Source organism: Microcebus murinus, chromosome X, assembly GCF_040939455.1.
Source record: "Microcebus murinus isolate Inina chromosome X, M.murinus_Inina_mat1.0, whole genome shotgun sequence".
Taxonomy (NCBI): Eukaryota; Metazoa; Chordata; class Mammalia; order Primates; family Cheirogaleidae; genus Microcebus; species Microcebus murinus.
This window is the reverse complement of record NC_134136.1, coordinates 80,032,213-80,091,777: the sequence shown is the minus strand read 5'-3', so window position 1 is coordinate 80,091,777 and position 59,565 is coordinate 80,032,213. Positions and strand designations below refer to the sequence as shown.

General features: G+C 57.6%; 2 protein-coding genes across 5 annotated transcripts in view; both read left to right on the top strand.

Moving 5' to 3' along the window:
* The window catches only part of P2RY8 (P2Y receptor family member 8), a 53,309-nt gene extending 42,975 nt beyond the window's left edge, over positions 1–10,334 (top strand). For 2 of the 3 annotated variants that reach the window (XM_012763666.3, XM_012763667.3), the window contains exons 2-3: positions 4,892–5,103; positions 7,667–10,334. In XM_012763666.3, the coding sequence (XP_012619120.1) occupies positions 7,704–8,816 (1,113 nt within the window). In that variant the 5' untranslated portion in view covers positions 4,892–5,103; positions 7,667–7,703 and the 3' untranslated portion in view covers positions 8,817–10,334. Of the gene's footprint in view, positions 1–4,891; positions 5,104–6,035; positions 7,271–7,666 lie in introns of those variants that run through there. The other variant, XR_012915921.1, reaches the window with a different exon arrangement.
* A 13,500-nt stretch (positions 10,335–23,834) lies between these two features.
* On the top strand, positions 23,835–57,846 carry ASMTL (acetylserotonin O-methyltransferase like). 2 transcript variants are annotated; one of them, XM_075999627.1, is made up of 13 exons: positions 23,835–24,009; positions 25,989–26,120; positions 29,048–29,095; positions 30,499–30,563; positions 31,094–31,155; positions 33,428–33,536; positions 34,778–35,198; positions 36,095–36,257; positions 40,793–40,977; positions 44,495–44,627; positions 45,352–45,495; positions 49,791–49,913; positions 57,484–57,846. In XM_075999627.1, exons 1-13 carry the CDS (start codon positions 23,917–23,919, stop codon positions 57,705–57,707), a joined length of 1,902 nt encoding a protein of 633 aa, XP_075855742.1. In that variant the 5' UTR covers positions 23,835–23,916; the 3' UTR covers positions 57,708–57,846. The 2 variants fall into 2 exon arrangements, with proteins under 2 accessions (XP_075855742.1, XP_075855743.1); XM_075999628.1 differs by lacking the exon at positions 57,484–57,846 and adding an exon at positions 50,770–50,977.
* Positions 57,847–59,565: the final 1,719 nt, after the last annotated feature.

The following is a 59,565-nucleotide window of genomic DNA, read 5'->3' as shown; positions in this document are numbered from 1 at the left end:
CGCTCGAGGTCAGGAGTTCGAAACCAGCCTGAGCAAGAGTGAGACCCCCTGTCTCTGCTAAAAATAGAAAGAAATTAATTGGCCAACTAAAAATATAGGGGCCGGGCGCAGTGGCTCACGCCTGTAATCCTAGCTCTTGGGAGGCCGAGGCGGGCGGATTGCTCAAGGTCAGGAGTTCAAAACCAGCCTGAGCAAGAGCGAGACCCGTCTCTACTATAAATAGAAAGAAATTAATTGGCCAACTGATATATATATATAAAATTAGCCAGGCATGGTGGCGCATGCCTGTAGTCCCAGCTACTCGGGAGGCTGAGGCAGAAGGATCGCTCGAGCCCAGGAGTTTGAGGTTGCTGTGAGCGAGGCTGACGCCACGGCACTCACTCTAGCCTGGACAACAAACCGAGACTCTGTCTCAAAAAAAAAATAAAAAAATAAATAAATAAATAAAAATATAGGAAAGGAAAGGAAAGGAAAGGAAAGGAAAGGAAAGGAAAGGAAAGGAAAGGAAAGGAAAGGAAAGGAAAGGAAAGGAAAGGAAAGGAAAGGAAAGGGAAATTAATTGGCCAATTAAAAACATATAGAAAAAATTAGCCGGGCATGGTGGCGCATGCCTGTAGTCCCAGCTACTCGGGAGGGAGGCTGAGGCAGGAGGATCGTTTGAGCTCAGGAGTCTGAAGTTGCTGTGAGCGAGGCTGACGCCATGGCACTCACTCTAGCCTGGGCAACAGAGTGAGACTCTGACTCAAAAATAAATAAATGAACGAATGAGTCAATGAATAACTAAGTAAGCATGCAGGATGGCACAGGGGTGCCCGCCTGGGGTCATGGCAACAGGAGGAGCCCCAGTACCAGCTGCACAAGCCACCGTGGGGGGAGAGCCCCCCAACACCACCCGACCTCGGAAAGCCACGGCACCGTCCGCTCCAAAGGCACCCTAAGTGTCCCCAAGACAGACACTCTTTGTGCCCGTCCTCGGCCAGCGAGTCTCTCCCTCTGGGTGAGCCCCTCTCGGGACACCCGCCCCGGGAAGCGTCTGCCCATTTCTCCTCCGGAAGCCACGGGTGGCCGGGGGCTGTGGCCTTGTGGGAGGAGGGGGAGCAGGGCCGGCCCCCACGCAAACCGTAGGACTTGCACCTGGGCGCGCCCAAGCGCGACAGAGAGCTCCCTCTCAAACCGAAACTGCAGGCTGCTGCTTTAAAATCCGTTTGGGGAAGCTGCGTGGGTGGCGGCGGGTGGGCTGGCCGGTGGCAGGTCTGAGGAGGAGGAGGGGAGGAGGAGGAGGAGGGAAACGGCAGGTTGGAGTCTGGGAGCTGAAATCTAGAAAAACGCTCTGAAGGCTACAGGTGGCATTCCCGCACTCGGACCGCAGGTTTCCTGCTGATAAGTTCATTGGGAGAGACACCCGGGGACAGAACGTCCAGCCGCCGCCGGCTGGCTGGAGTCAAATTGCCCGTTAGGACGGCCCCAGCGACCCTGCCCAGAGCACGGTGACCCAGGCTTGCGAGCTACTTACAAATGCTCCAGCCCGGACGGGTCACTGGCCACCTGGGAAGCTCACAAGCCCGGGGTGTAAAACATGCACACGATGTACAACATGCACACAATGTACAACATGCACACGATGTACAACATGCACAGGATGTAAAACACACACGACGTAAAACACGCACACAATATAAAACACACACACAATGTAAAACATGCACACGACGTAAAACATGCACACGATATATAACATGTACACGATGCATAACATGCACACGATGTAAACATGCATACGATGTATAACATGCACACGATGTAAACATGCATATGATGTATAACATGCACACGATGCGTAACATGCACACGATGTATAACATGCACACGATGCATAACATGCACACGATGTATAACATGCACACGATGTATAACATGCACACGATGTGTAACATGCACACCACAGCCTGCGTCTGAGCAAAACCCCAGGGGGACCGCAGGCAGGGCATGCAAACAGGTGCATTGTTGGATCAGCAGGTGGCACAGCAGGGCAATGTGGGGCAGTCAGTATAATGCTAGTCTAAGTGAGCTCCGGGGGTGGCCTTAACAAAAATGCCATGGACCGCGGGCTAGGGGAGGGGATGGGTGTGCTCGCGGCACAACCGCGGAGCTCCTATCCCAAGGGATTCCGCATCCCACATCGGATCAGCACCTGGCCCACCTGAAATATACACACCTGTCACCTGGCAGTGACAGCTCCGTCATGCAGGGGGAGGGGGGAGTTGGGGGGTGGGAATATCTTAGCCCGAGTGGCTCAGGGGCAGCATTTATTTCTCACAGCCCTGAAAGCTAAGAGGCCAAGGAGCCGCGGGTCTCAAGGCTGGAATTGCAGGGGTGGGGGTGGGGGGACGGGTCTTTCCCGCTGGGAATTTGCAAAGCGCTAGAAGCTGCGCCTCACTCGGGCTAAGGACGCAGGGACAGCGCCACGCTGAGACCTGTGCCCGCCCCGTCCCCGGAGTGGGGCTGCAGCTGCCCCCCCCCCCGTGAGGTCCCTGGGCAGGGCGTCCTGGCTGCATCAGTCAGGCCTGCAGGGGACAGAAGCAAAAGGGCTCACACACACACACATACACACACATATACACACATACACACGTGCAGTGAGATAAACATTCAATAGACTATGTGTGTGCCTGTGTATATATACACACATACATGTGCACTAAGATGTGTGCATATACACACATACACATGTGCAATGAGATAAACATTCAATAGAATATATATATGTCTGTATATACATATACACACATACATATGCACTAAGATGTACATTCAATAGACATATGTGTGCATATACACACACACATACACACGTGCAGTGAGATAAACATTCAATAGAATATGTAAATGTCTGTGTGTACACATACATGTGCACTAAGATGTACATTCAATAGACTACATGTGTGCATATATACACATACACACACATGCACACATGCAATGAGATAAACATTCAATAGACTATGTGTGTGCCTGTGTATATATACACACACATACATGTGCACTAAGATGTACATTCAATAGACTACATGTGTGCATATGCACACATACACACATACACATGTGCAATGAGATAAACATTCAATAGAATATGTGTATGTCTGTGTATATATATATACATACACATACATGTGCACTAAGATGTCCATTCAATAGACTATATGTGTGCATATACACACATGCACAAAATATACATTCAACAGAATAAATGTGTGTATTTATACACACACATATGTGCACTAACATATACATTCAATACAATATATATGTGCACATATATGCACACACAAACATGTATAATAGGATATATGTGCAATATGTGTATGTTTCTGTAAATATGTACATACATGTGCACTGAGACATACATTCAATAGAATAGACATGTATGCATACACATACACATGCACTAGGATATACATGCGATAGAACATGCATGTGTATGTACGCAGACACATACACATGCAATGTGATGCATGTGCACACAGCCCTCTGTACCCTCAGGCCCTGCATCTATGGACTCAACCGACAGAGGACTGAAAATAACTTGTAAAACATGAACACGATAAAAGACAGCACACAGAGATTCAGTGTGACAGCCATGCCCACAGAGTGTGGGTTGTATTAAGTGTCGTACACAGCCACAGGAGCACTGCATGGTGGTTATTTGCAAATGCTACCCTGTTTTACAGCACGGTTTTGAGCATCTGTGCATGGTGCCATCCTCGGGGGTCCTGGAACCATATCCATACGTGCATAAGGACATTTATTTTAGGAAGTCGGTTCACATGATTGTCAGGGCTGTCGAGTCTGAAATCTGCAGGGTAGCTCGGCGGGCTGGAGACCCAGGCAGGGGCTGACACTGCGGTCTGGATGCAGAATCCAACCTTGCACTGGTTGGATATAGAGACGGATGGATGGGTGGATGGATAGATAGGAAAGATGGATAGATGCATGGATTGATTGATAGATAAATAGACCAATGATGGATGGATGGTGGATGGATGCATGCATAGATAGAAAGAAAGAATAGATGGATGGGTGGATGGATAGATAGAATTGATGGATAGATTGATAGATGTTAGATATAATGATAGGATAAATGGATGGATAGATTGATAGATAAATAGATCGATGATAGATGGATGGATAGATAGAATAGATGGATGGGTGGATGTTTAGATAGATAGAATGAAAGAATAGATGGATGGATGGATAGATAGATAGAATCGATGGATAGACAGATTGCTAGATGTAAGATACAATGATAGAGTAGGTGGATGGATTGATTGATAGATAAATAGATCAATGATACATGGATGGATGGATAGATAGATATGTAGAATAGATGAATGGATGGATGAATGGATAGATAGATATATAGAATAGATGGATGGATAAACAGATTGATGATGGATGGATACATAAATAGAAAGAATAGATGGATGGATGGATGGATCGAATTGATGGGTAGATTGGTAGATGTTAGATACAATGATAGGATAGATGGGTGGATTGATTGATAGATAAACAGATTGATGATGGATGGATGGTGGATGGATGGATACATAAATAGATAGAAAGAATAGATGGATGGATGGATGGATAGAATTGATGGGTAGATTGGTAGATGTTAGATACAATGATAGGATAGATGTGTGGATTGATTGATAGATAAACAGAATGATGATGGATAGATGTGTAGACGGAAGATACATAGACTGGAGTCGGGGGCTGGCACCTCTGGGAACTGCAGGGCAGGCCAGAAGGCCGGAAACCGAGGCAGAAGCCCATTCTTCAGCTTTGAGGCACGCCTGTCCTCCCTCTCAGGAAAACCTCTGCTTCTGTCCTTCAGGCCTTCGACTCATTTGCTGAGGCCCACCCCGATTACCAAGACTAACCTCCACCACTCGCGGGACCACAGGCTCTGACCGCCCCACCACCACCACCACGCCTGCCCAGGACACCCCGCACGCGTGTCCGACTGCACCCCCGCCAGGGAGCCCCGGCCAAGCCCTGCGGACACGGGACGCGGGACGCTGACCGCCAACCCGGTCACCCTGCCAGGTAGGGCCGCCCCGGTCTGCGGACAGGCCCCTCCCGCCCCCTCCTCCTGACGCCTTGGCCAGAAGAGGGGTGTCGGGGGAGGGCTCTCGGGCAAGGAGGGGCCGGCGCGGGTTCTCGGCCAGCCCAGCCCCGCACCCCGCGGCTCCCAGCCCCGCACCCCGCGTCTCCCTGCGCCGCCGGCCTCTCTGCCCGCGGCCTCATGCGCAATCGCTGCGCTTTGGCTGACGCCTGGCGGCGCAGGGCCTGGGCTGTGGGCAGACAGACCCGCCGCCACCACTGGGGCTCTGGCGTCTCCCGCGGCTATCACGTGGGTGGACGCGTGGCTTCCCCCACCTACAGATCTCTGCGGGAAGCTCCGGGAGCCGAGCAGGTAAACCAAGGCAAGAAACAAGGCGTGAGGTGCAAACGGTCCTGCTACAGCCGCTCTGGCGCGTTTTTGTCCCAGGCACCAGTGTTTAGCGGGAAACGTGGCCCACCTTTAGCCTTCCCCGGGGCGGGCCCTCTGGTCCTGCCTCAGTTTACCCCTCCTGGGGCATAGGGATATTGCCAAGATTTCAAACACATGCCCGGATTTTTAGTCGTGCAGAGGTACTGGTCTGTCCCACCTGCAGGCAGGCACCAGCCCCTGCAACTCCGGGGATCAGTGTAAAATGCCTTTCAGATAAGTTTGCTGAAACAGGACGGCACAAAGGGCCCCGCCTGGCGGATGCCTTGGGACAACCCGAGGGGAGGCACCTTTGTGAGCCGCCTATGGAGGAAGACTCTGTGGTCTGGGTGGACCCCAGCCCAGGTGGACCCCTGTGGGGATGGGGAGTGTGGGGGGTCCGTGGTCTCCACAGCCCCCTGGAGGTCGGGTGGCCTGGCATAGAAGGGAGAAAGGGAGAGTCCAAAGTTAGGGGGGCCGAGGTCACCTGGGTCCCCTAATCCTGCAGGGACAGTGCCCCCCCTGTAGCCAGAGGATTTATTGGAGCATCTCGACTTCCTCACCATGTGCAAATGAGGAACCGGCTCGAAGCGGCCAAAAACAACCTCTGGAAGATTCGGCCCAGGTGCACGGTGACCAAAAGCAATGATTGTGCAGCTTGGAAACAATGTTGCTCTCGGGTTTACTCAGCGTGCAACGTTGTAACTGCTGCACTGCAGACTTCCTCATGGGGCCAGTGGGGAAGCCCCTGCACCGGGCCTCACAGCACGCACCCTGCACTTCCAAGTGGAAATAAGGAAGGAGAAAAGGAAGGGGCAGGGGTCTGCTGGTCCTGGTTCTGGTCCCAGCACATGAGTGGAGGCCACGTCACTGAGCTCCCGACAGCCCAGCCCTGGCTGCGGCCGCCTCGTGGGGCCTGGGGAGCCTGTGTCTCCGTGCAGCCGTGTGTCTGGGTGGCTGAGCCCTGCGTGGTTGTTATGTGTCGAGTGTGCGTCTCTGTTCGCACCTGAGTTTTGGTGTTGAATGGAACTTGGTGATTTGGTGGGAGAATAGCAGGCAGGAAAAAGGGAGGTAGGAAGGGAAAATGAAAGGAGGGAAAGAGAGGAGGGAAGGAAGGAAGGAAGGAAGGAAGGAAGGAAGGAAGGAAGGAAGGAAGGAAGGAAGGAAGGAATGAGGAAGGAAGGAAGGAAGGAAGGAAGGAAGGAAGGAAGGAAGGAAGGAGGGAGGGAAGAAGGAGGGAGGGAAGAAGGAGGGAGGGAAGAAGGAGGGAGGGAAGAAGGAGGAAGGGAAGGGAAGAAGGAATGAGGGAAGGAAACAAGGAAGGAGGGAAGGAAAGAAGGACGGAGGGAGGGAGGGAAGGAAGGAGGGAAGGAGGGAGGGAAGGAAAGAATGAAGGAGGGCAGGAAAGAGGGAAGGAGAAGGAAAGAAGGAAGGAGAGAATGAAGGAATGAAAGAGGGAAGGAAAGATGGAAGGAGGGGAGGAACGAAGGAAGGAAGGAAGGAGGGAGGGAGGGAAGGAGGGAGGGAAGGAAAAATGAATGAGAGAGGGAAAGAGGGAAGGAGACAAGGAAGGAAGGAGGGAATGAAGGAATGAGGGAATGAAGGAGGGAAGGAAAGAAGGAAGGAGGGGAGGAAGGAAGGAAGGAGGGAAGGAAGGAAGGAATGAAGGAGGGAAGGAAGGAATGAAGGAGGGAAGGAAGGAATGAAGGAGGGAAGGAAAGAAGGAAGGAGGGGAGGAAGGAAGGAGGGAAGGAAGGAGGGAGGGAAGGAGGGGAGGAAGGAAGGAGGGAGGGAGGGAAGGAGGGAGGGTGGGAGGGAAGGAAGGAGGAAAGGAGGGAAGGAAGGAGGAAGGGAGGGAAGGAAGGAGGGAGGGAAGGAAGGAAGGCAGGTAGGAGGGAAGGAAGGAAGGAGGGAGAGAAGGAGGGAGGGAAGGAGGGAGGGAAGGAAGGAAGGAAGGAAGGAAGGAAGGAGGGAAGGAAGGAAGGAGGGAAGGAAGGGGGAGGGAAGGAGGGAAGGAAGGAGGGAAGGAAGCAGGAAGGGAGGGAAGGAAGGGGGAGGGAAGGAGGGAGGGAGGGACAGAGGCGGGCCGACCCCTCCCCCGCGGCCCCCTCACGCGCCCCCCCCCCCCCCGTGTTCCAGGCCCCGCGCGCGTCCCGCGCCTCCCGTGGCGGCGACCATGGACATGAACGCGACGGGCCCGGACAACGCGACGCTGCAGATGCTGCGCGACCCGGCGGTGGCGGTGGCGCTGCCGGCCGTGTACTCGCTGGTGGCGTTGGTGAGCATCCCGGGCAACCTGTTCTCGCTGTGGGTGCTGTGCCGGCACATCGGGCCCAAGTCCCCGTCCGTCATCTTCATGATCAACCTGAGCGTCACGGACCTCATGCTGGCCGGCGTGCTGCCGTTCCAGATCCACTACCACGCCAACGGCCACCACTGGGTGTTCGGCGTGCTGCTGTGCAACGTGGTCACCGTGGTCTTCTACGCCAACATGTACTCCAGCATCCTGACCATGACGTGCATCAGCGTGGAGCGCTTCCTGGGCGTCGTGTACCCGCTGAGCGCCGCGCGCTGGCGCCGCCGCCGCTACGCGCTGGCCGCGTGCGCGGGGGCCTGGCTGCTGCTGATGGCCGCGCTGTCGCCGCTGGCGCGCACCGACCTCACCTACGCCGTGGGCGACCTGGGCATCGTCACGTGCTTCGACGTGCTCAAGAGGACCATGCTGCCCAGCGTGGCCATGTGGGCCGTGTTCCTCTTCACCATCTTCGTGCTGCTCTTCCTCATCCCCTTCGTGGTCACCGTGGCCTGCTACACGGCCACCATCCTCAAGCTGCTGCGCGCCCGCGGCGGCGAGGGCCACAGCCGCGGGCAGCGGCGGCGCTCCGTGTGCCTGGCCGCCGTGGTGCTGCTGGCCTTCGTCACCTGCTTCGCGCCCAACAACTTCGTGCTGCTGGCGCACATGGTGAGCCGCCTGTTCTACGGCCGCAGCTACTACCACGTGTACAAGCTCACGCTGTGCCTCAGCTGCCTCAACAACTGCCTGGACCCCTTCGTGTACTACTTCGCGTCGCGCGAGTTCCAGGTGCGCCTGCGCGACTACCTGGGGTACGGCCGCCTGCCCGCCCTGCACGGCCAGGACGCGCGCCGCGACAGCAGCCTCTTCTCGGCCGCGCGGACGCTGTCTGCGCGCTCCGCCGCCACCTGCGCCCCCGACGACGACGACGACAGGCGGGACGTGGCGGCGGCGGCGGGCAGGCCGGGCACCCAGAGGCGCGAGAGCGAGTTTTGAGCCGCCCCACCCAGCGCGGGCGGGTCCCACAGCCGCGCGGGCGCGCGCGCAGGCGGAGACGGGCAGCCACGGGTGCGCGCCCGGAGGTCAGCTGGGGCGCAGCGGGAGACCTGGGCGCCTTTGGAGAGGGCGCGCTTGGGGAGGGCGCGCTTGGGGAGGGCGCCCCGCGCTTCCCAGAGCCGGGGTAGAGAAAGAAGCAAAGCAAAGAAGCCGGCGCGCACCGATTCGCTTTCCAGGAGAGACGGTGGCCGCGTCGCGTGGGTGTTCCGCGTGGTGTGGACGGCGCCGCTCCGGATCCACGAGGGGCCCCGCGCGTGTCCCCACTTGGTTCCTGGATACGCGCGCTAGGCGGCCGCCTGTTTCCTGCCAGCTCCTCGTGGGTGACACAATTCCTGCAGAATTGGCACCAGGGAGCCAGCTCCGGTCTGGGGGCGCCAGCAGCTCCGCCCCCAACCCCCGGCCCGCGGGGGCGCATGCCGCAATCCACGTGCGCTCTGCTCCCGGCCACCGTGCGCGCTGTGGCTGCCGTTATCCCAGAGGAACAAGGACACGCTGCTGTTTCGGCTATGGCGTCCTCGGTGACTCTGCGCGCTCAGGGGTCTCCCCGAAGTCCCCTGGGACCCCCTCCGGCGGCACAGCTGTCGTGGTCGGGCTTAGGGGTGGATTCCTTTTCTACTTGGGTGCCACTCTTGGGGACCCCCCAGCTGGAAAGGACATCAGGTGGGGACCCCAGAACCTGCTATGCTCCTCCCCACACCCCTTGACTGAGAATGGGAGGCCCAGCTGTGTACAGGATGGCTCCATGAGATATGTTGGGGTGCAGCCTGCCTAGAGGGTGTCCCTCCGGCTGTCTCTGCAGCTTGCCTTCTGCACCGGGAGCCTCGACCCACTGCAAGTCACCCCCTCCCCGGGGTCTTTCCACGGTCTGAGGTTGCTTCACCACCAGCTGCCCCTGGCCTGTCCCCGGAGACTGGGGCCTGGCACCCACTGAAGGTGTGGACCCCACACACTTGCAGGACTGCCTGCCTCCCAACCGCGGTGCCTCTGGGGTGGTGTGTGTGGGAGGGGGGGTCTCTGTCTTTTCTCCGGTGCCTGGGACGGGCCTGCACTGGTTTGGGGACAAGAGGAGACCCCCACTCCACTCCCCGGGCCTCTGAGAAGCCAAGACCGCGGGTTCTGAGGAGCTGGGGGTTGGGCTGAAACAGCGGCGGCGTGAGGTTTGCGGCCCTTTGCAGATCCCATGGGGAGTTGGAGGCCAGGCTGCTTTGGGGGAGAGAGAGGCCAGGCTGGAGGCTGCCGGGGGAGAGGCGACCGTCAGCCGGGGCAGCTGAATGTCCAGGATTCAGTGGCTTCAGGAAGTCTGCCTGCCCCTCCCCTGGGTTTGGGTTGCTGACGGGGGCAGTAAGTTGCTGACTGTGAGAGACCCCTGTGCCCTGCCATCCGTACTCTGGGGGAAAAACGGAGATATGTTGGCTTTGGTGTCTCCCCCCCCAAAATAAACCTCAGAATGGGACTGTATTTGGAAATAGGGTCTTTATAGATGCAATTAATTAAGGTGCAGTCATCGTGCATTCAGGGTGGGCCAGGATGCAAATCCTGGTCCCAAAAGGAGACACAGACGCGGAGGAGAAGCCACGTGGAGGCAGACGGAGGAGGCAGAGGCGGGAGTGAGGCTGCGGCCACAAGCCCAGGGACGCCTGGAGCCCCCGGGAGCCGGGAGAGGCGAGAAGGAGCCTCCCCTGGAGCCCGTGCAGGGATCTCGGCCCCGAGACTCCCGCGTCCCACACACCGGGGCTCCGGGACTGGGAGGGGACACGTTCCCTGGTGTTAGGTCCCCCGGTTTGTGGAAATGTGTTTCGGCAGCCCCTGAAAGCGCGTGTGCACGTTTAAGACATGCTCTGGGGTGCCGGGGTTGCAACACGGCAGGTAGGACATGCTGGTGTCTGCGTGGGCAATTCCGGAAGGCTGACCTTGCCTGGCTCGGGGTTCCCCGGAGCTGCTTCCTGTGGGACCCAGTCTCTCAGAGGTGGCCACGTGACTCAGGTGAGGACGAGAAATCCAGATGCTCATGGGGTCGGCCGTTGGTCACTCTCCGAGTAAACGCCGAGCTCGGGAGCCCCCGGTGGAATCCCAGACCAGGTGGGTGACGTCCTGGCCGGCGGCACCAAAGAGTCCCAAAGCCGATGGCTTGGCACACGCCGTCACGCCGGCATTCATTGTGCAACCGACCCGTAAACCGCACACGGCGACTGCCATCCACGTCTTAGCTCCACGTGTGGAAACTGTGAGGTTCCCCGGGGCCTGCGTGCACGGAGGTGGCCCGTGTCCCACCCGGAGCTCCTGCCCCTCAGAGCCAAGACCTCATGGACAGCGGCGGGAGGAACGTGGGGCTTACACGCAGCCTCGGGCGTCCACGGGTGTGACTCGCTGCGTTTGAGACGACGATGTCCCTCTCCGGTTCTTCCCTCGCCTGGAAGTCGCTGCCTGTCTCTCCTACCACTCCGCAAAGACCGCTGGCCGGTTCTGTCCACCATCCCTGCAAACATGCACGGGCCAGTCCGCTGCGAAGGTGTCCGGGGTCCCCACGCCAGAGAGCCCGGCGTTGTCCGATGCTTCCCGCGTCTTCCCGGAAAGACACGGGTCCCCGGGAAACGGGCGCCGCAGATGGGCTTGTAGACCACTCTCGCAGGCCCGCAGCCTTCTGCAAAAGGCTCCCTCGCCGCTCGGGCTCCTGGAAATCGAGCTGACGTTCCCGCCTTTGCCTCAGTGGCCTTTGTGGCCGGTGGCGGTTGCAGGCGGACAGCTGGCGTGTCACCCGGCCCATCCTGAATGTCCGTGTGTCTCCGGAGACAGAGAGCCACCTCGGGGCAAGCTTTCCAAGCCGCCCTGCAGACCCGCCGGGGAAACCTATCCTCGGGGGCGCAGGGACATCCCAAAACACGCAGACCACTGGGGAGACCCGGGATTTCCGTGGAAGGACACGGGGACGCCACCGTGGGCTTCTCCTGGCTGTCCCCAGGGCGAAACCTAGAAAGCAAGCTGACGCAGAGGCACCCGGGATGAGAAACCCCGAGCCAGAAGGGGCCCCGATGAGCTTGCCTTGCGTTCTCTGTGTGGGCCCCGGGTGTCTCCTGCAAAAAAAAAAAAAAAAAAAAGGTGTGAAAAACCTCAAAGGGGCGTCTCACGGCAAGCACGCCACACCCAAACCGCACAAGCCGGGGCCCAGAGCAGAGGAAGCCGGTCACAGTGACACCCTTCCCCGGCCGGGGCTGGGCAGGACGCCCCGCGGCCCTGAGGCCCGAGAGCGAGCGGTGAACAGGCAGAGCGCCCCGTTTTGGCAATCTCGGGGTCATCATGCCCACCATGCAGCCCCCAGCCGCTGAGAGAGGCCCACACGCCCGCCGGCTCTGCGCGGCCTCAACCCACCTCCCACGAGCTCCCCGCCCCGACCCTGCCCGCTCCGTAAGGGAGAACGCAGTTCTGCTGACACGCACAGTTTCGCTGGTTTGTTTTTTTAAAAAAAGGATGGAAAACTGTAGTCTGGTCTTGGCTGGATGTGGAGAGAGAGGGGAGAGAGAGGGGAGAGCTCAGAAAGCAGCCCCCTTGATGTCGCTTCTGATTTTTCCCAGGGAGGAGGGCAAAGATGTCTCTCTGTCTCTCTCTGTCTCTCTGTCTCAGTCTCTGTCTCTCTGTCTCAGTCTCTGTCTCTCCCTGTCTCTCTCTCTGTCTCTCTCTCTGTCTGTCTCTGTCTCTCTCTGTCTCTGTCTCTCTCCTTCTCTCTCTGTCTCTCTTTCTCTCTCTGTCTCTCTCCCTGTCTCTGTCTGTCTCTGTCTCTCTTTCTCTGTCTCTCTGTCTCTGTCTCTCTCTCTCCATCTCTCTGTCTCTCTCTCCCTGTCTCTCTGTCTGTCTCTCTCCCTCTGTCTCTGTCTCTCTTTCTCTCTCTGTCTCTCTTTCTCTCTGCCTCTCTCCATCTCTCTGTCTCTGTCTCTCTCTCCCTGTCTCTCTCTCTGTCTGTCTCTGTCTCTCTCCCTCTGTCTCTGTCTCTCTTTCTCTGTCTTTTTCTCTCTCCGTCTCTCTGTCTCTGTCTCTCTCTCTCCCTGTCTCTCTCTCTGTCTCTCTTTCCGTCTCTCTCTGTGTCTCTCTCCCTCTCTCTGTCTCTCTCTGTCTCTGTCTCTCTCTGTCTCTCTCCCTGTCTCTCTCTTTCCCTCTCTCTCTCTGTCTCTCTCTGTGTCTCTCTCTGTCTCTCTCTCCCTCTCTCTCTGTCTCTCTCTCTCTCCCTCTCTCTCTGTCTCTCTCTCTCCCTGTCTTTCTCTGCCTTTCTTTCTCTCTCTCTCTTTCTCCCTCTGTCTCTCTGTCTCTCTTTGTCTCTCTGTCTCTCTCCCCCTCTCTCTTTCTCTGCCTCTCTCTCTGTCTCTCTCCCTCTTTCTGTCTTTCTGTCTCTGTCTCTCTCTCTCTCTCCCTCTCTCTGATTTCTGAGATACCTGCTTTCCACAGACGCAGCCCATTTTATGGCAGATCCGAGACCTCATCCTCCTCACTGGCCTCTTGTCTCAGTCCGTCCAGGCTGCAGGAATAACAAAACGCCACAGCCTGGGCAGCTTATACCCAGCAGCTCTGGAGTCTGGAAGAGCGAGATCCCGGCGTGGCAGGGGCTGTGTCTGGCGGGGACTCACCTCCTGGTTCACAGACGGCGCCTTCTCGCCGTGTCCTCACGTGGTGGAAGGGGCGAGGGAGCTCTCTGGGGGCCCTTTTATTATAAGGACCCTGGTCCCATCCGGGAGGCTCCACCCTCGGGACCCCGTCACCTCCCCGAGGCCCCACCTGCCAACACCATCTCCCCGGGGGTGAGGGTTTCCACATACGGATTTTAGGGTGACACAGACATTCAGACCGTAGCACCCCTAGAACTTAAGTGACCCCAAGACTTTCAATCCTCAGCAGAACCAGTTTCTTTCCAAGCATGGGGGCCGCAGATGAAATCAATAATTTCTTGTTAATTTTATTGGGTGGGAAGACGTGCTGCAGTTTTTTTGTGGTTGACAAGAAACCTCTACACGTGAAAGATTTATATGCAAGTCTTTGCAGGCAAGATGTTACGATGTGTGCTGCTTGCTTTAAAACTCTCAGCAGACACACGCTTGCACACGTGTATGTACACGCGTGTGCACATATATGTACATGCATACTTCAGGGCATTGGATCAATAATATTGCAGGATGTTGGTTACAGAGCACGGTGGAAGCTGAGTGAAGGCAACACAGCGTTTCAGTACATCAGTCTGCTTGTAATACCTTTTGCGTATTTGAAAACACAAGGGGAAACAAGGTGTCCTGTTGGCAAACGGGCCCCGGGAAGACTTTGCTGGTTGCAAGGGGTTTCGCTGGAGGCTGCAGACCCTGTCGGTTCAGAGTTGTTGAGTAGGGAAGGAGCAAATGTTCCTAATCACACTGTTGCTCGTTTATTTTGTTTCATTTTGAGACCGAGTCTCACTCTGTCGCCCGGGCTACAGTGCCGTGGCGTCAGCCTCGCTCACAGCAACCTCAAACCCCTGGGCTCAAGCAATCCTCCTGCCTCAGCCTCCTCCCGAGTAGCTGGGACTACAGGCACGTGCCACCACACCCGGCTAATATTTTTAGTTGGCCAATTAATTTCTTTCTATTTTTTTTTTTTGAGACAGAGTCTCGCTCTGTTGCCCAGGCTAGAGTGAGTGCCGTGGCATCAGCCTCGCTCACAGCAACCTCAAACGCCTGGGCTCAAGCAATCCTCCTGCCTCAGCCTCCTCCCAAGTAGCTGGGACTACAGGCATGCACCACCATGCCTGGCTAATTTTTTCTATATATATTAGTTGGCCAATTAATGTCTTTCTGTTTTTTATAGTAGAGACGGGGTCTCGCTCTTGCTCAGGCTGGTTTGGAACTCCTGACCTTGAGCAATCCGCCCGCCTCGGCCTCCCAGAGAGCTAGGATTACGGGCGTGAGCCACTGCACCTGGTCGAATTTTTTTTTTTTTTTTGACAGATGTAGTGAGACATCATTTCCAAATTGTAACACACGCCTATTTCAAGCGTGCGGCGTGGACAGTTGCTTTGTGGAGCTGTGTGCACCACACATGGCAACCCAGCCTCCCATTTCCAGCCTCCACATTTCCAACGCCCCAGAAGGACGCCCGGCAGACGTTGACGGCCACCGTTCCTCTCTGCTCCCAGCTCTGGACAACCACACATCTGCTTTCTGCCCCTGTACACCCGTCTTTTCCACGCAAGCGACACGCTCTTGGCATCTGCTCACTGTGACATGACAGGATGTGTTGGAGGCTCGTGTGTGAGGCAGCCTCGATCCGGAGTCTGTCCCTTGTCACCACCGGTCAGATTTGCAACCTGGGGGGGGGGAGTTGCGACCACCTTCTGTCAAACAACTCACCTGTGGCTCTCAATCCTGTAACCATTCCTGGGTGGTTTTTATGGGAAAATAAAAATTTAAAAAAGAGAAAACTATAGACTGGATTAAAAACGATCCCATAGGAAGGCAGACTTTGGTCAAATGCTCCCCCAAATGGGCTGAAATGGCCACGCCGGGGCGGAGTCTGCCTTTGGGTCGCAGGGGGCCGTGAGATGGGGTTTCCTCTCTCTCCGGAGAGGATGACTTAGGGAGGGGACTTCAAAGATCCACCAAGACGACTTGAGAATTTCGACTTGAGAATTTCGCTGTTGCTCAACCAAACAGAGACACCACTGGGGTCGGCGTGAAAACTCTTCCACTTCTGCCCCTCACTTGGTGGCCTTTGATCCCGGTCTGCAAATCCGCCTCCGTCCTCCTACGATGCCAAAGCAATCCTTTTAGTGCTGTTGAAAATACCTCTCGGGGAGGTATAAATGTGAGATAAGTTTTCGGGGAAGGGAGGTTCCTAGAGAGGGTAAACACGTTGAATGAGGACGGTGAGGCTGTTTTCATGTTATTTTTTAAATTGTTTTAGTTTTTAAGTATTTTTGCATGCATCCCGGTTGTGCACAGGAGTTTAAACGGAGGTCCCTGGGACTCGTGGAGCCCTCCCCTATGTGGGGCGAATCGCAGCCTCTCCCCCAAGAGTGAGCTGGTTTTTCCCAACACCGTGGGGCGGGTTTTGGGGGCCCGTTTCACAGAAGAACAAACTGAGGCTTCTCAGAAAGAGGTCACGTGGTTTCTGCGGGGTCCAGGAGCCAGACAGTAGGATAACCAGGCCGGTCCCAGAACCCAGGCCTCAATGCCTGCAGGAACCCGGTGTGGGTGTGTTCATGCCCACCAAAAAGGAACCAAACGGGAAAGGATGAATCCCTAACGTGAGGGTTATCCGGGGCCCAGCCACCCTAGTTCCTGCTTTTGCAGTTCAGTCATTTCTCCCTAAGGAACATCTTCTGAGAGTATCGGGGAAAACCAGATTAACCCTTTGCGCTCGCTTGCTTTTTTTTTTCCCTCAATTCCTTTATCCTCCTTGGGATTTGGTTTTTTTAAATTCCCCAGACTTTACAAAGCGTGGCAGTAGAATAAAAAACGGGAGTTTCTTTTCATGCAAGCTTATTTATTTGGATTTTTCTTTTTTTTTTTTAGATTTCAAATTGTTGATATGTTCAAAGAGTCATTTTAATCTCTGTACTTTTTGCTAGCCGTGTCGAGTCACACTGGACATGCAGGTGCAAAGGGTTAATTAAAACTCCGGCCGGCCCATTTGGGACAGAGGGAAGCAGAAACTTCTCAGTGGAAAAGGGGTGATTATCGGGAGGGAGCTGCAGGCCTTGGGGAGACGGTGAAGTTCGAGCCCCGTCTGGGGAGGGCTGAGCGCGTCCTAACGTGCCCAAGTCCCTAGTTGTGACAAGGGACGTCAGGGACGTGCAATGTCCACGGGAGGCGGGAGGAGGTGAGGGTGTGGGGGGCGGATCCCCACGATCTCTGCAGCTCTCCTGTGAACCGACAACGGCTGCAAAACGGACAGTCTGTTTTTTAAAACCTGAGACGGGCGGGCGCGTGCACAGAACAACACAGGTGTGGTTGAGGCTCGGCTCTGGACAGCGGGGACTGACCTCCGCTAACATCTTCAGCGGTGAGAGTGGAAATGACACAGGGACTGGTCCTCAAAGGTGTTGATCTGTAGTGAATGGTTTTGAACCCGTTACTAAAAATAAATAAAATAGGCCGGGCGCGGTGGCTCACGCCTATAACCCCAGCACTCTGGGAGGCCGAGGTGGGCGGATTGCTCGGGGTCAAGAGTTCGAAACCAGCCTGAGCAAGAGCAAGACCCCGTCTCTAGTATAAATAGAAAGAAATTAATTGGCCAACTAATATATAGAGAAAAAAAAATTAGCCGGGCATGGTGGCGCATGCCTGTAGTCCCAGCTACTTGGGAGGCTGAGGCAGGAGGATTGCTTGAGCCCAGTAGTTTGAGGTTGCTGTGAGCTAGGCTGACGCCACGGCACTCACTCTAGCCTGGGCAACAAAGCAAGACTCTGTCTCAAAATAAATAAAATAAATTAATTAAATAAATAAATAAATAAAATAAAACCGATGGGCGGGGAGTGGTGGCTCACGCCTGTAATCCCAGCACTTTGGGAGGCCGAGGAGGGAGGATCGCTTGAGGCCAGGAGTTCGAGACCAGCCTGGGCAACATAGCAAGACCCCCCCATCTCCATAACTTTAAAAATTAGCCGTGTGGGGCAGTGCACGCCTGTAGTCCCAGCTACTCGGGAGGCTGAGGCAGGAGGATCGCTTGAGCCCAGGAGATGGAGGCTGTAGTGAGCAAGGCTGACGCCACGGCACTCTAGCCTGGGGGACAGAGTGAGACCCTGTTTCAAAGAAAAATAAAAAAGAAGAAGTAAGGATGGAGTGAAAAATGTATCCTGTATCATGCCTACATGCACATGCACCATACACATATGTGTGCATGCAGAGACATACATCGGTTTACATGCACGCATGTATGTTAGTCTCCCAGGACCACCGTAAGACGTCAGTGGCTCACAGGACAGGAACATGTCTTCCCCCGGTTCGGTGGGTGCCAAGGGGACACAGCCCTGGATCTCGGACTGCAGCCTCCGGGGCTGGGAGAGGAAGGACGTCCGTTGTCTTAAGCTCCCCAACTTTGGGGTCACTTGTACGGCAGCCCCAGGACACCCACACAGGTCCCAGTCCCCACAGCCACCCCATAGCTGCTGGCCCGGCCCCTCCTGCCCTGCAGCTGTGGGAGCTGCCGCTGCCCCGCCCCCCACCCTGTCCCGTCTCCCACCCCCAGCCCACTCGGGGCAAGGTGGCCGCACGCTCCCCACCATGGGGCCCTCAGAGCATCTCCCCACAACGTGAGTCAGCACCGAGCCCAACCCACTGCACACCATCGCTCAGCCCAGCGGGGTTGGGGGGGGCTTAGGGCTAGGGTTAGGGTTAGGGTTAAGGGTTAAGAGTTAGGTTTGGGGTAGGGGCAGGGTTTAAGTTTAGGGTTACAGTTAAGGGTTAGGTTTGGAGTAGGGGCAGGGTTTAAGTTTAGTGTTATGGTTAAGGATAAGGGTTAGGTTTGGGGTTGGGGCAGGGTTTAAGTTTAGGGTTAGGGTTAAGGGGTAGGATTAGGGTTAAGCATTAGGGAAAAGAGTAGGCTTAAGGGTTGGGGTTAAGGGTTAGGGTTAAGGGTTAAGTTGGGATAGAGGTAGGGGTAAGGGAAGTGGCAGAGGTAGGATTAGGGTTAAGGAGCAAGGGTATAGTTATGAGTGAAGGATTAGGGGTAAAGTTAGGGTTAGTGTTTAGGGGTAGGGGTAGGGTTAAGTGTTCGCTTTGGGGTATTGTTAGGGGCTAAGGTTAAGATTTAGGTAAGGTTAAGGGGTAGGGTGAGTGTTACGCTTTTGGGTTAAGGAGTACAGGTCATTTTAGGGTAGGGTACTGATGGATTATGGTTAGTGTTAGGGTTAAAGGTTAGGGTTGGAGTAGTGTTAGGGTTTAAGGGTAAGCATTTGTGGTAAGGGTTTAAGTTCGGGCCGGGGTAGGGTTTGGGTTGTGCTCATGGGCATCTTACTGCATTTCGAAATCCCATGGCAGTTACCAGATACCTCTTCTCCACTCGGACTCTCTGTCCAGATCCTTATTTTTCCATCCGTGAAGGAGAGCATGGAGTCCAGCTTTTGATTTTTCGAGTTCTGATGCTGATATTTATTAAGTGCTTGTGAACTGGAGCAAATGTTCGTGTCTTCCTCAACCCCACCACTTTTCGAATGACAGTGGTTGTCTAATGGCAGGAGGCCGACTCTGGAGTCCAGTCCTCTCTGGTCCTGCATTGAGGAGACTGTCCGTTAATCCTAGGGTGTGGTCTGCCATTCATTAAGGAACAGGTGAGGGCCGGGCGCGGCGGCTCACGCCTGTCACCCCAGCACTCTGGGAGGCCGAGGCAGGAGGATCGCTCGAGGTCAGGTGTTCGAAACCAGCCTGAGCAAGAGACTCTGTCTCAAAAAAACACAAAAATAATAAGAACATTTGCACAAAAGTCTACAATTTCAAAAACAGCCTTCGGGGGTCAAAGATCATTGATCTTCCCCCCAGCATGTGTGGGACCCCTGAGTCCCCCATTTCTTTACCGAGAGCAGCACATCTGGTCTTGGCCACAAACTTCACACGCTGCACGGCTGGACGGCCGGAAACCACGTGAGCGATTTTAAACCACCCAAGCGTGACCATTCCTACCTCGAATGTGTTTTCTCCTTACAATGTGCTCTTTTTTTGTTTTTATTTTTTTTTGAGACAGAGTCTCTCTCTTTTGCCCGGGCTAGAATGCCGTGGCGTTCTATCAGCCTCGCTCACAGCAACCTCAGACTCCTGGGCTCAAGTGATCCTCCTGCCTCAGCCTCCACCCGAGTAGCTGGGACTACAGGCATGCGCCACCATGCCCGGCTGATTTTTTTCTCTATATATTTTTAGTTAGCCAATTAATTTCTCTCTATTTTTTTAGTAGAGACGGGGTCTCGTTGTTGCTCAGGCTGGTCTCGAACTCCTGACCTTGGGCAATCCTCCCGCCTCGGCCTCCCAGAGTGTACAATGTGCTTTTAACCCTGCAAAACACGTGCTATGCAAAGGAAATCTCATCTCAACGACTCCTATTGCCGGCCGGCGGTTAGCAAAGAAGGCTACTTTCGGGTCTCAAGTTGCATTTCTGGGGTAAGACTCGTGGTTGATATTTCTGCCTGCGAAAACTGCATTTCCTGTCTGGCCCTCTGGGCTTCGTGGCTGCAGAGTGGTCAGCCGACGGGGGGACTTCCCCAGGCAGCAACTGCGGCCGGGAGGAAGGTGCCGAGCTGCGTTTGCTTGTCTCCACCACTCTTTACTGTCTGGTGGCATGTGGACACTATGCCACCTACAGGAGATAAAATAAAGACATAAGAAAGAGGGCTCTCTGGGAACCCCCAGGGCACGAGGGCAAACTGCTCTGCAAATAAACACCTGTGACAGAGGAAGGACAGCAGAGACGATATTCCCATAGGCCCAGCCTTCGGGGGAGCTTAGCTTGCCAACTACACAAGTCACCTCATAGCTTCAGAAGGAAATGAAATACACACCCCAGGCGACCAGAACAGCTTTTTGTTGTAGGGTGGAAGATTCCAGTGGGGAATTTTGTGAGTCAACTGGACTGGGCCATGCGGCGCCCACATGTTTGGGGGGGGGATATTATTTTTGGGTATGTGTGCAAGGGGGCATTTCTGGAAGAGATTAGCTATCTGCAGACTGAATTTATAATATATATATCATGTAACGATATTTATATTATATATAATTTATAATTTTATATTGTATCTGAATTTCTCTCTTTTTTGTTATTTTATTTTATTTTATTTTATTTTATTTTATTTTATTTTATTTTATTTTATTTTATTTTATTTTATTTTAAGACAGTCTGGCTCTGTTGCCCGGGCTAGAGTGCCGTGGTGTCAGCCTAGCTCACAGCAACCTCCAACTTTTGGGCTCAAGCGATCCTCCTGCCTCAGCCTCCCGAGTAGCTGAGACTGCAGGCATGCGCCACCATGCCCGGCTAATTTTTTTATTTTGAGTAGACACGGGGGTCTCGCTCTTTCTCAGCCTGGTTTCGAACTCCTGACCCTGAGTGATTCTCCCACCTTGGCTTCCCAGAGTGCTGGGATTACAGGTGTGAGCCACCGTGCCCTGCCCAAACCCGTTTTATTTGCACATCACTACATGATATATCAATTATACATAATCTTTGCATTATATCATTTATAATTGTATATCGTATATAAATCTCTTTTATAATATATCGTGTATCCATGTGCATGTCTATATATTTCTGGTTCTGTTTCTCTGAAAACCCTAACACAAAGACACAAACAAAGTCACAAGGAAAACGACAGACACGTGTTCAGAGCTAACTCACAGGCTGGACCGAAATTTCTCCTGGAAACAATAAGAAAACAGACCACGGACTCGATAAGGTGCACAGTAGGTGAGGGGACGGCCCAGGTGGTCAGGAGACTTGTAGAAAAACACGGCCAGTGTCCGTCTTGCAGAGGAAGTTTCTCCAGGAAGCCACCGTGACACTGAGCTCCTTATCCGACAGGTAGCAGGGCCCCACAACCTGGCAAACCCACGGCGAGCAAAGCCACGGGCACGCCGCCCTCCCTGCCCCCGGCCCTCCTTCTGGGCATCCACCCCATGGAAACAGGACAGTTACTGCCGCACCGTTTGTAGAGGGAAAAAGAAAAGTGCTGGAAGGTGCACCGAGACCAGCTCCCGGGGAGCTCACGGGAAGGATGAGTTAGACCCGCACCCAGTGGGTTTTCAAGTGTTCGGCCTTAATAAAAGGGACAAGTTGCAGAGAAAAACACAAAGGTGTGCAAAGGTGACTGCACCATGCCTCAGGTATGCTGGGGTAGCGGGTGGGTTGGCTTCTCCATGTCCCCCGCCCCCCGCCCCCGGAGCCTGGGAGTGGGGCTTTATTTGGAAATAGGGTCTTTGGGGTATAATTAAGCATGTCCAGATGAGGCCATGCTGGATCAGGGAGGGCCGTGACCCCAGTGACAGGTGGAATATAAGAGACAGCAGAGGGGACAGAGACGCGGAGGAGAAGCCCCGTGGAGGCAGACGGAGGAGGCAGAGGCGGGAGTGAGGCTGTGGCCACAAGCCCAGGGACACCTGGAGCCCCCGGGAGCCGGGAGAGGCGGGAAGGAGCCTCCCCCGGAGCCCGTGGAGGGAGCGCGGCCCCCAGACTCCCGCGTCCCACACTCCCGGGCTCCGGGACCGGAAGGGGGACACGGTCCTGTGGTTTCAGGCCCTGATTTGCAGGGTTTGCTACCAACAGTGCCACCCTGGGGTTGGACACTCCTGCCAACACTTGTGCCTGTCTACAAAATTAGGGTCCTCCCATTTGGTCTTCTATGGAGAAAGACAATTTCCTTTGCTGTCATTTCTTTGAGGTTTAACAATTTACCTGTATGACGTTTTATTGACTTGTCCTCCAGTCTGTAAACTTGTGGTCTCCCTGCATTGCTTCAAAACTAAGAGTTATTCCTCTAAATATCTGAAATCTGAATCTAGGTGCTGTCAGAATTTTTCTCAATTTTTTTTTTAAATCTAAGGCATCGAAATATACATATCAAAGGCTTGAGGGTTTTTCCCCCCATTTATTTAACTCTAACTTCTCCCAGTACCGTTTTTTTTCATTTTCCCATAAGGCGTTGCACATAGTTTGTTAGATTTACTTCTGGGTGCAGTTTTTTTTTTTTTTTAACATTTTATTTGAAATCATTAGATTCGCAAAGGCTGGGAACATGGTGCCTGGAATGTCCAGGCCACTCTCAGGTTACCCCAGAGCACGTGGAGTTTGATCTAATCACAGTTGTCACCGGGCTGAGCACCCCACAGCCCGCAGGGAGGGGCCCCTGCCCCCAACAGTGGGCAGTCTGGGGGACTGGGGTGCAGGCGGGACCCCGGAACACCCCGGACTCACTGTGCCAGCGGGGATCCCCCATGTCCGAGCCCCCCACCACCCGCGGGGAACCCCCATGTCTGCGCCCCCCTACCCGCGGGGAACCCCCACCTCTGCGTCCCCTACCACCTGCAGGGACCCCCCACGTCCGCGCCCCCTACCACAGGAGGGGAACCCCCACGTCCGCGCCCCTACCAGCCGCAGGGAACCCCCACATCTGCGCCCCCTACCGCCTGCAGGGACTCCCCATGTCTGCGCCCCCCACCACTGGAGGGGAACCCCCACGTCCGCGCCCCCGACCACCTGCAGGGACCCCCCCACGTCTGCGAGACTCACGGCGCCCACAGGAGCCACCCCCAGACTGTACCCCAAGTTCCGTGGAGACCCCCCCACGTGTTTGCTTCACCTTTGTCCACGGGGACCCCCCAAGTCTGTGCCCCTACCGCCCGCGGGGAACCCCCATGGCAGTGCCCCTGACACTGCACCCAGGGGGATCCCCCGTGTCTGTGCCCTGCATCTCCTGGGGGCCCCCCAAATATGGGCTCCCCACCGCGCCCGCGGGGACCCCCAGGTCTGCGCCCCCGAAGTGCCCTCGAGAACCGTGCGGTCTGTACCCCACACCGCCCCCCCCCGAGGACCCCAACGTGTGCACCCCCAACTCCTTCAGGGACCCCCATATCTGCTTCTCCACCAACCGCAGGGACCCCCATATCTGCACCCCCCACCGCGCACTCAGGGGGCCCTCAAGTCTGCGCCCCACACTGCCCGGGGGGACAGCGTCTTGTCTGCACCCCCAAAGCACCCCCGGCGAGCCCCACGTGTGCGCTTGTTTGGGGCCCCCATCCCTTGGAGCCCCCAAACCCGCCAGCACCGCCTCCCAGCCGCGCAGGCGCAGAACGTCCCTGCGGGCGGGGCGGGGCGGGGCGGGGCGGGAGAGCGCGGCCTCGTGGGCGGGGCGAGGGGCGGAGGGCGGGGCGACGGCAGGAGGGCGGGGCTTCCCAGCGGAGGAAGGACGGGGTCGGGGCGGGGCCCGGAGTGGGCGTGGTCAGACTCGCCCCGCCCCGAGGAAGCCCCGCCCTCCGCCGGGTCCTTCCTGCGCGCGCGGCAGTGCGCCTGCGCCGGCGCGGGTCGTGCGTGCGGCGCGGACGGGGTGCGGGTTGCCATGGCGCTGTGCCCGGTGCTCGGGAAGCTGCTGCGGAAGCGCGTGGTGCTGGCCAGCGCGTCCCCGCGGCGCCGCGAGATCCTCAGCAACGCGGTGCGCGGCCGGGGGCGGGGGCGGGGGCGGGGACCCGGCAGGGGGTGGTGACCGTTAGGGAGCCGGGGACACGGGGGTGGGGGGCCTAGTGACCAGGGTGGGGGGGCCTAGTGACCAGGGTGGGGGCCTAGTGACCACAAGTGACCCGGTGGAGGGGCCTAGTGACCGTTAGGGACCGGGGGAGACCTAGTGACCGGGGTGGGGGGCCTAGTGACCGGGGTGGGGGGCCTAGTGACCAGGGTGGGGGCCTAGTGACCGGGGTGGGGGGCCTAGTGACCAGGGTGGGGGCCTAGTGACCGGGGTGGGGGGCCTAGTGACCGGGGTGGGGGCCTAGTGACCAGGGTGGGGGCCTAGTGACCGGGGTGGGGGCCTAGTGACCAGGGTGGGGGCCTAGTGACCAGGGTGGGGGCCTAGTGACCGGGGTGGGGGCCTAGTGACCAGGGTGGGGGCCTAGTGACCGGGGTGGGGGGCCTAGTGACCGGGGTGGGGGGCCTAGTGACCGGGGTGGGGGGCCTAGTGACCAGGGTGGGGGCCTAGTGACCACAAGTGACCCGGTGGAGGGGCCTAGTGACCGTTAGGGACCAGGGGAGACCTAGTGACCGGGGTGGGGGGCCTAGTGACCAGGGTGGGGGCCTAGTGACCACAAGTGACCAGGTGGAGGTACCTAGTGACCGTTAGGGACCAGTAGAGGACACCTAGTGACCGGGGTGGGGGCCTAATGACCACAAGTGACCAGTATAGGGACCTACCTAGTGACTGCTAGTGACCAGCATACAGACCTAGTGACTGCTAGTTACCAGCATGGGGGCCTAGTGACTGCTAGTGACCAGGTGGAGGGACCTAGTGACTGCTAGTGACCAGGTGGAGGGACCTAGTGACTGCTAGGGACCAGGGGAGACCTAGTGACCCCAGGGGAGGGGGCATACTGACCAGGGTGGGGGCCTGGTGACCACAAGTGACCAGTATAGTGGCCTAGTGACTGCTAGTGACCAGCATTCAGACCTTGTGACTGCTAGTGACCGGGGTGGAGGGACCTAGTGACCACTAGTGACCAGGGCAGACCGAGTGGCCCGGGTGGGGGCCTGGAGACCACAAGTCACCAGGGTAGGGGCCTAGTGACTTCTAGTGACCAGCATTCAGACCTAGTGACTGCTAGTGACCGGGGTGGAGGGACCTAGTGACTGCTAGTGACCAGCATTCAGACCTAGTGACTGCTAGTGACCGGGGTGGAGGGACCTAGTGACCCCTAGTGACCAGGGTAGACTGGGTGGCCCAGGTGGGGGCCTAGTGACCCCTAGTGACCAGGGCAGACCGGGTGGCCCGGGTGGGGGCCTGGAGACGGTGGCCTAGTTAGGGTGGGGTCTCTCAGCGGTAGGGAAGGGCTTGTGGGGCCTTAGGAAAGGGGTCTGTGTGATTCAGGGGCTCAGGTACGAGGAATGGAGTCCAGGGATCTAGTGACGCTCAGGCGCAGCCCCGCACAGGTGCCAGCGGGGCGTGGGGACCCCTCACTGGCGCTATTACCCCACTGCGGTTGAGGCCCACATTCCTGTACCCCAGACTCACACAGGCCCCCCCAGGAGCTGTCCGTCCTGTGTATTACCGCACCACGATGACACCATCAGTTCTGGAATTCTGCTGAATTTTGCATGTGCGAACCCTTTTCGTTGGCTGCCCTGACCTTGGGTGGCCCCTGGGCGCCCTCTGACCTCCTCCCTGGCGCTGTGCCCCATGCCCAATCAATCCTCCCCTGTGGCCTCTTGGTTCCGGGCCTCCTCCCTGCAGGTCCACTCGGGTCGGGCCCAGGGTCAGTCCCTAACTGGGGGTGGGCAGGTACTAAAGCTACACCAACGGACCAGGTCGCTGCCAGGGGGAGGGGCAAGATTGTAGGAAAAATGACGTTCTCTGCAAATCTTGAACCTTCCGGTCGGTGCTCTTGGGTTCTTTCGCCACCCTGCTAGACACGTGCTCTTTCCTTGCAGGGTCTGAGGTTTGAGGTGGTTCCCTCCAGGTTCAAGGAGAAGCTGGACAAAGCCTCATTCCCCACCCCCTACGCGTACGCCGTGGAGACCGCCAAGCAGAAGGCCTTGGAGGTGGCCAACAGGATGCATCAGGCAAGGGACCCTCTTCCTCCAGAGTTCTTTTGGTTTTCAGGTTTCTAATAGGAAGGCTATAAATAAATCTCAGTTACGATACGCAGTTAACGCCACTTATGTTATAATGTAATGTGCTGTTTTAATTAATGTAATAGTATCATTGACAACATAGAATTAATGGGCCTTACCTGTTACTAGGGGTTATAATGTAATATCTAATTAATACATAGTATCGTTTATGATGTAGAATTAATATAGCTTGTTACTGTGTGTTACTTTGCAATATTTTATTGCAATTAATATAATAGTATCATTTATAGAATTAGGTGGTTTATCAGTTGCTACATGCTACCATGTAATATACTATTATAATTAATATGGGACTATCATTTAGGATACAGCATCAATATAGCTTATCTGTTACTGTGTGTCTTGTAATATACTGTTGCAATTAACATAATATCGGTTATAATATAGAATTAATGTATCTTAATATTACTATTTGTTCTAATGTGATGCACTGTTTCTTTTTTGTTTGCTTGTTTTTGTTTTTGAGCCAAGAGTCTCACTTTGTTGCTCAGGCTAGAGTGCCGTGGCGTCAGCCTACTGTGTTTCCTCGAAAATAAGACAGGGTCTTATATTTATTTTTCCTCAAGAAGACACCCTAGGGAGTTATTTTCAGGGGGTGTGTTATTTTTTTTAAGGATGGTACAACCATCTACATTTATTCAAATGGAGTTAAGTGGTCTTCTTCTGTAACATCATCCTCACTCTCCAAACCCCGAATTCCATCCTGAATTTCTTGTGACTCTATTTCCTTTGGCCCCAATCTCTCCTGTGGAGCATTAGAGCTCTCACGGGGCGGATGAGAAGGGCTGCTCGTGTTCTTTCCCGCTCTGCGACGACACGCACGGGTTGTGCAGACGCGCTGCGCAGCCACACCCGTCACTAGGGCTGATTTTCGGGGTAGGGCTTCCATGGCGCACATGCTTAGAAATCCTGCTAGGGCTAATTTTATGGGGAGGTCTTATTTTGGGGGAAGCATGGGTAGTTCACAGCAACCTCAAACTCCTGGGCTTAAGCGATCCTCCTGCCTCAGCCTCCCGAGTAGCTGGGACTACAGGCATGCACCATGCCCGGCTAATTTTTTTCTATGTATTTTTAGTTGGCCAATTAATTTCTATTTTTTTAGTAGAGATGGGGTCTCGCTCTTGCTGAGGCTGGTTTTGAACTCCTGACCTTGAGCGATCCTCCTGCCTCGGCCTCTCAGAGTGCTGGGATTACAGGCGTGAGCCTTCGCGCCCGGCCTGATGCATTGTTATAGTATCATTTAAGGCAGCCGTCCCCAACCGTCTTTGGCACCAGGGACCATTTTTATGGAGGACAATTTTTCCAGGGACCGGGAATCGTGGGGATAGTTTTGGGATGATTCAAGCTCATTACATTTATTGTGTGCATTAGTTCTTTTACTATTACATTGTAATATTTAATGAAACAATTACACGGCTCACTGGTAGATTGGGGACCCCTTAGGTTCTAGGATTAAGGCAGCTCATCTGTTACTACTGTGTGTTACAATGTAACTTACCGTTGCAATTCATATAATAAATACGTTAGAGTTAATGTATGTATTGTTATGGATAAATGAGTAGTGATGGTTGGTTTTTTTTCGGTGGAATAGTTGGAATGACTCATATTCAGGTGCAAAGTAAGGTCAAGGTTGTGTACATGTTTCACATGAGTGCTTCCAGCTCCAGGGCTGAATTCTCAACTTGGATTTGTTTTATCATCCTAAATACCATGTTTCTCCGAAAATAAGACCTACCCATAAAATAAGCCCTAGCAGGATGTCTAAGCATGTGCGCAATAGAAGCCCTACCCCGAAAATCAGCCCTAGTGACCAGGGTGGCTATGAAAATCAGCCCTGGTGATGGGCGTGGCTATGAAAATCAGCCCTAGTGATGGGCGTGGCTATGAAATCAGCCCTAGTGGTGGGCGTGGCTATGAAAATCAGCCCTACTGATGGGTGTGGCTGTGAAGTCAGCCCTAGTGATGGGCGTGGCTATGAAAAGCAGCCCTAGTGATGGGCGTGGCTATGAAAATAAGCTCTAGTGGTGGGCGTGGCTATGAAAAGCAGCCCTAGTGGTGGGCGTGGCTATGAAAATCAGCCCTGGTGATGGGCGTGGCTATGAAAAGCAGCCCTAGTGATGGGCGTGGCTATGAAAATAAGCACTGGTGATGGGCGTGGCTATGAAAAGCAGCCCTAGTGATGGGCGTGGCCATGAAAATCAGCCCTAGTGGTGGGCGTGGCTATGAAAATAAGCCCTGGTGATGGGCTGGCTGTGCATCTGCACAACCCATGCGTGTCCTCGTGGAGCGGGAAAGAAGACGAGCAGCCCTTCTCATTCCCCCGTGATGGAGAGGAGAGATCGGGGCCGATGGTTTTAAAGGAAATAGAGTTGCAAGAAATTCGGGATGGAATTTGGGGTTTGGAGAGTGAGGATGATGTTCCAGAAGAAGACGACTTCACTCTATTTGAATCAATGTAGATGGTTGTACCGTACAAGCCGTAGGGTGTCTTCTTGAGAAAAAATAAATATAAGACCCTGCCTTATTTTTTCAGAAACACGGTACCTTTTCCTCGCACAAGTGAGTGGGTCAAAAACCTTGTGGCCGTAATTCAGGATGGCTGGGGGGGGTTGGGCCCCACACCAGGCGCACCCCATGAAAGAAGGAAAACCCCAGGGAGCACGTGGGGGCGGGCCGCCTTGGGGACACACTCCTGTCCCTGCTGGGGCCACCGGGGGCGCCCGGAATCGCTCTCCAGGGCAGCCCGCCCCGAACTCCCACCGGGGCTGGTGCATGCCCACGGCGCGGTGCGCAGTGTCTGTGTGCCACGCCCCGGGGAAGGGCCCTGCTAGGCCTGACGGCCGCTTCCTCTGCAGAAAGACCTGCGGACGCCGGACGTGGTCATCGGGGCGGACACCATCGTGGTAAGGCCCCTCCCCGCCCCTCCGGTCCGCTTTGCGAGTTCCACGCGGCTCGGCTTGTTTCTGACCTTAACCGTTCAGGCAGCCCAATCTCGGGGAGCCGGCACCCCCCGGGAACGGGCTGCCTCCGCCCGTGCGGCCGGGTGCGCCCTTCCTGCCGCCCCCGCCGACTCGCGGCACGCACGCCGTGTGGCTCCCACAACCGACGGGGCGCGCTCAGGTTTCGGGGGCTAGACGTCCCTCCGACACGAAGGTGTGGGCAGGGCCGGCCCTTCCGGAGGCTCGAAGGGACAGCCCGTCGTTCTCGGCCTCTCTCCAGTTCCCGTGGCTCCAGGCAGGTCCTGGCGGTGGCCCCGCACCTCCCCGATGTCTGCCGCTGTCCTTACCTACTCAGCCTTCTCTGCCCGCACCTCCCCAATCTCCGCCTCTGTCTTTACGTGCGCAGCCTTCCCTGCCCGGCGCGTGTCTGCGTCGGGATTTCCCTCTTCTGTAAGTCCACGCCTCCTTGGGTCTCGGGGCCCCCCTCCCCTGTGCTACCGTCTGACCTCAGTTTAACTAATGACCTCTGCAAAGGCCCCATTTCCAAGTGAGGCCATGGCCCGAGGTGCCGGGGTGAGGTCTCGGGCGGAGGTTCTGGAAGGGGCGATTCCTTCCGCCCACGAGGCGTGTTTGGGCTCTAGGGAGTGGGCTGTGCGTGGGAGCCGTCATCCCCGCCTCTCTGCCGTGCGCGGGCCTCCCTCGTGCCCAAGCCCAGGCCCCTCTCCCCGCCGGCTTATGCAAGACTCGCCCAGGCAGCTCAGACTCCACCGCAGGGGCTGCAAGTGTGCACGTTTCAAACAGTGCAGGGCAGCAAGCACCGGACGGGCGATCGGGTCCTCCTTGCTCCGTGTGGCTGAAGTCCGAGGTGTCCCGGTGCCTGCCGGCAGGAAGGAAACCCTGTTTGTGGCTAAGGAGTAAAGAAGTCTCCATGGGAGTTACTCATCTTTCTTTCTTTCTTTAGATACAGGGTCTTGCTCTGCAGTCCAGGCTGGAGTGCTGTGGTGCAGTCGTAGCTCACTGCAGCCTCAAACTCCTAGGATTAGGCGATCCTCCTGCCTCAGCCTCCCTCCTGAGTAGCTGGGACTACAGGCATGCGCCACCATGCCTGGCTGATTTTTTCTATATATTTTTAGTTGCCCAGTTAGTTTCTTTCTATTTATAGTAGAGACGGGGTCTCACTCTTGCTCAGGCTGGTCTGGAACTCCTGACCTTGAGCAATCCTCCTGCCTCGGCCTCCCAGAGTACTGGGATCACAGGCGCGAGCCGCTGGGCCTGGCCCAGAACCGACTTGTTACAAGTGGCCGGTGGGGCTGTGGGCGGACGGGCTGGGGTGGGGACCGACGCCCTGTGGCCCTGTCGTCCCGCAGACGGTGGCGGGGCTCATTCTGGAGAAGCCGGTGGACAAGCAGGACGCCTACAGGATGCTGTCCAGGTGGGACCACCGTGGCTGCGGAGCCTCCCGGGCGCGCTCTGCCTCCGAAACACCTGGGAGGGGGTGGGGGTGGGCGGGGTCAGGCTGCAGCTCCCCCCTCCCTGGGTGATGAAGGTGGAGCCGGCTGGCCGTGACCCTTGACCCCGCAGTCCCGTCCTCAGCCGCCTGTGTGTCCCGCCCACGGCCGTCACCCGTGGGATACGGAGTGGCAGCTTCTCAGTGCCTGCCCTGGGGCAGCCATCATCGTCCTGTCCGGCCACCTGCCCCGGGGAGCCCCAGCACCCGAGCCCTCGGGGTGGGAGGGGCCGTCGCTCAGCCGGGGTCCCGCGGCACTGACCCCAGCCTGCCCCGCGCCCGAGCCCGGCCCTTGGCGCCGCCGGACGTCAGCCGTGCCCTGGCCACCCCGCCCAGGGCCGGCGTCTCGCGCGGTCCCAGCGCACGGAGCACCCGCCTTGCGCAAAGGCCCGGCCCTGGGTTCCCGGAGCTGCGTTGGCGGCGGGCGCAATCGAGGGCCGGCGGTTGTGTTGCAGGCTGAGCGGGCAGGAGCACAGCGTGTTCACAGGCGTCGCCATCGTGCACTGCAGTAGCCGAGGTAACCGGACGCCGCCGGGCACGGGCACCTGGGGTGGGGCACAGGGGGGACCCCTGGGGCTTTGGAGGAGTCCGATGGCTCACGCCCAGCGGGTGCTTTGCTCTTGTCCTGCCGGGGAAGGTTGGTGCCCCGATTTGACGCATCCAGGTAAAAGGAAAATCTACAGTTCATCTTGTACTGGCCCAGGATACTTCTGACACCACCTGGTGCACCATTATTGTACGTCAGTTTAGAAAAATCCATCAGCCCGGGCGGGGCGGCTCATGCCTGTCATCCCAGCACTCTGGGAGGCCGAGGAGGGAGGATCGTTTGAGCTCAGGCATCGGAGACCAGCCTGAGCAACAGCGAGACCCCGTCTCTACTAAAAATAGAAACAAATTAATTGACCTACTAAAAATATGTAGAAAAAATTAGCCGGGCACGGTGGCCCATGCCTGTAGTCCCAGCTACTCGGGAGGCTGACGTAGGAGGATTGCTGGAGCCCAGGAGATTGAGGTTGCTGTGAGTGAGGCTGACGCCACGGCACTCTAGCCCAGGTGACAGAGCGAGACTCTGTCTCAAAAAACAAATAAATGAAAATAAATTTAAAAATCGGTCCCATGTGACCCTAATATTTATTTTGAGACCTTTTTGGCTGAACGCCTATGGCTGTCAGCAAGCTATGACACAACAAAAGAGTTTTTTGGAAAAATGTACAAAAACAGCCGGGCATGTTGGCTCATGCATGCAATCCCAGCACTCTGGGAGGCCGAGGCGGGCGGATTGCTCGAGGTCAGGAGTTCGAAACCAGCCTGAGCAAGAGCGAGACCCCATCTCTACTATAAATAGAAAGAAATTAGCCAAACAAGTAAAAAATATATAGAAAAAATCAGCCGGGCATGGTGGCGCATGCCTGTAGTCCCAGCTACTCGGGAGGCTGAGGCAGGAGGATTGCCTGAGCCCAGGCGTTTGAGGTTGCTGTGAGCTAGGCTGACGCCACAGCACTCTAGCCCAGGCAGCAGAGTGAGACTCTGTCTCAAAAAAAGAAAAACAAATAAAATAGTCCATCTCACGTGACCCTGGCTAATATTTCTTTTGAGACCTTTCTGGCTGAACGCCCGTGGCTGTGAGTAAGTTATGCCACAACAATGTACGAAAACATTGAGGAACTGTTTTTAAAGCTAGTTTGAGAAGTGTTGAAGTCTGAGTCAGGACCCTGAGACACTCTGAGCTCCTGGCCCTGGTGCTCCTGTCCCGAGGCCACCGTGGGTGGCGGATGTCAGGACATCTGGACCCTGTCTGCTCCAGGCGGGGCCTTTCGGGGCAGAAAACACCTGCCGCCCGGTGCATGCAGGCCCACCGGACCCCCCTCTCCCTGCGTTCTCTCATGTCCCACCCGCAGCTCACACCTTCCGAACGCCTGGCTGGTGTGGGGGTGTCCTGGGAGGGTCTCACACAAATCACCACAAACCTGGGGGCCTCAAACCACAGGAATGTGTCCCCACTTGGTCCCGGAGCCCAGGAGTGTGGGACTCGGGAGTCTGGGGCTGCGCTCCCTCCACGGCTCCAGGGGAGGCTCCTTACGGCCTCTCCCGGCTCCCGGGGGCTCCGGGCGTCCCTGGGCTTGTGGCCGCAGCCTCACTCCCGCCTCTGCCTCCTCGGTCTGTCTCCACGTGGCTTCTCCTCCACATCTGCATCTCCTCTGCCGTCTCTCACGAGGACGCCTGTCACTGCATTTAGGGCCCTCTCTACTCCAGGATGGTCTTATCTGGAAATCCTTAACTAACTGCATCTGCAAAGGTTTAAGTTTCTTAATAGTGTCCCATGCACAGGTTCAGGGGTGAGGGTATGGGCATGTCTTTTTGTGGGGCACCATCCAATTAACTAAAAAAGCATCTCGTTCTTTCTGGAGGCTCCAGGGGAGGCTCCTTCCCGCCTCTCCCAGCTCCCGGGGGCTCCAGGCGTCCCTGGGCTTGTGGCCGCAGCCTCACTCCCGCCTCTGCCTCCTCCGTCTGTCTCCACGTGGCTTCTCCTCCGCGTCCGCGTCTCCTCTGCCGTCTCCCACGAGGACGCCCGTCATTGCGTTTACGGCCCTCCCTGATCCAGGATGGCCTCATCTCTGGATCTTAACTACATCTGCAAAGAGCCTCCTTGCAAATGAGCCCCCACTCCCAGGTTCCTGGTGGACGTGAATTTGGGGGAGACAGGTCACCCCAGGACAGCCGGCGTGGGCTGCTCTCCCCACAGACCCACGTCCCGGTCTGTCCTCACCTCCAGGACTTTGTCCTTGCAGACGGTCAGCTGCACACCGAGGTGTCGGAATTCTACGAGGAAACGACGGTGAGGTTCTCGGAGCTGTCGGAGGAGCTGCTCTGGGAGTACATCCACAGCGGGGAGCCCATGTGAGTGTCCGCCCGGCGGGCCGGAGGGCCTCAGCCTTCCAGACAAAAGGGAAGCGATGCCATTTCTGACAGCACGCTCGAACCTAGGCGACAGTCAGAGAAATAAGCCCAGCACAGAAACACAAGTGCCACACGTTCCCCCTTCTATGTGGAATCTAAAAAGTTGATCTCTGAGAAACAGAGAGTGGAATAGGGTGCTTGGGGCTGGTGGGTTTGGAGGGGCACCAGCCCCTGGGCAAGGACTGCAGCATTTCAGTTAGGAAGAAGTTCTAGAGACGTATCATACAGGCTGATGACCGTAATTAGTAATGATGCATTGCGTTCTTGAAAATGGTTGAGGCCGGGCATGGAGGCTCACGCCTGTAATCCCAGCACTCTGGGAGGCTGAGGTGGGAGGATCGCTTCAGGTCAGGAGTTTGAGACCAGCCCAAGTAAGAGCAAGACCCCGTCTGTACTAAAATTAGAAAGAAATTGGCCAGAAAACTAAAAAAAACTAAGATTATATATATATATATATATACACACACACACATACACACTAGCCGGGCGTGGTGGCGCATGCCTATAGTCCCAGCTACTCGGGAGGCTGAGGCAGGAGGATCGCTTGAGCCCAGGAGTTTGAGGTTGCTGTGAGCTGGGCTGACGCCACGACAGTCTAGCCCAGGTGACAGAGTGAGATTCTGTCTCAAAAAAAAAAAAAAAGAGTTCCAGACCAGCCTGAGCAAGAGTGAGATTCCATCTCTCCTAAAAATAGAAAATACTAGCCGGGCATGGTGGCGCATGCCTGTAGTCCCAGCTACTGGGGAGGCTGAGGCAGGAGGATCTCTTGAGCCCAGGAGTTGGAGGCTGCAGTGAGCTGTGATGACGCCACGGCACTCTACCGAGGGTGACAGAGCGAGACTGTGTCTCAAAAAAAAAAAAAAAAAGTTGAGGGCGTAGATGGTAAATGTCCTCACTACAAAACGAAGGTATTGATGCGATATGAGGAATAGGGGATCCACACTGTGCGGTGTGCACATCTAGGAAAACACGTGGCACACGGCAGATAGGTGCATGCATTCGCCCCCTGGCCTGGCGCCGACTTGCTCAGCATGAAGCCCCCGGGGCTGGCGCTGCCAGGACCCGCTGAGACGCTCACGTCAGCCGCACGACCGCGTAGCCCTGGCCCCATGACCGCGTAGCCCTGGCCCCAGGCGCCCCGCCCGCGCCAGCGCGCTCAGACGGCCGTGCGTCTCCTGCAGGGACAAGGCCGGCGGCTACGGCATCCAGGCGCTGGGCGGCATGCTGGTGGAGCACATCCGCGGCGACTTCCTCAACGTGGTGGGCTTCCCGCTGAACCGCTTCTGCAAGAAGCTGGGGGAGCTGTACAGCCCGCCCCGCCGGGGCGCCCGGCCGCGGGCCCGGCACGACTCCATCCCGCCCGTGGACTCCTTCGAGGACCTCAGCGACGTGGAGGCCGGCCGCATGGAGGCCGATGGCATGGAGGCCCGCGGCTCCGAGCCCGTGCAGAGGGAGGCCGGGAGAGGCCAGGACGGGCCAGCGGCCGGAGGCGATGACCGGCAGGCGGCGGACTCGCCCCAGGCAGACGGTCACAGGACTGCAGAGCCGGCCCCGTGCCTGGCAGACCTTCTAGAACTCATAGACGGCTTCAAAGCATCAAAGGTACCGTGTCCGTCCGTCCCTGGGCCCCCATGACAAATGACCAAAACCTGGTGACTTAGAGCTTAACAGGACCGTGTCCCCTCCCCGAGTCCCGGGGCCCGGGAGTGTGGGACGCGGGGGTCTCGGGGCCGCGCTCCCTCCACGGGCTCCAGGGGAGGCTCCTTCCCGCCTCTCCCGGCTCCCGGGGGCTCCGGGCGTCCCCGGGCTTGTGGCCGCAGCCTCACTCCCGCCTCTGCCTCCTCCGTCTGCCTCCACGTGGCTTCCCCTCCGCGTCTGCGTCTCCCCTGCCGTCTCTTTTAAAGACACCTGCCACTGGGTTCAGGGCCCTGCCTTTGCGAAGTGGCTTGGTGCACAGAGAGCGACTTGAGTGGTTAGCTCCCCACCCGCGTGTGAGGCCACGCCGGGGCGAGGGGCGAGGGGACCCCTGGCCAGAGAAGGTCCCAGTGTGACGTGGATCGTGTGCGGGTCTCAGGGAGCCCAGCGGGGCCCAGGCTGCAGTGCCGACGGCTCAGCAACCTCCGGGTGCCCCGACGCCCGCCGGCCGGACGGCAGTTGGACCTCAGCCCCGTCACCCCCTGCCTGGAGCGCAGACGGCGTCGGGCGTGGGTGCTCGTGCCCTGTGACGACCCGGCCCGGGCAGCAGGAGGGCGTGCTGGTGCAGCCGGAGCCCGCAGGGCCGACTCGGAGCTCACGGGCGCCGGTGCCCATGCGTGTCCCGGGTCTCCAGGAGAAAGCAGACCCGACAGGCCCTCCGCAGCCCCGCCCAGTCTCACGGCCCCACCCAGTCTCACGGCCCCGCCCAGTCTCATGGCCCCGCCCAGTCTCACGGCCCCGCCCTGTCTCACGCCCCGCCCCGTCTCACGCCCCGCGCGTCTCACCCGCTGTCTCCGGCGCAGGCCCTGTTCACCGCGTGCAGACTGAAGCTGTTCGACGCACTAAGGGCGGAGGAGCCCCGGAGGGCCGTGGATGTGGCAGCCGGCGTGGACGCCTCTGTGTGCGGGACGGAAGGGCTCCTGGACGCGTGCGCCTCGCTGGGGCTCCTGGAGAAGTCCGAGCGCGGTAACAGGGCTCGCGCGCCTCCAGCACCGTGCGCAGGAGGGAGGGAGCCGCCACGGCAGGGCTGCCCGGCTCCGAGGTGGGCGGGGTGGGAGGGAGGCCTGGCACCGATGCCTGCGGGGCGGGGATGGCGGCCTGGCACCGATGCGGGCGGGGCGGGGAGGGCGGTCTGGCACCGATGCCTGCGGGGTGGGAGGGCCAGGCCAGACCGCCCGTCCGTCCAGTCCACCGAGAATGTTTCTTCCCCAAAAGGGTGAGAGGCAGAGGGCGGGGGGGGGGGGGGGGGGGGGGGGGGGGGAGACCAGACCACATGCTGTGGTCTCACAGGGGCGGCGTCCGTCCGGGCTCTGCAGGGAAACAGAGTCGACAGGCGCACACTCAAGCATGCACGCTTATCCATGCACTTGTATGTTTTGATGGACACAGAGGGTGGGTGGATGGGCAGACTCAGACGTGGTGACTGCAGAGATACCATGTTTCCCTGAAAATAAGACAGGGTCTTCTATTTATCTTTCCTCAAGAAGACACCCTAGTAGGGCTTATTTTCAGGGGATGTGTCATTTTCCCCTCAAAGCCTCAGCTTGCAGCACACACAGGGTGGCCGGGACCCGACAGGGGGAGCCGACCTTGTTGGTGGGGCTGCCCGCACCTTCCCGGTCACCTCTGGGACAGCAGCTGTCACAACGGGGCGGATGAGAAGGGCTGCTCGTGTTCTTTCCCGCTCCGCAACGACATGCACGGGTTGTGCAGACGCGCTGCGCAGCCACGCCCGTCACTAGGGCTGATTTTCATAGCCACGCCCATCACTAGGGCTGATTTTCATAGCCACGCCCACCACTAGGGCTGATTTTCATAGCCACGCCCATCACCAGGGCTGATTTTCAGGATAGGGCTTCTATTGTGCACATGCTTAGACATCCTGCTAGGTCTTGTTTTATGGGTAGTTCTTATTTTCGGAGAAACACGGTATATCGATGTAGGTTGATGAAATAGAGAGATGGCAGGTGATGGACACAGACATGAGAAGAGTATTCCATGCGGAGGCAGCCTTTCTCAGCCTCAGCACAAGAGACATTTCAGGCTGGAGGACTCTGTGGTGGCCCGTCGTGTGCATGGGGGGTGTTGCACAGTGTCCCCGGGCCCCACCCTTTGGGCGCCAGGAGCACCTGTCACATAATCATAGCAACCACAAGTGTCTCGAAAATTTGCCTAGTGTTTCTGGGGGCAAAATTGCCCAGTTAAGAACCACTGCCATTGATAGATGATACATAGATAGATATATAGATAGATAGATCAATGATTACTAGAGCTGACAGATGCATGGATAGATGGATCGTGAGATGGGAGGGTGGGTGGGTAGATGGAGAGATGGATGGGTGAGTGGAAGGGTGGGTAGGTGGATGGTTGGCAGGTAGGTAGGTGGAAGGATGCATACATGGGTAGAGTGATGGATGGATGGATGAATGGAAGGATGGATGGATGGATGGATGGGTGAAAGGATTGTCACATAGACAGATGAATGGATGGGTGAAAGTATGTATGGATGGTTTGATGGGTAGAAGGGTGAAAGGATGGATGGGGTGGATGTGGATGGGTGAATGATTAGATGGATGAGTGCATAGATGAATGGATAGAGGGGTGGATAGGAAAAAGGATGAATGGGTGGATGGATGAATATATGTGTGGATGGATGGATGCATGAGTGGATGGATGGATGGACGGAGGAGTGGATGGATGAATAGGTGGATGGATAGTTGGATGAGTGGGTGGATGGATGGATGGATAGATGGGTGGACTGTGGGTGAAACAATAGATGGGTGGGTGGATGAATGGGTGGGTGTAAGTATGTATGTATATATAGATGGGTGGATGATTTGATGCATAGAAGGGTGAAAAGATTGATGGGGTGGATGTGGGTGGGTGGGTGAGTGGATGTGTGGATGGATGCATAGATGGATGGGTGGGTGGCCGGAAAAAAGGATAGATGAGTGAAAGGATGAATGGCTAAATGAGTGAATGGATGTGTAGGTGGATGGATGGATGAATGGAAGGATATTGGCATAGATGGGTGGATGGATGGATGGATGAATGGAAGGATATTGGCATAGATGGGTGGATGGATGGATGAATGGAAGGATACTGGCATAGATGGGTGGATGGATGAATGGATGGATGGATGGATGGATGGAGGGACTGATGGGTGAATGAATGGATGGATGGATAGATGGATGGATGGATGGATTGATGGGTGAATGGATGGATGGATGGATTGATGGGTGAATGGATGGATGGATGGATGGAAGGATATTGGCATAGATGGGTGGATGCATGGATGGATGGATGGAGGGATTGATGGGTGAATGGATGGATGGGTGGATGGGTGGATGGATGGATGGATGGATGGATTGATGGGTGGATGGATGGATGGATGGATTGATGGATGAATTGATGGGTGGATGAGTGGATGGATGAATGGATGGGAGGGTGGATAGTTAGATGGGTGGATGGATGGATAGATGATAGCATGGATGGATGGATGAGTGGATGGCTGGGTGGTTGCATGGATGGCAGTACCTGTTTGCTGAATTGAACAGAGCTCTTCCACCCGGTCCTACAGCAGAGGGTACATGCCCTGCTCCATAAGCAAGTTGGGAAGGCAGAGGGTCTCCTGGTGGAGGCCAGAATTGTTGCCCTTCACACAGAGATGTACCACAACATCCTTGGCATTAGGAGCATAGAGGGCAGAACCTCTTTCTCAGCCAGGGCATTGCAGTACTATTCTCCTAGTAACAATAATTCCTGCACGCGGGGAAAAGCTCCTACATCCGGGCTTTCCACCACTGCCACCTTGGAAGCTTGTTCCGAGTGTTTTTGCAAATGCTTTGTCTGCTTGAGCCCTGGGACAGTTCCCCTGTGTCTACATGATCTCTTCCTGTCCCTTGGTAGGGGTGATGCCATTTCTTCATTAACATGTCACAGGACCATTTCTTACATCTGATAGCTGTACTTGTGTGAGGCCATCTGTTTATACCTCTGGGTCTCCACCACCAAGACCTGTCCCTCCCAACCTCCGATTCAGTAGGAGGGGGCATTCTGGAAGGGAGCTGGGGGCTGCGTCCCATGCACAGCTGAGCTGGGTGTGAAGTGGGTGGAGGGGGAAGGCCCCTGCATCAGTGTGGGCTCTCCCAAGTAACAGCACCCCGAGGATACATGATAGGAGATTTATCTGAAGGATTCACATGATGGTGGGAGTCCACAGTCTACACAGCAGGTCAGCAGGCTGAGAACTCAGGCAAGAGCTGGGCTGCTGTCTTGGAAATAGAATTTCTTCTCTAGGAAACACCAGTCTTTGGTTTTAGGGTTTTCAGTAGGTTGGATGAGGCCCTCCCACATTATTACAATTTATCCCCTTTACTTAAAGGTCAGACTGACGTAGGTGCTAGCCACACCTACAAAACACCTCCATGGCAACACCTAGGCTGGTGTTGGAGGCAAGAACTGGGAACTGTAGTGTGGCCAGTGACCATGTGGATAATGCAGCCTTTTTGGGGAATAGTCATAGCCATTGGCATCTAGGGCTGGGTGGGAGCTGATCCCCACTGAGCCAACTCTCAGTGTACAGTTTGCTATAGTCAGATAGATGATGTTTATTTTGACATGTCAATGACGCTGGGCAGTAAGCATATGGTTTGCTGTAGTCAGATAGATGATGTTTACTTTGACATGTCAGTGACGCTGGGCAGTAAGCATACGGTTTGCTGTAGTCAGATAGATGGTGTTTATTTTGGCATGTCAACGACACTGGGCAGTAAGCATACAGTTTGCTGTAGTCAGATGATGTTTATTTTGACATGTCAGTGATGCAGGGCAGTAAGCTTATGGTTTGCCATAGTCAGATAGATGATGTTTATTTCAACATGTAAACGATGCTGGGCAGTAAGCATACAGTTTGCTGTAGTCAGATAGATGATGTTTATTTTGACACGTCAATGACGCTGGGCAGTAAGCTTAAGGTTTGCTGTAGTCAGATAGATGATGTTTATTTCAACATGTCAATGACACTGGGCAGTAAGCATACAGTTTGCAGTAGTCAGAGAGATGATGTTTATTTCGACATGTCAATGACACTGGGCAGTAAGCTTACAGTTTGCTGTAGTCAGATAGATGATGTTTATTTTGACACGTCAATGACGCTGGGCAGTAAGCATACAGTTTGCAGTAGTCAGAGAGATGAAGTTTATTTTGACATGTCAATGATGCTGGGCAGTAAGCTTACAGTTTGCTGTAGTCAGATAGATGAAGTTTATTTTGACATGTCAACGACGCTGGGCAGTAAGCTTACAGTTTGCTGTAGTCAGATAGACGGTGTTTATTTTGACATGTCAGTGACGCTGGGCAGTAAGCTTACGATTTGCTGTAGTCAGATAGATGATGTTTATTTCGACATGTCAATGATGCTGGGCAGTTTCTTATCCTTTGGGTGAGGTCTGCTTGGGTGTTCTTTTTAGGAACTCACACGACCCTCTCCATGTGCTCAGGTTACCGTAACACAGAGTTGTCGAATCTGTACCTGGTGTCGGACGGCGAACACTCCCTGCATGACTTCATCCTGTACAATGACCAGCACACCTGGAATCTCTTCACGCACCTGGAGTTGGCCGTTCGAGAGGGAACCAACCAGCACCACGGGGCTTTGGAAAGGAAGGTGCAAGATCCGTTCCAGGTAGTGTAAGTCCAGAGATTCTGTTTCCCCAGAATGCTTTTTGCTAAGGGACATGGGCAGATGGCTCTATGGGTAACTGACGAATCCGTATCTGTCCTGAGGATGACTTGAGCCACTTGGAAAGCCACTGAGCATTTGCCTTATGATGCCGAGTGTCCTGTCAGTGGGATCCCAGATGGCTGGTCTGGGTCGGGGGGACGTTGAGGGCTCAGGAGTGGGGGTGACTGACTGGCCACAGCTCCGGTCACTTTACGAGGGCCTGGCAGACAGCACCATCCTGGGCTCCCTCCTCCCACTCTGCCTCCCAGCCCTAAGGGGGCTGCAGAGACACTGCCACTGTCCCCACTTCTATGCAGGTGTCAGATTCAGCAAAGTCAAGGAATTTCGCCCTCGTGGCCAGATGCATGTGAATCTGGATATGAAACACTCAGATTTCACGCTGGGTGGCTGTAGCCTCACTCTGCTCTGGGACAGATGGCGGTTGGCAGTGTCCACTGTCATCCTTTGGTACCCGCAAAGAGGATTTCCTCCTACAGAGGGGTCCGAGGGTTGCCTTGAATTAATGCTGTTTCTCCTGAGTGGACGTGGAAGAGACGCTGGCTTACTCAGGGCCACAGTTGGCAGAGCTCTTTCTTTCTTTCTTTTTTTTTTTTTTTTTTTTGAGACAGAGTCTCACTCTGTTGCCCAGGCTAGAGTGAGTGCTGTGGCGTCAGCCTCGCTCACAGCAACCTTAGACTCCTGGGCTCAAGCAGTCCTCCTGCCTCAGCCTCCCGAGTAGCTGGGACTACAGGCATGCACTGCCACGCCCGGCTGATTTATATATATATATATATATATATATATATATATATATATATTAGTTGGCCAATTAATTGCTTTCTATTTTTAGTAGAGATGGGGTCTCGCACTTGCTCAGGCTGGTCTTGAACTCCTCAGCTCAAAAGATCCTCCCGCCTCGGCCTCCCAGAGTGCTGGGATGACAGGCGTGAGCCACCGTGCCCAGCCCAAAGCTCTTTCTGCGTCTCTCCCCTCCCGCCTCTTCCCCGGGGAGGATGACCTTGAGGGTGAGACCAGGCGGAGACTGCCGTGTGTCCTCTGAACCCTGTGCAGGTGGCGGGGCCGGGTCTGCCTGGCCGGGCCCCACAGGCCAGGGGTCTGGGTGGGCACAGCCTCGCTCCTCTCTGCAGTGTTTGCCCGGCACGTGGGGGGCTGGGTGCTGAGTCGTGTCATGTGTGACATGGTGCGGGCATGAGCCGGGGAGGGCGGGGACTTACGCAGGTGTGTGCGTGCGGGGGACAGAGACAGAGGGAGAGACAGAGACAGAAAAACAGAAGGAGAGACACGACAGAGGAAGAGAGAGAGAGAGAGACAGGGAGAGACGGAGACAGAGGGAGATACAGAGAGGGAGAGACAGAGACAGAGAAACAGAAGGAGAGACAGTGACAGGGAGAGACAGAGATAGGGAGACACAGAGACAGAGGGAGAGAGAGAGACAGAGACAGAGGGAAAGACAGACAGAGGGAGCAAGACAGAGAGAGAGACAGAGACAGAGAGAAAGAGAAAGAGACAGAGGGAGAGAGAGAGACAGAGACAGAGGGAAAGACAGACAGAGGGAGCAAGACAGAGAGAGAGATGGAGACAGAGAGAGAGAGAAAGAGAAAGAGACAGGGAGAGACAGAGGGAGAGAGAGAGACAGGGAGAGACAGAGGGAAAGAGAGAGACAGGGAAAGACAGAGACAGAAGGAGACAGAGACAGAGGGAAAGACAGACAGAGACAGAGAAACAGAAGGAGAGACGGTGACAGAGGGAGAGAGAGAGACAGGGAGAGACAGAGGGAGAGAGAGAGACAGAGACAGAGGGAAAGACAGACAGGGAGCGAGACAGAGAGAGAAAGACGGCGACAGAGAGAGAGAGAGACAGGAAGAGAGAGAGGGAGAGACAGAGGGAAAGAGAGAGACAGGGAAAGACAGAGACAGAAGGAGAGAGAGACAGAGACAGAGGGAAAGACAGACAGACAGAGAAACAGAAGGAGAGATAGTGACAGAGGGAGAGAGAGAGACAGGGAGAGACAGAGACAGAGGGAAAGATAGACAGAGAGAGAAAGGACAGACAGAGGGAGCGAGAGAGAAAGAGACGGCGAGAGAGAGAGACGGCGACAGAGAGAGACAGAGAGAAAGAGAGAGACAGAGAGATAGAGACACGGAGAGGGAGAGAGAGGCAGAGACAGGGAGAGACAGAAGGAGAGAGAAAGAGACAGACAGAAACAAAGGGAGAGACAGAGGGAGGAGAGACAGGGAGAGAGAGACAGAGACAGACGGAGAGACCATGTTGGGGAGAGAGGCAGAGGCAGGCACAGCGGAGGCGGCTCGGATGGCCCCGCTGGGACCAGAAGGTGAGGACAGGGCGGCCTGAGGAGCACACCCGGCTGGCGGCAGCCCCGGGGCAGGACTGGCCGAGCTCCCCGGGGGCTGGCGGGGGCTGGTGCGGCTGCAGCTCGGAGGAGCGGGCCACTGAGATGCCTCCCGACGGCAGCGTGGGACGGCCGGGCGGGGGGCGGGGCGGGGTGCGGGGCGGGGGGGCCCTGGGCGGAGTGCGGGGACGGCCGGGCGGAGTGTGGGGGCGGTGGGGCGGAATGTGGGGGGCCCCGGGCGGGGTGCGGGGACGGCCGGGCGGGGTGTGGGGCGGCCGGGCGGGGTGCGGGGGCCCCAGGCGGGGTGCGGGGGCGGCGGGGCAGGGTGTGGGGGGGCCCCAGGCGGGGTGCGGGGGCGGCGGGGCAGGGTGTGGGGGGGCCCCAGGCGGGGTGCGGGGGCGGCCGGGCGGGGTGTGGGGGGGCCCCGGTCGGGGCGCGGGGACGGCTGGGCGGGCTGTGGGGGGGCCCCGGGCGGTGTGTGTGGGGGCCCCGGGCGGGCTGTGGGGGGGCCCCGGGCGGGGAGTGGGGGCGGCGGGGCAGGATGTGGGGGGGCCCTGGGCGGGGTGCAGGGGGGCCCGGGGAGGGGTGCGGGGACGGCTGGGCGGGGTGCGGGGAGCCCCGGGCGGGGTGTGGGGGCGGTGGGGCAGGGTTTGGGGAGGCCCCGGGCGGAGTGTGGGGGCGGCGGGGCAGGGTGTGGGGGGGCCCCGGGCGGGGTGCAGGGGGGCCCGAGGCGGGGTGCGGGGACAGCTGGGCGGGGTGTGTGGGGGCCCTGGGCAGGGTGCGGGGCGGTGGGGTGGGGTGTGGGGGGGCCCCGGGCGGGGTGCGGGGGTGGTGGGGTGGGGTGCAGGGACTCTGTGGTTCTGTCCCCGCCCCTTCCCCCCCAGATGTTGGCGGGCAGCGGACCCGCAGGGTGCCGTCTGTCCTGTCATCCGGGACAGTCAGACTGCTGCAGCTCTGGGTGCGGGCGGTGGTCCGGGTCCCTCCAAGGCGGCGCCCGCGGCTTCGGGGTGCGGCGTGCCGGGCCCCCCACGCAGACCCTCGGGGAGCTGCCCCGGGAGCCGCGGGCGCCCGCCCTGCCCGGGCCCTGGCCAGCCCCGTCTCTTGCAGGACGCCGCCCGGCACAGCACGGAGCTCCGGCTGCGGCTCACGCGGGCCTCGCTCGGCCTCGCCCTGCTGACCGCGCGCCCCGCGGCCGCCGCCTTCGACCTGTCGCGGTTCTCCTCCGCCTGCGGCCTGGGAGGTGGGTCGCTCCCCGCCGGGACCCGACCCGGAGCGAGCCGCCCCCCGCGTCTCTATTCTTTCGCCCAGCCGCGGGCACCCGGCCTGCCCTGCCGCCCCGCGGGCCGCCTTCGTCCGGTGCGGGACACATGGGCCTAAGTCGGGCTGGGCTGGGGCCGGGAGTGGGCACATGTGCCCACCTTCCGGCAGGTTCCTGGGCATGGCCCGGGACCCCCTACAGGTTATAGGGCCGTTTCTGGTCGCTACTGAGCAGGGAGAGGGCCGTGGAGCCCCTGTGCCCCTCACCAGGTTTCATTATGCCCCACCCAGCCTCTACCCTGCCCCAGCCCAGGCCTCGCCCTGGGACAGTGGTTGGAGAAGCTGCCTTCCCCGTGGGGGTGGGGGCAGAAAGTGGGACCAGGGACTTGAGAGGGCCCCCATGCCGCCAGGTGCCCGTCTCCATCCCCTGCACCAGTCATTTGTCCTCATGGTGCAGAGTAGCTGCTGCAGCACCAGCCATCACGTCTGCATTCTGCAGAAGGAAGAACAGCCCCCCCACACACACACTGGCCAACACCAGCTCGCATGGTCCGGACGCTGGCATGCCCGAGTTTTCCAGCACGGGTGTTAGTGCCTGCCAAGGAGAAGCGTGGTGGTTCTGCCGTGCCCGACCTTGGGGGTTCCTCAGGGCTCTCGAGCGCCCGCGGGGCCCTGCCGCACAGCGTGTGTCCGCTTCCCCCCCGCAGGCTGCACGGGCGCCCTGGCCCGGGAGCTGGCCCGCGAGTACCCGCGTCTGAAGGTGACCGTGTGCGACCTCCCGGGGGTCATCGAGCACGTGGCCCGTCTCCAGCCCGACATGCCGGACACGGCTCGGATCAGCTTCGTGGCGGGTACATCATGCTCTGTGTCTGCGTGTCAGCACTGTGCCTGCCTCGCTTGTCTCTGTGTGCAGGGTGCGTGGCTCTGTGTGTGCGTGTGTGTGTCAGCGTGTGTATGTGTGTGAGTGTCCGTGTGTGTCTGTGTGTGCACATGTCTGGGAATGCACACATGTGCCTTGTGTGTTTGTGTGTGACTGTGTGTCAGCATGTGTATATGTGTGTTTCTGTGTACACGTGTGTGTGCATGCACGTATGTGCTTGTGTGTGCATGGTGGGTGTGCATCTGTGTGGATATGTGTGTGCATGTCTGTGTGTGGTATGTGTCTCTGTGTCTCTGTGCTTGTGTCTCTGTGTGGGTGTGCGTGACATGTCTGTGTGCGTGCATGTGTGTGTCTGCTGTATTTCTGAGTCTGTGTTTCCGTCTGTGTATTTATGCATGTGTCTATATCTGTGTGGGCACGCATGTACGTGTCATGCGAGTCCTCATGCTGCAAAGAAGCTGCTACAGCACCGGCCGTTGTCTCTGCCTTCTGCAGAAGGAAGGCGAACAGCCCCCAACCCCTGGGCTGTGCGGGTCTGTGTGGGTGTTTCTGTGTGTGCACATGCCTCTGCACATGTGTTTGGTGTGTGTGAGTCTGTGTGGGTGTGCATGTGCGTGTCGTGTGCGTGTCTCTGTGTGCCCACTTGTGCGTGTCTGCCCGTGTGAGCACCACAGGCACTGAGCGCGGAGGGCCGCGAGGACGGGGAACGGCTGAGATGTGGCGTAGCCGTGGCATCTGTGAGCCGCCAAGGCCACGACAGGAGGTGGCCCGAGAGCCGCAGCGGGGAGGCCTCAGGCCTCAGGGCAGACTCGGGGAGGAACTTCCGGGCACCAGCCTGGGCGAACGGACGCACCTGGCCTCCTGGGTTGACGCCGCCCGCCCAGGGCGCTGCCACGGGCAGACGGGGGGTCCCGGGCAGACGTGGGGTCCCGGGCAGACGTGGGGATCCCGGGCAGACATGGGGTCCCGGGCAGACGTGGGGATCCCGGGCAGACGTGGGGATCCCGGGCAGACGTGGGGATCCCGGGCAGACGTGGGGTCCCGGGCAGACGTGGGGTCCCGGGCAGACGTGGGGTCCCAGGCAGACGTGGGGATCCCGGGCAGACGTGGGGTCCCGGGCAGACGTGGGGATCCCGGGCAGACGTGGCGTCCCGGGCAGACGTGGGGTCCCGGGCAGACGTGGCGTCCCGGGCAGACGTGGGGATCCCGGGCAGACATGGGGTCCCGGGCAGACGTGGGGATCCCGGGCAGACGTGGGGATCCCGGGCAGACGTGGGGATCCCGGGCAGACGTGGCGTCCCGGGCAGACGTGGGGTCCCGGGCAGACGTGGGGTCCCGGGCAGACGTGGGGTCCCGGGCAGACGTGGCGTCCCGGGCAGACGTGGGGATCCCGGGCAGACGTGGGGTCCCGGGCAGACGTGGGGATCCCGGGCAGACGTGGGGATCCCGGGCAGACGTGGGGATCCCGGGCAGACATGGGGTCCCGGGCAGACGTGGGGTCCCGGGCAGACGTGGGGTCCCGGGCAGACGTGGGGATCCCGGGCAGACGTGGGGTCCCGGGCAGACGTGGGGATCCCGGGCAGACGTGGGGTCCCGGGCAGACGTGGGGTCCCGGGCAGACGTGGGGTCCCGGGCAGACGTGGGGATCCCGGGCAGACATGGGGTCCCGGGCAGACATGGGGTCCCGGGCAGACGTGGGGTCCCGGGCAGACGTGGGGATCCCGGGCAGACATGGGGTCCCGGGCAGACGTGGGGATCCCGGGCAGACGTGGGGTCCCGGGCAGACGTGGGGTCCCGGGCAGACGTGGGGTCCCGGGCAGACGTGGGGATCCCGGGCAGACATGGGGTCCCGGGCAGACGTGGGGATCCCGGGCAGACGTGGGGATCCCGGGCAGACGTGGGGATCCCGGGCAGACGTGGCGTCCCGGGCAGACGTGGGGTCCCGGGCAGACGTGGCGTCCCGGGCAGACGTGGGGATCCCGGGCAGACATGGGGTCCCGGGCAGACGTGGGGATCCCGGGCAGACGTGGGGATCCCGGGCAGACGTGGGGTCCCGGGCAGACGTGGGGACCCCGGGCAGACGTGGGGTCCCGGGCAGACGTGGGGATCCCGGGCAGACATGGGGTCCCGGGCAGACGTGGGGATCCCGGGCAGACGTGGGGATCCCGGGCAGACGTGGGGATCCCGGGCAGACGTGGGGTCCCGGGCAGACGTGGGGACCCCGGGCAGACGTGGGGGCCCGGGCAGACGTGGGGGCCCGGGCAGACGTGGGGTCCCGGGCAGACGTGGGGATCCTGGGCAGATGTAGGGTCCCGGCCCCCAAGCCTTGCGAGCCCCCCCTAGTTGCAATGTAAGCGCAGCCACCCTGCGCCTCCCGTCTGGGCGCGCGGGCACCCGTGGGGTCTGTTTGCTGGAAGTGCGGGGACAGGCACCCCAGAGTTTAAGGGCACAGACGCCCCGAGGCGGCCGGGCGCAGGGTGAGCCTCAGCCCTCGGACCTGGTGCCGCCCTGCACGCCCGGCCCCACTTCCCTCTCCTGCATCCCACCGTCCCCGCCTCCTTCCGCGGCCCCTGCCTGATCTGCGTGCGGCCCTCCACTGAGCCAGGAGTCAGGGACAGACACACGCACAGGCTTCCGCGTGTTCCCCAGGTGCCTGCCGGCACCCGGCACCTGCCTCGGTTTCCCAGGGCGGCCGTGGACGGGGCCTCACGGCAATTTCTAGAAGCAACAGGAATTTATGCCTTCAAAGTCCCGGAGCCCGGGAGTGTGGGACGCGGGGGTCTCGGGGCCGAGCTCCCTCCATGGGCTCCAGGGGAGGCTCCTTCCGCCTCTCCCGGCTCCCGGGGGCTCCAGGCGTCCCTGGGCTTGTGGCCGCAGCCTCACTCCCGCCTCTGCCTCCTCCGTCTGCCTCCACGTGGCTTCTCCTCCGCGTCTGCGTCTCCTCTGCCGTCTCTCACGGGGATGCCTGTCGTTGCATTTAGGGCCCTGCCTCATCCAGAACGTCTCATCTGAATTGTTAACCACCGTGTTTCCCCGAAAACAAGACAGGGTCTTATATTTATTTTTCCCTCAAGAAGACACCCTAGGGCTTATCTTCAGGGGATGTGTTTTTTTTTTAAGTACAGTACAACCATCTGCATTGATTCCAATAGGGTGAAGTCGTCTTCTTCTGGAACATCATCCTCACTCTCTAAACCCCAAATCCCATCCTGAATGTCTTGCGACTCTGTTTCCTTTAGAGCCACCGGCCCCGATCTCTTCTGTGGAGCACTAGAGCTCTCACGGGGCGGATGAGAAGGGCTGCTCGTGTTCTTTCCCGATCCACGATGACACGCATGGGTTGTGCAGACGTGCTGAGCAGCCACGCCCGTCACTAGGGCTGATTTTCATAGCCACGCCCAGCATTGGGGCTGATTTTCATAGCCACGCCCACCACTAGGGCTGATTTTCATAGCCACGCCCACCACTAGGGCTGATTTTCATAGCCACGCCCATCACCAGGGCCAATTTTCATAGCCACGCCCACCACTAGGGCTGATTTTCATAGCCACGCCCATCACCAGGGCTGATTTTCATAGCCACGCCCACCACTAGGGCTGATTTTCATAGCCACGCCCATCACCAGGGCTGATTTTCATAGCCACGCCCACCACTAGGGCTGATTTTCATAGCCATGCCCATGACCAGGGCTGAATTTCATAGCCACGCCCGTCACTAGGGCTGATTTTCGGGGTGGGGCTTCTATGGTGCACATGCTCAGACATCCTGCCTGGGCTTGTTTTATGCCTAGGTCTTATTTTCCGGGAGACGCGGTAACCACATCTGCAAAGACTCTGTTCCCAAATGCAGCCCGTCACAGGGACAAGGGCTCACAGCTGAGAGTGACTTGGGGCCGGGCCTCGCCCCATTGCAGCTGTTCTAGAACCTGGTGGGAGCAGGCCCTCCCGGAGGCAGGCGTCCGGGGTGCCAGATCCCAGCGCCCCAGGGGACCCTGCCGGCAGTTGCTTCCTCACAAAGAGCCAGACGTAGGAGCAGCGAGTGGAGCTGTCAGGCCGTGGTCCCGGCAGAAGGAGGCCCCGAGTCGTCGTGGGGTCTGTCCCAGCCCTGCCCACCTGGCCACGGGGCTCCCCCTGCAGCTCCCGCCTCCGCCCGGAGTCCCTCACCTCCCTCGCGCATGGCGGTCTTGGGGCGCCGTCCCCTGTCATGTCAGGTGGGGACCAAGGCTCCCACACCTGACAGGTGTGTCCCCTTCTGCTCTCCCACCAGGTGACCTCTCCACGGACAGACTGCCCCCCGCAGAGCTGTACGTCCTGTGCGGGGTCCTGAGGGGCTGGGAGGACGACGGCGTGCACACGCTGCTGAGGCGGGTCGCCGATGGCGCCCGCCCAGGTGAGTACCCAGCCATCCTCTCCCCTTTCCTTCTTTTTATTTTAAAAAGAGTAATCCATCAACAGGGTTTTCGATGAAGCAAAAGAGAGAGAGAGCTTTAAAAAGAGAGCCGTCCAGGCGTGGGAGCTCACGCCTGTAATCCTGGCACTCTGGGAGGCCGAGGAGGGAGGATTGCTCGAGGTCAGGAGTTCAAAACCAGCCTGAGCAAGAGCGAGACCCCGTCTCCACTATAAATAGAAAGAAATTAGCTGCACAACTAATATATATAGAAAAAATCATCCGGACGTGGTGGCGCATGCCTGTAGTCCCAGCTACTCGGGAGGCTGAGGCAGGAGGATCGCTTGAGCCCAGGAGTTTGAGGTTACTGTGAGCGAGGCTGACGCCATGGCGCTCACTCTAGCCTGGGCAACAGAGTGAGACTGTCTCGAAAAAAAAAAAAGAAAAAGAGAAAAACAAATGGAAGGACTGTAAAATATACCCGAGGGGGCACAGGGGCATCGGGTGCGAAACGCGCCCGTCAGGGTCTCCTGCCTGGAGCCCTGATGCCAACCTCGAAGGTGCAGCCGGGGTGCCCAGAGCAGCCTCTCGTCGGGGAGGGGACACCAGGAGGCCACAAGCCACGTCTCATGTCGGAGACGGGCGGCAGACACACGCGTGTGCGTGGAGAGCGAGGGGCACGTCCGGCCCCCGGCCCCCGGCGGGGCCCTTTCCAGAAGGGAGGCAGGTGCTGCTCTTGAATGCCGGCCTTCGGAGCCCTGGGCTGCACGCCACCCGCGTGCGGCTCGGAAACACGCAGGAATGGACGGAGCGCGCTACCGTCCCGCTTCCTCAGCTGCATGTGTACCTGCGTGCGCAGGACAGAGGTCAGACTATGCGTGCAACATCTGCTCGCCCTTCACACTCGCCACGGCCTTCCTGGCTGGCATCGTGCCGGGGACTCCAGACAGAAGGAAAACGCAAATGTGCACCGCCTCCCGCCCCGCCCGTCTGTCACCGTCCCAGAGCTGTTTCCTCCAGTGACCCGGATTCCCCTCCACCTGCCCCATGTGACCGCGGCTCAACGGGTCCTGGGGTCTGTCTCTCTCTGTCCTTCCCTCCTTCTTCCTTCCTTCCTTCCTTCCTTCCTTCCTTCCTTCCTTCCTTCCTTCCTTCCCTGGACTTCCTTTCCTCCCTCCTTCCCTCCCTCCCTCCTTCCTTCCCTCCCTTCTTCCTTCCCTCCCTCCTTCCTTCCCTCCCAACTTCCTTCCTTCCATCCCTCTCTCCTTCCTTCCTTTCCTCCTTCCCTTCTTCCTTCCCTCCCTCCTTCCTTCCCTCCCTCCCTCCTTCCTTCCTTTCCTCGTTCCCTTCTTCCTTCCCTCCCTCCTTCCTTCCTTCCCTCCTTCCCTCCCTCCTTCCTTCCTTCCCTCCCTCCTTCCTTCCTCCCCTCCCTCCTTCCTTACTTCCCTCCTTCCTTTCCTCCCTCCTTCCTTCTTTCCTCCTTCCTTCCTTCCCTCCCTCCTTCCTTCCCTCCCAGCTTCCTTCCTTCCTTCCCTCCTTCCTTTCTTCCCTCCTTCCCTTCTTCCTTCCCTCCCTCCTTCCTTCCCTCCCTCCTTCCTTCCTTTCCTCCTTCCCTTCTTCCTTCCCTCCCACCTTCCTTCCCTTCTTCCCTCCCTCCCTCCTTCCTTCCATCCCTCCTTCCCTCCCTCCTTCCTTCCCTTCTTCCTTCCCTCCTTCCTTCCCTCCTTCCCTTCTTCCTTCCCTCCCTCCTTCCTTCCCTCCCAGCTTCCTTCCTTCCCTCTCTCCTTCCTTTCTTCCCTCCTTCCCTTCTTCCTTCCCTCCCTCCTTCCTTCCCTCCCTCCTTCCTTCCTTTCCTCCTTCCCTTCTTTCTTCCCTCCCACCTTCCTTCCTTCCTTCCCTCCTTCCCTCCCTCCCTCCTTCCCTCCCTCCTTCCCTCCCTCCTTCCTTCCTTCCCTCCTTCCCTCCTTCCCTCCCTCTTTCTTTCCCTCCCTCCTTCCTTCCTTCCTTCCCTCTCTCCTTCCTTCCTTTCCTCCTTCCCTTCTTCCTTCCCTCCTTCCTTCCTTCCCTTCCTCCCTCCTTCCTTCCTTTCCTCCTTACCTTCTTCCTTCCCTCCCTCCTTCCTTCCCTCCCACCTTCCTTCCCTCCTTCCTTCCCTCCTTCCTTCCTTCCCTCCTTCCCTCCCTCCTTCCTTTCTTCCCCCCTCCCTCCCTCCTTCCTTCCTTCCCTCCCTCCTTCCTTACTTCCCTCCATCCTTTCCTCCCTCCTTCCTTCTTTCCTCCTTCCTTCCCTCCCTCCATCCTTCCCTGCCACCTTCCTTCCCTCCCTCATTCCTTCCCTCCCACCTTCCTTCCCTCCTTCCCTCCCTCCTTCCTTCCTTCCCTCCCTCCCTCCTTCCTTCCTTCCCTCCTTCCCTCCCTCCCTCCTTCCCTCCCTCCTTCCTTCCTTTCCTCCTTCCCTTCTTTCTTCCCTCCCACCTTCCTTCCTTTCTTCCCTCCTTCCCTCCCTCCTTCCCTCCCTCCTTCCTTCCTTCCCTCCTTCCCTCCTTCCCTCCCTCTTTCTTTCCCTCCCTCCTTCCTTCCTTCCTTCCCTCTCTCCTTCCTTCCTTTCCTCCTTCCCTTCTTCCTTCCCTCCTTCCTTCCTTCCCTTCCTCCCTCCTTCCTTCCTTTCCTCCTTACCTTCTTCCTTCCCTCCCTCCTTCCTTCCCTCCCACCTTCCTTCCCTCCTTCCTTCCCTCCTTCCTTCCTTCCCTCCTTCCCTCCCTCCTTCCTTCCTTCCCCCCCTCCCTCCCTCCTTCCTTCCTTCCCTCCCTCCTTCCTTACTTCCCTCCTTCCTTCCCTCCCTCCTTCCTTCCCTCCCACCTTCCTTCCCTCCTTCCCTCCCTCCTTCCTTCCTTCCCTCCCTCCTTCCTTCCTTCCCCCCCTCCCTCCCTCCTTCCTTCCTTCCCTCCCTCCTTCCTTACTTCCCTCCTTCCTTTCCTCCCTCCTTCCTTCTTTCCTCCTTCCTTCCCTCCCTCCTTCCTTCCCTGCCACCTTCCTTCCCTCCCTCATTCCTTCCCTCCCACCTTCCTTCCCTCCTTCCCTCCCTCCTTCCTTCCTTCCCTCCCTCCCTCCTTCCTTCCTTCCCTCCTTCCCTCCCTCCCTCCTTCCCTCCCTCCTTCCTTCCTTCCTTCCCTCCCTCCTTCCTTCCTTCCCTCCTTCCCTCCCTCCTTCCTTACTTCCCTCCTTCCCTTCTTCCTTCCCTCCCTCCTTCCTTCCTTCCCTCCCACCTTCCTTCCCTCCTTCCCTCCCTCCCTCCTTCCTTCCTTCTCTCCCTCCCTCCTTCCCTCCCTCCTTCCTTCCTTCCCTCCTTCCCTCCCTCCCTCCTTCCCTCCCTCCTTCCTTCCCTCCTTCCCTCCCTCCTTCTCTTCTTCCTTCCCTCCCTCCTTCCTTCCCTGCCACCTTCCTTCCCTGCCACCTTCCTTCCTTCCCTCCCTCCTTCCTTCCCTCCCTCCTTCCTTCCCTCCCACCTTCCTTCCTTCCTTCCCTCCCTCCTTCCTTCCTTTCCTCCTTTCCTTCTTCCTTCCCTCCCACCTTCCTTCCCTCCTTCCCTCCCTCCCTCCCTCCTTCCTTCCATCCCTCCTTCCCTCCCTCCTTCCTTACTTCCCTCCTTCCCTTCTTCCTTTCCTCCCTCTTTCCTTCTTTCCTCCTTCCTTCCTTCCCTCCCTCCTTCCTTACTTCCCTCCTTCCTTTCCTCCCTCCTTCCTTCTTTCCTCCTTCCTTCCTTCCCTCCCTCCTTCCTTCCCTGCCACCTTCCTTCCCTCCCTCATTCCTTCCCTCCCACCTTCCTTCCCTCCTTCCCTCCCTCCTTCCCTCCTTCCCTCCCTCCCTCCTTCCCTCCCTCCTTCCTTCCTTCCCTCCCTCCTTCCTTCCTTCCCTCCTTCCCTCCCTCCTTCCTTACTTCCCTCCTTCCCTTCTTCCTTTCCTCCCTCCTTCCTTCCTTCCCTCCCACCTTCCTTCCCTCCTTCCCTCCTTCCTTCCTTCTCTCCCTCCCTCCTTCCCTCCCTCCTTCCTTCCTTCCCTCCTTCCCTCCCTCCCTCCTTCCCTCCCTCCTTCCTTCCCTCCTTCCCTCCCTCCTTCCCTTCTTCCTTTCCTCCCTCCTTCCTTCCTTCCCTCCCTCCTTCCTTCCCTGCCACCTTCCTTCCCTGCCACCTTCCTTCCTTCCTTCCCTCCCTCCTTCCTTCCCTCCCTCCTTCCTTCCTTCCCTCCTTCCTTCCCTCCTTCCTTCCCTCCTTCCCTCCTTCCCTCCCTCCCTCCTTCCTTCCCTCCCTCCTTCCTTCCCTCCCTCCTTCCTTCCTTCCCTCCCACCTTCCTTCCCTCCCTCCTTCCTTCCTTTCCTCCTTTCCTTCTTCCTTCCCTCCCACCTTCCTTCCCTCCCTCCCTCCCTCCCTCCCTCCTTCCTTCCATCCCTCCTTCCCTCCCTCCTTCCTTACTTCCCTCCTTCCCTTCTTCCTTTCCTCCCTCTTTCCTTCTTTCCTCCTTCCTTGCTTCCCTCCCTCCTTCCTTCCCTGCCACCTTCCTTTCCTCCCTCATTCCTTCCCTCCCTCCTTCCTTCCTTCCCTCCCTCCCTCCTTCCTTTCCTCCTTCCTTCTTCCCCTTCTTCCTTACCTCCTTCCTTCCCTCCCTCCTTCCCTCCCTCCCTCCTTCCTTCACCTGTCTGTGTTCATCCATCACCTGTCCATGCGTCAGGACCTGTCACCTGATCTACCAGGATCCATCCCCTCCCTCATCTCATTCTGCCAGAAAACCGGCCCAGGCCGGAGGCCGATTTTGGATCCTGAGGTTTGAGGCCCTTCCTGAATCAGCTGCCCCAGACTGTGGCCGGCGGCTGCCACCAGAGTGCCCTCCTGCACGGCACAGCCTTCGGGGGAAATGTGCGTGTGTGTGTGTACACATGCATATACATATATCTACATACATGTATATCTACACACACACAGACAGTTGACCCTCGACCCCCTCGGGGTGAGGGGCGCTGACCCCCGGAACCAGAAAGCCCTGCAACTTCTGACTGCCTGGAACTGAAGTGCCGCTCGCCGGCTGTCAGCCGGTGGCCCTCCCGGGGACGTGAGTGGCCGAGTGACACGCGTGTTTTGCCCGGGAGACGCGTTACATCCAGTCTTCTCACAGTCGAGCTCGCTGGAGAAAACAAAATGCTGTGAAGCCGCAAGGAAGCGAGAACACGAGGGCCAGTGGGTCCCCATGAAGGTCTCCGTCCTCGTCCCTGTCATGTCGAAGGGGCGAGGAGGAGGAGGAGGAGGAAGGAGCGCCGTGGGCCCTGCCGTCTGCGGCGTGGCAGAGCTGGAAGGAAGTCCACGCATGGACGAGCCCGTGCTGTTCAACTGCACACACACATACATGTAGACGCACGCATGCACGCATGCACCACACGACCCGGAATTCCTGGCGTGTTTGCAGAGCCCAGCGACTTCCCTGAACGGCTTGGCCGGGCCACGGCCCTGCCCCTGCCCACGGCCCTGCCCCTGCCCACGGAACCAGGACGGCGGGGCTCGGCCGCTCCCGGGACGCCCGCCCGTCTCTGTCCCATCCTCTCTCTCTCGGTCTGCCGCATCTGCCTCCCGTCTCGGCCGTCCCCAACCTCTGTGGCCCCAGCCACCGTTTTCATGGAAGACAGTTTTCCACGAACCAGGGGTGGGGGATTTATTTCCAGATGATTCAAGCACATTGCATTGACGGCGTGCTTTATTTCTATTGTTGTTACTATTTTTGAGACAGAGTCTCACTCTGTTGCCCAGGCTAGAGTGAGTGCCGTGGTGTCAGCCTCACTCACAGCAACCTCCAACTCCTGGGCTCAAGCAATCCTCCTGCCTCAGCCTCCTCCCGAGTAGCTGGGACTACTGCACCACCACCCCTGGCTAATTTTTTCTATATGTTTTTTTAGTTGGCCAATTAATTTCTTTCTATATTTTTTTAGTACAGACTGGGTCTCACTCTTGCTCAAGCTGGTTTTTTGTTTGTTTGTTTGTTTTTTCTTTGGATAGCAGTGATTCAGGTAACTCAGGCTGGTTTTAAACTCCTGACCTTGAGTGATCCTCCCGCCTCGGCCTCTCAGAGTGCTGGGATGACAGGCGTGAGCCAGCATATTTCTATTATTATTATACTGCCATGTAGGATGGAATAATTATACACCTCACCAGAGGTTGGGGACCCCTGATTGTGTCACTGTCTCTGTTCTTTCTGTCTCTCCTTCCTTCCTAATCTACCCAATCTCTGTCTGTCCCTCCCTATCCCCGCCTCGTCTCTGTCTGTCTCTGTTCATCTGTCAGGTACCATTTTTCCCCGAAAATAAGACAGGCTCTTATATTTATTTTTCCTCAAGAATACACCCTAGGGCTTATCTTCAGGGGATGTGTTATTTCTTTTTTAAGTACGGGACAACCATCTACATTGATTCAAACAGAGTGAGGTCGTCTTCTTCTGGAACATCATCCTCACTCTCCAGACCCCGAATCCCATCCTGAATGTCTCGCGACTCTGTTTCCTTTAGAGCCACCGGCCCCGATCTCTCCTGTGGAGCACTAGAGCTGTCACGGGGCGGATGAGAAGGGCTGATCGTGTTCTTTCCCGCTCTGCGACGACACGCACGGGTTGTGCAGATGCTGCGCAGCCACGCCCATCACTAGGGCTGATTTTCATAGCCACACCCACCACTAGGGCTGATTTTCATAGCCACGCCCACAACTGGGGCTTATTTTCATAGCCATGCCCATCACTGGGGCTGATTTTCATAGCCACGCCCATCACTAGGGCTGATTCTCATAGCCACGCCCACAACTGGGGCTGATTTTCATAGCCACGCCCATCACTAGGGCTGATTTTCATAGCCACGCCCACAACTGGGGCTGATTTTCATAGCCACGCCCATCACTAGGACTGATTTTCATAGTCACGCCCATCACTGGGGCTGATTTTCATAGCCACGCCCATCACCAGGGCTGATTTTTCATGGCTACGCCCACCACCAGGGATGATTTTCATAGCCACGCCCATCATTAGGGCTGATTTTTCATAGCCACACCCATCACCAGGGCTGATTTTCATAGCCACACCCATCACTAGGACTGATTTTCATAGCCACGCCCATCACTAGGGCTGATTTTTCATAGCCACACCCATCACCAGGGCTGATTTTCATAGCCACGCCCGTCACCAGGGCTGATTTTCATAGCCACGCCCATCACCAGGGCTGATTTTCATAGCCACACCCATCACCAGGACTGATTTTCATAGCCACGCCCATCACCAGGGCTGATTTTCATAGCCACGCCCACCACTAGGGCTGATTTTCATAGCCACGCCCATCACCAGGGCTGATTTTCAGGGTGGGGCTTCCATTGCGCACATGCTTAGACATCCCGCTAGGGCTTGTGTTATGGGCAGGTCTTATTTTCGGGGAACCATGGTATCTATCCATGTCCCCTCTCGGGTCCCACCCTTCCCCGAGCACCCTCTGTCCCCTCCTCGATCCCAGTCCTGCCCGGGGCTCCATCTCTCTCTCTCCTCGTCTCGTCCTGCAGGGACCGGGCTCTTGCTGGTGGCAGCCGTCAGGGACGCGGAGGACAGAGCGGCGCGTGGACCGGGCCTGTCGGGGCGTCTGGACGCGCTGCTGTGGCCCCGGGGCAGGGACTCGAGCCTGGCCGAGCTCCGACGCCTGCTGCAGCAGCTTGGCTTTGCGGACGTCCGGGCGGCCCCCGTGGGGCACGGCCTGGCCGCGCTGCTGGGCACCCGAGATGCCCCGTGAGCCCGGCGGAGTGGACCTCGACCCCAGGCCGAGGGACGAGCCAGCCCCAGACGCCGGCCGGTCTCCAGAGTACGTGTCGGTGCGACTGGCTCCTTGCGAACCTCACCGGGATGGCAGAATAAAGCGAGCCAGGAAAGCCCGGCGTGCGTGGCTGCAGCCCAGTCCTCCCCGACGCTGCCTCCCTGACGGCCGGTGGGTGACCGGTCCTCAGGGCACTTTCCCCTCCTGTGTCCGACTGCGGTGGCTCCCGCGGGGCCGGCTGCGTGGCTGAAACTCGTGGCTGTACAAACCCGGGCTTGGGCAGGTCTCGGGCGTGCCAGGCTCCTCTGGGCTACGCTGCCGCCCGCTGTGTCCTCAGCCCCGAGTTACGGCCGGTCCCTCTGGGGCCCTGGGGTGCCCCGTCCCGCCTGCCCTCGGAGAAGAGCTGCCTGCAGCCGCCCGGGGCTGCGCCCGCAGTCTCCAGCCCCCCTGCCCCTGACAACGCATCGCAGTTACTGCTTCCGTAGAATCGAAAGGCAGGAAGAGATTGTCTTTTTTTTTTTTCTAACTGCAAATGCTCCCAGCGTGTCCATGAGACGGCTTAGGTCGGCTTCCTATTTCAGCAATAGTCTGCGTTTTCTTAGCAGAGCAAAAGAGCGTGCAAATGCTTTACGTAAGTTGGGCAGTTGCAAGTATGTAGCGACCTGCGGGCTGGTTGTTACGGAGATGTATACATTGTAACTGGAAAAAATACCCGGCTTCAAAGAAGTCCCCCTGTGGGTGTGAATATCTCCTGCTCAAAGCCACCAGAGTATCAGATACACACACAACTTATCAAATACCGTGTTTCCCCGAAAATAAGCCCTAACCATAAAATAAACCCTAGCAGGATGTGCGCAACAGAAGCCCCACCCCGAAAATAAGCCCTAGTGATGGGTGTGGCTATGAAAATCAGCCCTAGTGATGGGCGTGGCTATGAAAATCAGCCCTGGTGATGGGTGTGGCTATGAAAATCAGCCCTGGTGATGGGCGTGGCTATGAAAATTAGCCCTGGTGATGGGCGTGGCTATGAAAATCAGCCCCAGTGACGGGCGTGGCTGCGCAGTGCGTCTGCACAACCCGTGCGTGTCCTCGCGGAGCGGGAAAGAAGACAAGCAGCCCTTCCCATCCGCCCCGTCGTGACAGCTGCTGTCCCAGAGGTGACCGGAAAGGTGCGGGCAGCCCCACCAACAAGGTCGGCTCCCCCTGTCGGGTCCTGGCCGTCCTGTGCGAGCTGCAAGCTGAGGCTTCAAGGGGAAAATAACACATCCCCTGAAAATGAGCCCTGGGGTGTCTTCTTGAGGAAAATAAATATAAGACTCTTGTCTTATTTTGGGGGAAACACGGTACTACTACAGTAGAATCAAAACGCAGAAAGAGATTTCATTTTTAACTGCAGATGCTCCTAATGTGTCCATTGTAGGGCTTAGGTCTGTTTCATATTTCATCAATGTCTGCCTTTTCTTTTCTTTCTTTCCTTTTTTTTTTTTTTTTTTTTTTGAGACAGAGTCTCACTTTGTACCTGGGCTAGAGTGCCGTGGCGTCAGCCTCACTCACAGCAACCTCAAACTCCTGAGCTCAAGAGATCCTCCTGCCTCAGCCTCCCGAGTACCTGGGACTACAGGCATGTGTCACCATGCCCAGCTAATTTTTTCTATATATATTAGTTGGCCAATTAATTTCTTTCTATTTATAGTAGACACGTGGGTCTCGCTCTTGCTCACGCTGGTTTTGAACTCCTGACCTCGAGCAATCCACCCGCCTTGGCCTCCGAGAGAGCTAGGATTACAGGCGTGAGCCACCGAGACCGGCCCGCCTTTTCTTAAGAGCAAAGAGCGTG

Excerpts from the sequence above, each read along its gene's own strand:
- ASMTL (XM_075999627.1), top strand. The coding sequence starts at position 23,917 with ATGGCGCTGTGCCCGGTGCTCGGGAAGCTGCTGCGGAAGCGCGTGGTG. Across the intron at positions 40,978-44,494 it reads AGGTGCAAGATCCGTTCCAG|GACGCCGCCCGGCACAGCAC; the intron begins GTAGTGTAAGTC and ends CGTCTCTTGCAG. Across the intron at positions 45,496-49,790 it reads TCGGATCAGCTTCGTGGCGG|GTGACCTCTCCACGGACAGA; the intron begins GTACATCATGCT and ends CTCTCCCACCAG.